The 72,089-nt window shown below is 32.4% G+C and overlaps 2 protein-coding genes and 3 long non-coding RNA genes across 7 annotated transcripts; 3 read left to right on the plus strand and 2 right to left on the minus strand.

The window, feature by feature from the left end:
- The first annotated feature begins 7,947 nt into the window (after positions 1-7,947).
- LOC107961506 (F-box protein At2g39490) lies at positions 7,948-10,278 on the plus strand. The gene is made up of 5 exons (XM_016897622.2): positions 7,948-8,143; positions 8,219-8,335; positions 8,451-9,426; positions 9,597-9,761; positions 9,946-10,278. The coding sequence occupies exons 1-5, from the start codon at positions 8,058-8,060 to the stop codon at positions 10,066-10,068; spliced, it is 1,467 nt and encodes a 488-aa protein (XP_016753111.2). The 5' UTR covers positions 7,948-8,057; the 3' UTR covers positions 10,069-10,278.
- Positions 10,279-34,940: 24,662 nt separating this feature from the next.
- Positions 34,941-35,887, minus strand: LOC107960085 (uncharacterized). The gene is made up of 2 exons (XR_001701091.2): positions 35,615-35,887; positions 34,941-35,317 (listed from the first exon to the last, which is right to left on the minus strand). It is a non-coding gene; the product is annotated as an uncharacterized lncRNA (long non-coding RNA).
- Positions 35,888-38,005: 2,118 nt separating this feature from the next.
- LOC121229119 (uncharacterized) lies at positions 38,006-38,660 on the minus strand. Its single transcript, XR_005926655.1, has 2 exons — positions 38,557-38,660; positions 38,006-38,235 (listed from the first exon to the last, which is right to left on the minus strand). It is a non-coding gene; the product is annotated as an uncharacterized lncRNA (long non-coding RNA).
- A 9,622-nt stretch (positions 38,661-48,282) lies between these two features.
- LOC107960313 (F-box protein At2g39490) lies at positions 48,283-50,715 on the plus strand. 3 transcript variants are annotated; one of them, XM_016896633.2, is made up of 5 exons: positions 48,283-48,463; positions 48,541-48,666; positions 48,785-49,769; positions 50,007-50,168; positions 50,360-50,684. In XM_016896633.2, exons 1-5 carry the CDS (start codon positions 48,369-48,371, stop codon positions 50,393-50,395), a joined length of 1,404 nt encoding a protein of 467 aa, XP_016752122.1. In that variant the 5' UTR covers positions 48,283-48,368; the 3' UTR covers positions 50,396-50,684. The 3 variants fall into 3 exon arrangements, with proteins under 3 accessions (XP_016752122.1, XP_016752121.1, XP_016752120.1); XM_016896631.2 differs by having other exon boundaries at positions 48,285-48,463; positions 50,331-50,715; XM_016896632.2 differs by lacking the exon at positions 48,541-48,666 and having other exon boundaries at positions 48,284-48,463; positions 50,331-50,715.
- Positions 50,716-60,914: 10,199 nt separating this feature from the next.
- LOC107960312 (uncharacterized) lies at positions 60,915-62,134 on the plus strand. Its single transcript, XR_001701120.2, has 2 exons — positions 60,915-61,170; positions 61,623-62,134. It is a non-coding gene; the product is annotated as an uncharacterized lncRNA (long non-coding RNA).
- The last annotated feature ends 9,955 nt before the right edge of the window (positions 62,135-72,089 follow it).

Raw genomic sequence — 72,089 nt, forward strand, 5'->3', positions numbered from 1 at the left:
ATAACTGGAGCTACGAAACTCCAAATCAAGTGCTGTTAATTTTCCTTGAAAATAGACTCATATATCTTCTATCCATAAAATTTTCAGAATTTTTGGTTTAGCCAATAAATACCAGATTTTTCTCAAAGTTTCCCATGTTTCACTGTTTGACTAATCTGACCACTCTTCATTACGAATCAAATTTCTCATTGTAAAGAATTCAAACTATATTCTCGTTTATTTCATTTGAAACTAGACTCACTGAGCTTTAATTACATAATTTATTCACCTTCTAACTCATCTCTCACAATTTATGGTGATTTTCTAAATTCACGTTACTGCTGCTGTCCCAAGCAGATTTATTACCAAATCACTCTTTCACACCTAACTTGCATGCATGTTATTTAAACATGTATATCACCAATCAATCATCACATATCTATGATTTTACTTAAGTATAATCTCCATTTCATCATTTTAAAGCACAACGTGTTAGCCGATTTTTCCCCTTAGCATCTAAGGCACATGCATGCTCATTTGTTTGGCTCAACTTCACCTATCTTCCATTTTTCATCAAAAGAACATGAAACAACAACCATTTCCTTCATTTTAATTCATGACTAAATGCTCACAACACAACTAAAAATCAAAATATACTTCAAGAGTTAAGGTAGAATCAAGAAGAACTCATGAACCTCAAAATAGAAGCAAGGTACCAAGAACTTACCTTCAATTTTCCTCCTCCTAATGACCGAATACTCAAGAGCTTTCTCCTCTCCTTTCTCTTCTCTAACTTTCAGCTATGATGAATAAAGATGGACAAAACTTTATTCTTTTCACCCCTTTTTCTTTTAATAAAACTTCATATTTCATCCATTTAATTCTTTAATACAAAAGACATGAAATTCTTATCATGAAACATTTACCTAACCTATTATCATGAAACATTTACCTAACCCATTATCATGGAACATTTACCTAACCTATTATCATGGAACATTTACCTAACCTATTATTAATTTGTATCAATTTGTACCATAAATTATGGATATCAAGTGTACATTTTGTCTACAACAACATGATGGCTAGCCACTTCATGTAAAATGGGAGGTTTTTCATGCAAATCCTCCTATTTTGCACTCCTATTTATTTGGCCACGTCAATTTAATCTATAACATTTTCAAACATTTTCACATAAGTCCTATTTCATAATTTCACCCCCTTTTTCTTATGGAACAAAAATTAACTAAAATTGTCGGGTTCTATCTTAAGTTTGGGCTTTCTAGAGGCCCACTAACATAATTAAACCTATGCCAACATTCATAGGATTCCCGAAAATTGGGGCGTTCAACTCTACCCTCCTTAAAGAAATTTCGTCCTCGAAATTTACCTAATCCAAACAGATGAGGGTATTGATGTTGCATCGTCTCTTCTGGCTCCCAAACTCAGAAGTTTCCCCTTCCTTAACTTGTTGAAAACGAGCGACCAAAGACTCATCATTCAACTGTTTTTCCTTAATTTGATCCACCCAGGTTGGCCTCACTTGCAACTCAGCCAACAGACTTCCATCATCATACAGACTCAGACGAGCAAACATTGCTCTCAGATCAGATACAGTTCTACGACTTAGAGCATCGGCTACCACATTAGCCTTGCCTAGGTGATACTCGATCGAACAGTCATAATCCTTAAGCAACTCAATCCATCTCCTTTGCCTAAGGTTCAGCTCCTTCTGAGTCAACAAATACTTAAGACTCTTATGGTCAGTGTATATAATACACCTTTCTCCGTACAAGTAATGTCTCCAAATCTTAAGTGCAAATATCACTGCTGCCAACTCTAAATCATGAGTCAAATAGTTTCCCTCATGAGGCTTAAGCTATCGTGATGCATATGCAACCACCTTACCCTCTTGCATTAACATGCAGCCCAAACCCACGTGTGATGCGTCACTGTACACAGTAAAATCATTCCCAGACTCCGGCTGAATTAACACAGGTGCTTCAGTCAGAACTTTCTTCAACTTCTCAAAAGCTTCTTGCTTCTTCTTAGTCCATACAAGGGTACTCCTTTCCTTATGAGTTTTGTCAGAGGTGCTGCCATCACAGAAAAACCTTCTACAAACCTTCTGTAGTATGCTGCCAGTCCTAGGAAACTCCGTATTTCCGACACTGACCTAGGCGGCTTCCATTCCAAAATCGCTTCAATTTTTCGAGGGCCCACTTTAATCCCCTCAGCAGAGACCACATGTCCTAAGAAAGTTACCTCCCTCAACTAAAATTCACACTTGCTGAACTTCACAAAGAGTTTCTTCTCCCTTAATACTTACAGCACTATACGGAGATGCTCATCATGTTTCATTTTAGTTTCAGAATATACCAGGATATCGTCAATAAAGACGACTACGAATTGATCTAAAAATGGTTGGAACACATGATTCATCAGATCCATAAACGTTGCAGGAGCGTTCGTTAGTCCAAATGGCATAACCAGAAACTCGTAATGACCATACCGAGTCCTGAATGTCGTCTTTTGGATATCTGCCTCCTTGACCCTTAACTGATGATATATAGATCGAAGGTCGATCTTGGAAAATACATAAGCTCCTCTAAGCTGGTCGAATAGATCGTCAATCCTTGGCAGTGGATACTTATTCTTAATCGTCAGTTTGTTCAACTGGCGATAATCAATGCACATCCGCATCGTACCATCCTTCTTTTTCACGAATAGCACTGGTGCTCCCCATGGAGACACGCTTGGCCTAATGAAGTCCCTGTCCAACAACTCTTGAATTTGAGCCTTTAACTCCACTAACTCCTTCGGTGCCATCCTATACGGTCGATGGACACAAGCGCCATTCCAGGCAACAAGTCTATTCCAAACTCAACTTCTCGATTCGGAGGCAATCCTGGAAGCTCCTACGGAAAAACATCTTGGAACTCCTTTACAGTTCTAACCTTATCCACTATCAGTCCCTCCTCTTCCGACTGACTTACAAATACCAATTAGGCCTCACAACCTTTCCGAATCCACTTTTCGGCTCTTAATGTCGACACCACATTGGACAAATAATCCCTTCTCTCACCTATCACCATAACCTCCTCATCCTTTGTAGTTCTTAACACCATTCGTTTAGAAGCACAATCCAGAGTCGCCTTATGCTTAACAAGCCAATCCATTCCCAAAATGAGGTCAAACTCTCCGAACGGTAACTCCATCAGATCTCCAGGAAAAACATTACCTTGAGTTTCTAAGGGTACATTCCTATACAGTTTGTCTGCCCTAACCGAGTGACTCAAGGGACTTAGTACAGATACCCCACTCACAATCTCCTCAGAGCAGTCCAAGTCGTCCATAATCCGTTCTGTGGCCTCCAACCAATATTCCGCCACATTCGAGGCTATACCAGACACGCCCTTAAAGATCTCTGCTCCGTTAGCCCAAAGTCTTCAGAAATAGATCCCCGAACTCCATTGCCCGTACTTGCCCTGGCAACCCTTTCCAGAACACGAAGCATTGTCTATGACAAGGAATCATCCTCGGCACCGCGGTCATAAGACTCTACCTCTATTGCCAGTGGTATCGGTGCATCCACCGCTGGCATATGTCTCGAGGACGAAGATCTCGCTCGAGCACTTCCTCAGCCCTGTCCAAGGCCTCTTGTACTCATATCGTATTATCTTGATTACGAATTTTTATGCATCAATTAATATTCTAGTGTTTATTACAGATGTTTTATGAATAAGACAGTAGTTCAGAGTTTATTTTCGCAGAATCGAAGTCTAGCTACAATTTCAATCTCTTATCAGATTTTCCTATGGTTTCAGTATCATCCTATTTAGAGTGTCCTAATAGGGTTTCAGTACAGACAGATAATTCAAGAAAATATTCAGAAAAATTCAGAATACTTACAGACTTGAGCCGGAGATTCGGAATGCCACCTTCTAAAGATCTAAATTTTGAAAATCAAGTTTTTCGCATTCTTTATAAAATTTTCGCTTTAAAAAATCTTTGTTTTTGTAAACCCATTCCACAGCCGAGTCGTTGTAACCTAGGCTCTGATACCACTAAATGTAGCACCCCAAACTTGGGCCAGAAGTTATGGCCGGATCCGGCATGCCACATCAAAAACGTAAAAAAAAATTTCCATTCTAAGTCTAGAAAATCGTACTTGATGTTCAAAAGATTAATTCATTAAAGGTTAAAGTGAATGGAAGCTGTGCATCAGGTAGGAAACCGGAAAAGAGGTGGTGAGTCCATCGGACTGCTTAAGTACCAAGCTCTCTTCGGATCCAATCCTAGACATGCATACCGCCATTGCCACACCTTAACGTCATGGATATTTCTAGGAAACCGATTTGATTAAGTCATTTTTAGGAAAAGTGATTAATTTTGGAAAATACTTTCATTGCGGAAGCTTTGCTTGTTGTCGTGTTATTTTGAAATCAATTGTTGTTTTTGAAAACGCGCCCTAAAGCTATCCACTTTCAACAGTTAAAATAAGTATTACCTATCTTAGTAATACATATTAAAACCATCAAAAATAATTAAGCGGCCTTATTACATTTAAAAGCCCAAAAACTTCAAACGTAAATAAAAGGATATCCAGTTCACCAGAAGAAAATCAAACTTTCAGAACGGGTGGCCACTCCGAATTCCCTCATAGCTCCAAGCCCACTATGGTTGGGGATTTCCTACGTGGATGAAAATAAAAGGGTGAGTTTGGGGAAACTCAGTGTGTAAGGAAAACCCATTCAAAGCCCAAGTCAACTCAAGCCCATTGGGCCTAAGCCCATTCAGGTAACAGTGACTCTGGGCCAGAGCCCTTTTCAGATTACAATAAACTGGGCCTTAGCCCCTTATTCAGATAACAGTATGGCCCATAGGCCCATTTCAAAATACATGCAACATCAGTAAACATATGCAAGCCCATTTGGGGAGACTACTCAACCCACCAACCACTACACTCCACCCGTACCAGCCATACACTCCATGTGGGGATAGCTCAACCCACCCAGCCCAACACTCCACAGTTGCAGCATTGCTGCTCAGTTAACAGTAAATTGAGGCAAAGCCTCCAGTACGTGGACAAGCCACTTTCAGTACTTCCTCCGTCAATATCCCAGTCCCATGCATCAGATAATAACAACATGGCATGCAGTAAATAACAACAGTCAAACATGCATTTAGGTCAATTTAACCCTATGGGTATTTCGGTAATTTATCTCCTAGGGGTAAAACTGTAAATTTTTCACTTTTAAAGGTATTTCAGTAATTTATCTATTTTAGGGTTTTTCATGCATATTCCTACCTTTCACGTACTAACAGAATCACGTACCGAGGGTTCTTACCGAATTGGGCCCGTTGGCCCATCATTCCAATTTTGGCCATTAAGCCCAAAAATATCGAGGGCACAGAAATCATGCACTTTGCAGTCCAAATTTTGCCGCTTACCAAAAACATTAATCGATTTACCTCACGAGCATTCGCACACTCCCAAATCTACAAAATACCGATTTTCAGCATTTTGGCTTTTCGACTTTTGCCGGTCCAGACTAAGAAAGAGGGTGTTAGTTACACACCTGTTTGCGACGATATGCTGACGAGATCCACACACGAACTGCCTACAATTGGATTACTAACACATTATTCTAACTATTCAAATACGAACTACGTATTAACCCCTTATAATATTCAACCAACCACACCTACAGATCATAGTAAGCTTATAAGAAAACAATAAGCAACTCATTAACAATTTTTTGTCAATGTTTACCACATAATCATAATTTCACTGCAAGCTGTCTTCCTGAGCAACAGTCACTAAATTATTTATAACTGGAGCTACGAAACTCCAAATCAAGTGCCGTTAATTTTCCTTGAAAATAGACTCATATATCTTCTATCCATAAAATTTTTAGAATTTTTGGTTTAGCCAATCAATACCAGATTTTTCTCAAAGTTTCCCATGTTTCACTGTTTGACTAATCTGACCACTCTTCATTACGAATCAAATTTCTCATTGTACAGAATTCAAAATATATTCTCGTTTATTTCATTTGAAACTATACTCATTGAGATTTAATTAAATAATTTATTCACCTTCTAACTCATCTCTCACAATTTATGGTGATTTTCCAAATTCACGTTACTGCTGCTGTCCCAAGCAGATTTATTACCAAATCACTCTTTTACACCTAACTTGCATGCTTGTTATTTAAACATGTATATCCCCAATCAATCATCACATATCTATGATTTTACTTAAGTATAATCTCCATTTCATCATTTTAAAGCACAACATGTTAGCCGATTTTTCCCCTTAGCATCTAAGGCACATGCATGCTCATTTGTTTGGCTAAACTTCACCTATCTTCCATTTTTCATCAAAAGAACATGAAACAACAACCATTTCCTTCATTTTAATTCATGACTAAATGCTCACAACACAACTAAAAATCAAAATATACTTCAAGAGTTAAGGTAGAATCAAGAAGAACTCATGAACCTCAAAATAGAAGCAAGGTACCAAGAACTTACCTTCAATTTTCCTCCTCCTAATGAACTAATACTCAAGAGCTTTCTCCTCTCCTTTCTCTTCTCTAACTTTCAGCTATGATGAACAAAGATGGACAAAATTTTGTTCTTTTCACCCTTTTTTCTTTTAATAAAACTTCATATTTCATCCATTTAATTCTTTAATACAAAAGACATGAAATTCTTATCATGAAATATTTACCTAACCCATTATCATGGAACATTTACCTAACCTATTATCATGGAACATTTACCTAACCTATTATTAATTTGTATCAATTTGTACCATAAATTATGGATATTAAGTGTACATTTTGTCTACAACAACATGATGGCTGGCCACTTCATGTAAAATGGGAGGTTTGTCATGCAAATCCTCCTATTTTGCACTCCTATTTATTTGGCCATTTCAATTTAATCTATAACATTTTCAAACATTTTCACATAGGTCCTATTTCATAATTTCACCCCCTTTTTCTTATGGAACAAAAATTAACTAAAATTGTCGGGTTCTATCTTAAGTTTGGGCTTTCTAGAGGCCCACTAACATAATTAAACCTATGCCAACATTCATAGGATTCCCGGAAATTGGGGTGTTACATTTTGGGCCTATTGGACATCCGGGTTTGGGCTTAAATTTGGTTTGGACCGTTTGTAGGTTAGGCCTGCTTGATTGTAATTGGGTAGTGTAGTGGATTTGGTGGAGTTTGGGCTTTTTGGGTTTCTGGTATTGTAAATGGATTTTAATAAATTTGGATTTTATTTTATATTTCTGTTTTTATCGGTTTGGGCTCCGGCCGGGTAAAATGGGCCAGTTACACCCATAAAAGACATCTTCTTGCTCCGGACATTGCTTTAGGGTTGTTTGGAAATTATGATTTAGTATTGATTTAAAAAATTAAATTATTTGTTTAAATAAACATAAAAGTTGGATTTCAATATCATAAGAGTTATATTATAAATTTTAAAATAGAATTAATTAAATAATTAATTTTAGTTATAATATTATATCATCAATAAAATCCAAATTTTTTAAAATTGTACGAATAAAGGAACGTCATGATTTTCAATTCCCAAAGATTTTTTCCAAGAAAATGCCATGATTTTCTGTTATAATTACTCTGGTTTATTATTGTTTCATGTTGGCTCATGTATTAATTAAATTTGATAACTGTTTGATGAATTTCTTGTGGTTTAGTGTTGGCTGAAGTATTCTGTTGGAATAATTTTTATTTTATTTTTACCGCATAATTTATCAGATTAAATGGCGAGTCTTATCATCTATATTATATAAAAGAAGGTACATGAGTGTATATATATAGGAATTTGAGTTGTAGATAATTTTTTAAATAAGTTGCTCAATCCTAAGATAAATATGTTTCAACTCAATCCACTCTTTTTCAAATTATTTACTTTCATAATCACACTTATCTATTTATCATCAACTTCCTTTCACTATAAAAATTAAAATTAAATGATTAGAAAAGGCTCCATTATAAAATTTAAACACATTTTTGGCCTCTTCCAAGCCTCCAAAGTTAATGGGAAAGAAGAGAAGAAACAAGAAAATTAACCAGAGGCATGATCCAGATGATAATAACAACCCAACAACCACTTCAATCTCCAGGTAACAACTCTTTATTATTTATCATTTTCTAGTAAATTTTCAGTATTTTAGTTTAACTTTGTTGTATTGGATCAGGTATTTGGATTTCAGTAGTCTAAATAATGATGTCCTTCATCATATTATTCCATCACTTATCCATATGTGGAAGTATGATGGAGAGAAATCGTATAATCATGTCAATATCCCAGAAAGGTCAGCTAAGTGTGAACTTGTTTATATATTTTTACTTTGGGTTTCTGTTTGTTTTATGATCAAACAAGTTCTAAGTTTTGATATGATCAATGTTGTTTTTTTCCCTTTGGAACAGTAATAAGATGGACCCTAATGATTACATCAGTCATTTGCCTGATAACATCCTTAACCACATCATTTCCTTCCTCCCTTTTGAATCCGGTGTCCGAACTTCTTTCCTTTCAACTCACTGGAAACACCTCTGGAAAGAGGCTTTGTTGGAACCTGTCCATGATGTAATAACAATGGAAGCTGCCACTAAAATCATACAAAGTTTTGTTGATGATTTCGATACACACTATAGGCCCAGAAATAAATGGGGGTTCAGATTTGAGTTTCCTCATGGAAGAGGCATCTTTGTTGCTAGCATTTCCAGCAAGGGTGCACTTCAACTTGATTTTTCAGCTGGTGAACAAGAATCACCAAGGCCATTTGATTTGTTTTTGAAGGTGAATCTTACATCGGCTAACCATTTATCACATCGATACATGTGGTTTGATTGGGGGCGGCTTGAGGAAAATCACTCACTGCAAACCCACCAACCATCTTCGAACACAATGAAAGTAAAATCGTTATATCTCATATCAGTAAGCCAACTGTCTAATATGGCAGTTTCTTCATTGGTGCCAAATTTGCCATTTCTGCAAAGCTTGACTATAGCCAAATGCAATGGATTACAATATTTACAGATAAAAGACGCCCAAGGGCTTCATAAATTAGTGGTCCTCGATTGCCCCCGTTTACAATCTCTCAGTTTTGAAGCTGTCTCTTTAAAATCTTTCAGATATAGAGGCAACTTAGTGTCCTTCAAAGGTGAGCCTAGTGGCAGGTGTGGCTGTGGGTTGTTCTTGGAAGATGTCATGGTTGATCTCAGACAAGGTCCTCTAACACAATGGACATGGGACTTTCAAACGTCTCCCCGTTGCCTTTATTATTATGATATCTATAAAAAAACCCTTTGTGGCTGCACCAACGGGAAAAGATGTTTCAAATCAATTTTGATAAGCATAAGGGGTGTTAAATCTCTAACAATATGCAGATGGTTTTTCGAGGTATGTTCAATAAAGAAATGTTCACTTTCATATTGATGTAGTACTAACCTATGTTATTCAAACTTGTGTATGGATGAGGATACATGTCTGACATGAATGTATGCTTTAAGAATGAAAATTCAACATAGTTACTAACCTTCATAATTTATTTCTTCTGAAATTTCTTTTAGACATCGATGTGCAAGCCGTTGTCCTTTTCAAGTAGAGACCCTCTACTTTGTATGAGCGACCTAAAAGAGCTTTGGTGGATTGATTGTTCAATGGAAAGAGAATCTATTAATGCTTTACTTTGCTTTTTGAAGCTTTGTCCTAACTTGGAAAGACTTTTTGTGACAGTAAGTCTTCTCATTTTTTTTTATGGACTTTGCATATTTAATGGTATAAGTAGCAATGTTATGCATACTCGAATACCTATACATGCCTGATACATATATATTTATGAAAACTTTCTTTATATATATTTAAAGAATTATGTCAATACCTATATCTTATTAAGTATAAGTGGATCAAAACTTGCAGATCGATCCAAAATGCTATAACATGCCCACACTTGCAGAGTCGCTCACACTAAAAGAGAACAATTGTACAGCTCACAACTTGCAAAATATGGATCAAATGCTGAGGTGGAACCCATTTGGATAGAGGAGTGCTTGATGTTCTTAGAAACCATCGTTACTTTTGAGTATTTTTGTTGATGATTTTAATTAAATCAGTTTTCATTTAAAAATATATTATTACTTTCATTAAAATCAAGGGTTTTGATTAGTGAGAATGACACAACAAGTCTTATTTAACTACAAAAGGGAAATGGCTGTTTAAACAAAATGGAATAGTTTAATGATTTTTTTTAAATGTATTTGCTTTTTTTAATCTCTTTTATGCTGAGTTTTATTTAATCAGATCTTTGATTTTAAAATAAAAATTTATAAATCATTTATCAATAACAGAAAAGGAGATAAATATAACAGTGATAATTTATTTGATATGGGTTCAAATTATATTATCTTTACTTTAGTATTGTATAAAAAAAAACCTAGATTTCCATTATATTGAAACTACTAGGTTAAATATTTAAAACTCATTATGTCATGAGTTCAAATCTTATCATGATTGAATTTCTATTGATTTTATAAAAATATATATAAAAAAACAAAAATATCCTCATAATATTGTAACTTACTTTATATATAAAAATGTATTTTAATAATTTTTAACTGAATTCGTGCCCTGTTGACTTGTAACATCAACTCAATTAAAGAATTAGATATATGTATAGATAAATTAGTAGAGATTTTCTCTATGGCTTTGGCGCACCTAAATGCAATATTTTTTAGATTTTTAATATTTGTGATTATTTATTTCATTATAGTTATCTTTCATTTATATTCTCTATTAGTAATATTTATAAAGGAGGAATCCATTTATATAATTTAAAATTTAAAATAATTTTACACACTCATTTAATATGGGTTTAAATTGTGCTATCCCCATCCCCTATTTCAATATTATATAAAAAACTTGATTTTTGTTATATTTAAATTGTAAAGTTAAATATTTAAAATTCATTGTCTCATGGGTTTAAATCTTATCATGCTTCAACGTTTATTGATTTTATTTTAAAATTTAAAAAGATAAAATTACCCTCAAAATAATATAGCTTACTTTGTATATAAAAAGAATATTTTAATAATTTTTTCAATTGAATTAGTATCTTGTTAACCCGTGACTTAGATATATGTATAGATGAATTGTTACTATGTATGTAATGTTTTTATGGTTGGGAGAAATCCATGAACTTACAAGTTGGATGGTGTTTTCATAGATTTTAGCAATGGTGTCATTTTTTCCCGTCTGTGTTGTCATTTTTCAGTAGAAAAAGACTGCATGGGGCTGAATTCTAATGATGCTTACCTTTCATGGCTGTAATGCAATAATAAAAGCAACATGGGAATCAATATCGGCTATGGCTTTCAAAATGGTTTCATATAATGGTTTTGCACAGTTTTTTGTGTTCTAGCATTTCTGTTTGTTTCTATTCACCAGTTGATTGTGGAAATTACCATTAGGATTGATAATCTTCTGCATTTTGATTATAACTTTGATGTCATCCAATGTGGATTTTGCAAAGGAAATGCATATATCTTATACAAAAAAGAAAAACATCGAACATCAGATCATGAGTTTCTACTAAGCAGGAACGAAGTCAGCAATTCATTGTTGGAGATATCAAAATAAAATTTTAGAAATTTGGGATCAAATTTTTAAAATTTATTAAAAAAAAAACTTAAATTGAATAGTTCATAACTAAGAAGCTTGAAGACCACTGTATGCCTCCACTACCTACCCCTACCACTAAGAACTTGAAATCGAAGACTGTTACATGTCTGACAAGGGCAATTTAAGTTTTCCCATTGAGTTGCGCAAGGAGATTTGGTTGATGTTGCATTGTTGTAGAAATAACTCTCATATATATCATATATGTATATGAGAGTTATTTTAGTTTAAATTTCCTAGCATTTTAGGGTTAAATTTTAATGTTTAGGTTAGTTTTTATTATATTTTATAATTTTATAGATTAATTTTGTTTATTTTCTATCATTTTTGAAATTAGATTGAGTTTGTTTGCTATTTCTCTTTTTCCATTGGAGGCTCAAAGTGAAAAATGGAAGAATTTTACCATAAAGTAAGAAATGGTGAAAAGAAGTCTTCTAGTAAGTAATTAGTTCACCGTAATTCTATCTTCAATAGAGGACCTCGATAAAACCCAAGAAAATAAGGGTTATGGGTTTTAAAAGCATTGAGGAGAAAGAAAATAAGAAGAAATCACTTGGAGGCAAAAGAAAAACTCTCATACAAAGGATAACTTCAAACTTACAAAGACAATAAGAAAAAGAGATATGAGGAGCACGATTCATATTTTTCATCAAATTTCTTTCTTTTATTTTTTATTGATAGTAAGTTTATTTCCAACTTTACATGTTCTATCAATTTAGTTGTAATTCTAAATAAATTAAAACAATTTAAAAAATTTATTTCAAAAATATTTTTATAAAAATATATAAATATTTCATAAAAATATATCAAATTTAAAAAGCAAAAAAATATATAAAAAGTTAAAAATTTGAAATTCACAGATACCCTTAAATATAATTAAAGAGAATGATAGGATTTATAATATATATATTTAAAAAGCAAAAATATATATAAAAAGTTAAAATTGTGAAATTCACGTATACCCTTAAATATAATTAAAGAGAATGATAGGATTTATAATATATATATATATATATCAACAAATCCTTAAGTAAAATATTAGTCGAGAAAGATGCATGGTATAACAAAGACTTTCATACAATAACAAGAGTCAAGTGTCACAAGTCATGGATTAAAGTCCATGATGAATGCATACAAAATAGCTCATGGAGGTCAATTGATTAAATGAAGCTCATTTAACCCACTTGAACTGACTCAATTCGTAGAACATATGAAAAGGCTTATCTACTTGAAGCATTAAAGTTCTAGTGAAACATTTCAATAAATTAAAATTACCAGGGTGAATATCTGTAATTCTAAGAGATAAGATTGTATGGTATTTAAATCTCTTAAGACTCTTATCTGATACATAGACATCAATCTTAGCCATCGGTGTAACTTAAACTGTACTGTTAGATATGATGGAGTCCAACTATAAATAAATGTTTTCTTTTCATTTGTAATCACTTCATTCAGTGTAATTGAATACTTTTGAGAGTATTTACTCGACATTTACTATTCGTTCATTGTTTCTTCACTTGAGAATTTGCTTCCACTAAGTTTCGGTGCCTTTGTAACACCCCAAACCTGGCCTAGATATTATGGCTAGACCTGGAGATGCTACGAAAAAGTGATTAGTTGCAGATCCAGTTCCCGACTATTTTGGAAAGTAACATAAACTTATGGTACTTAAAAACCCGTTTTATTTAGAAAACGTGTTTTTCATACTTATTTAATTTAAACAGTTGTTTGTTTACATTTTCTAAATAAATCGAATATTTTACAACAGAAAATTCTTAAAACATTATATTTTGGAAAACCGAGTTTTTCTTCTTGAAAATAGTTGATTGTAGAAAAATAGTCATTTTATAAAATGCCGTTTAATTGAGTGTCATGCCAAAAATCCAAAATAAAAGTCCAAATCTAAAGTAAACCCAATTGTTCAAAGAGTCCAAAATTTACAAAACTCTCAAACCAAAATTTTAAACAAGTCTAAATTAAAATAGATTAAGTTTACGAACATATGGACATAACTGAGCTCCCGTAGCACCAACCTGCTTAAGTCTGAGGGTTACCTGAAAGTGCCAAACAAACAGAGAGTGAGTTTTTATAACTCAATATGTAACTTAACAGAAAACAGAATTACAAATTTATTTCCAGATTTACTACATAGTAGAGAAGATACAAATGTATATCTCATACAAAATCATATGAAAATTACAATACTACCCCTATCTTTAACAGTCCGGTTTTGATCCTAGTCGAAACAGTGGTTTCGGGACCACAAATCCGAGCTAGAGAAATGTTTAAATATTATTTTATGTGTCTATGATGTGTGAATTAGCATGTGTGAAAGTCTCGTATGAAAATTTGAATGTTTGTGTGCCGATTTGATAAAAAAGACTTAATCGCGTAAAATGTAAAAGTTGCCTGCTGTTTGTTAAAGTGCTGAATTAACATGGCTTTTTAAGTATGAAGTCCTTATAATGCAATTAAACCATTGAATTAATGCATGGACATATTTAGTCATGAGTTAGTGGAATTCTAATGAAAATAAAAAGGTTAAAATTGTAAATGGCTAATTAATGTTTGTTTAATTAAAACAAAAGCATGAAAATGGCCATTATCATCTTGTTCATGCCGAAATTGAAGAAAAAAAAGCTAGATTTTATGTTTTAACATTCGTCCATTGAATAAATTGATTAAGGTATGAGTTTTACTCAGTTTTTGATGATTTCTACGTTTTTGTGATTGTTGTTAAGTGTTTTAGCTAGCCCATGCTTAAATTCATGAAATTGTTGATGATTTGATGAGATTCCATTGATGAATTTATGAGTTTTGTGATATTAAATGATGAATTATGAAAGCTTAGTGCTTGATATATATGTTTTGTAAAGTGATTTTGAGTAAAAATGTATAAAATGGGCTAAATTGTGAAATATATAAAATTGAGGGATTAAAATGTGAAATAAATGAAATGTATGGACTTGCATGAGAGCTACGAAAATTCGGCTAAGCTTGTGCACAAGCAAACTTTGTGTATTTTTTGATTTTGTGAATTAGGGACTAAAGTGTCAAAATGTGAATGTGAGGGCTAGTTTGCAATATGCCTTAATTGTGTGTATATGGATTAGTTTGAATGATTTAGTGAATAAAAGGGTTAATTTTGAATACATATAGATCAAGAAAAGAGAAATTCAGATTTAGACGAGGGAAGTCGAAGGTTATTGAGTAAACAATCCAAGTTGACAACTCTGAGTACGAGGTAAGTTCGTACGTGATAAATGATGTTACAAGTATATTTTTGATGCTTTAGCTATACATAAATTGTGTATATATTTGATTATGGATTGAATACTATGATAAATCAACTGCATTTGGCACTAAGTGTGCGATTCAAAATAGTTTCGACTATAAATAGCACTAAGTGTGCGAAATGGTATAGCTTTGGCTATATGAGGCACTATGTGTGCAATACTGAGATAGATTCGGTTGTTTGAGATGGAACTAAGTGTGCAGAATTTATTCTAGCTTCGGCTAAACCTTTAAGCACTAAGTGTACGGATGTTTAAAGCATGAATAATCTTCAGAAAGTTTTAAAATATCTGAACGAAAGATGAGAATGAAAATGAATAAATACAGGAAGGTTCAGGTATGTACGATACCTATATGGTAGATGATATTATGTATATGAAGTTCATGGATTGATATAAACATATGAATTATGTTGGCATAGAATTGATAGATGAATCGATAACTAATAAGTGTTTATATGTTTATGTTTTATATTTTATAAGTTGTTGATGATATTTAGTACGAGCTTACAAAGCTTTTGAAAGCTTACTTTGTGTGTGTTTGCATTGTTTTATAGATATCGAAGCTGCTGTGAGCTCGGGGATCGTCGAGGATTGTCACCACACTATTGAATCTCATTTCAGTACCTTTTGAAATTGTATGTAGTAAAGTATGGTATGTATAGGCTAGAAGTACTTTTGATAGGTTTTGTAATGTTTATATTTAGCCATGTGATATGGCTTGATATGGTTGTGTTTATGTTTTGATTTTGGTATATGAAATGTGATGCAAGATGATCTATTTGATGTATTCTTGAATGGCTAAGAGAAATGGTAAGTTTGGCAAGATTTGGTATGAGATTTGGTCATGAGTTTAGAGATTATGGAACCATATGTTTGATATGATTTTGTAACACCCCTAACCCTTTTCCGACATTGGAATTGGATTACGGAGTATTACCGATCACTACAGTTTATAACACGAATCAAATAAAATTAATAATTATAAATTTTAGTAAATTATCTTATTAACCTCTTTCAAGTACATTCTAGGCCAATAGAATATGTTAAGAACAAACCGGAACCCAATCAGAAGCTTATAAACTTTTTCATAAGATTTCCAATATTTCTTTTTAATGAACAGTACCACATGCCCGTGTGTCTCTATGACATGCCCGTGTTGTCACCCCGTGTGACTCACATGGCTAGGACACGCCCGTATTCACTACTCCTGTACTTCTCTGACTTGTTGCCCATGAACAAAACTAGTTTCACAAGGCCAAGTCACACGCCCATGTTCTTAGCCCGTGTGGAATACCTGGACATTTTGTTTTACGACACTTAAGGTGTAGGGAACACATGGCCAAAAAACATGCTCATATGCAAGTCGTGTGTCTCACGTGGCCTGGTCACACGCCCGTGTGTTAGGCCGTGTGGACTCAAAATAAGCCTTATACCTCAAGGTTACCAATCCTTTAATTTTAAACTACAAGCAACATAATTTCTAATCTTTTAGATTACTCAAATTACGATCTAACACATCTAGAGCATATTATTTTTGACCAAAATAAACATCCAACCAATATACCCCCATTGGTACCACAATTTAATCAACAAAACCCTATATTTCAGGCTAATTAAACTTATATTTTTTTATACCAAACTTAAATAAGTTACATACTCAACCATTATCATTTATAACAACATTTACAATAATTTCTAAATTGAACATTTTGACATCCTAGGTACATGCCATTACTAATAATTAACATAATTCTCCACTTACAGTTTGGGATTGACTTAGGATGTTGATTCAACGATTTGACTTTAACTTATCCTGCACACGGAAACAAACCGTACGCTGAGTATAAACTTAGTGGTATTTCTATAAACTGATACTTAAATCAATAATAAATCATATACCAATGAACTTTGAGATTTCAATCTAATAATCTTAATAGTTCAATTATTTGTTTTCATTTTATAATACTAAGGCCTTAACTTATTAATCAATTTCAATGAAATATATACAGTTTTAGTGTTTATTCAATATCAATCGATTTTTCATTATCACTCAACCAATATTTAGTATCATTTAGACATTTAGTAACTGTCCAATATTCAGTAACAATCAATTGATCTTTATTGTTTAGTAACAATCAGTCATCAGTAATAATCAGTTATTCAGTAACGGTCGTTTATTCAATATCAATCAATTATTCAGTAGTAGTCAGTTATTCAGTAACAGTTATTGATTTAGTAATAGTCGATTATTCAATAACGGTCAATTTTCAGTACCTTTATTTACCCCTATTAACATGACTCGGACCTGGACAGATACGCGGATCCAACACACACACCGGGATAGCACACAGTGTTCATCAACCGAAGCCAGAATACACTGCGTTAGTAATGGTAACAGTAACAGTAACAGTAGCAGTAGCAGTACGGTACACAGAGTACCTCATCAGAACGAATCCGAAACAGTAACAGTAACAATAAGGTATGGAGTACCTCTTCGAAACAAATCCGAAACAGTAACAGTAAGGCGACACTTATAGTGTCTCATCGACACAAAGTCGGAATATCCCTAAACACTTTCAATCCTATGGCATGCCAACTATATCCGACTTAGCCCAATACTGTTAATAGGGTATTTAACCAATTTTCGATTTTCAATCATTATGTATATATTTCAATTAATCACATAATTTAATAAATCAATACAATTCAATATAATTCAATTCACTTTTTATTAACATATAATCAAATTCCACAATAAACACTTATTCATAATTATTTCACCACATTTTTAAATAAATTCATTTCAATAATAAACACAATACCAATAATACACACTTTAATTATTTACCATAACATTCATTCAAAATATAACAATTAATAATAAAATTCACTCTTTAATTCCAATCAATATTTATTCCTATTCAAATATTTACCTTTAAATACTTACTATAATTATCAAGTAATAAATTCAACAATTAAGTATTAAGTTCGGATTATAGAAATACAAACCGTAATTTCTGAGCTATCCCTCGTCAGCTTTGTCTTTTTCTTGCCTAGTCGAGATTTTCCGGCACAACGCTAGCTATTAAAGTTTAAATCTTCAAAACCTTAATTTTCCCTTTTTCTCCATTTCTTTTCTTTCTTTCCCTCTTTCTCCCCTGTTCTTTTCTGTTTCGTTTCATTCTATTCTCTTTTTCTTTCTTTCTTTTTTTATTTCTTTTACTTTGTATATATATATAATATAATAACAATAATAATAACTATAATAAATATCTATTAAATAACAAGTATTTATTTTACACTTGTATCCATATATATTATTACATTTGTATATCATCATCACCATACATTTGTCTTTCTTTTATTTATATAATTATTTACTTTATTTAATTAATATAAAATAATAATATTTACTTAAATAATAAGTAAATACATACATGTATTACAAATGTATGTATAAAATTTATTACACATGTATTTTATTTTTACCACACATTTGACACTCATTCTGGCTTATCTACTTATTTAGTCCCTTCAATTTTCTTTATTCTATAATTAAACTTTCACACTTTATTCAATTTAATCTTTTATCTAATTACTCTTAATTTAAGCTAATTTATTTCATTAAACTTTAATTAACCATTCACTTAACTTCGTAAATATTTTTAATAAATATTTACGAAACCATTTTTCAGAAATAGAAACCCAAAAATACACTTTTCCAATAACTGTAAAATTTAGTTCATTACAGATTTGGTCTTACGTTTTGGCACATTTGAGTTGAGTTTATGAGAATGTAAATGGTTGATATTGTTGTGGCATGAATGATGTATGGTTTGGTATAGAAATTGGCTAAAGTTTTTGTGTATATATGCTTAGTTTGATGCTTGTAAGTTTGACCCAATTTGGGTGGCAAGTTGGCTATTCAAATGGCCTATTTTTGTCCACACAGCGTAGAGACACAGGAGTGTGTCTTAGCCGTGTGCGACACACGGCTATGTTGCATGGTCGTAAGTCCCCTAGGGTACCCTACAATTGTAAGTCAGGCTCGAGCACGGCTAAGGCATACGGGCGTGTGGCTAACCGTGTGGCCCAAGTCAGATTTGACCACGGCCAAAGCACAAGGATGTGTCTTGTGGTCGTGTGAACAAGTCAGTATGTATGCCCTGTTTTGACACGACCTAAACACACAGGTGTGTCTAATTCCGTGTAAGGCACACGGCCTGATTACACTGGCGTGTGACCTGTACTTGTTTGAAAAATGTTTAATTTTTGGGAAAATTTTGTATATCTTCGGTTTAGTCTTGACTCTATTCTCACGCGTGTTTTAGGTCTTGAAGACCTTTATAAGGGACTCTATATTGATATTGATCTCTAATGCTTTGATGTTTATGAAATAAAAGTTAAATATTCTGATTCGTCTGGTAATACCTTTAACCCTAGTCCAGCGACTGATTCGAGTTAAGGTTGTTTTATTGGTATCAGAGCTACGGTTTAGTCAGTTCTAGGACTAATGTAGCGTATCTGAGCCTAACTATACATGCCATATTTATGAACTGCGATAGTGTGATGAATCATGACATTGAAATGTGCTTTTATATAGTAAATGGATCCTGAACGAGCCGTAGCAGATGATGTCGAAAGCAATGCGCTTGCTCCCACTCAAAGGACAGCGCCATCCAATTCTAGACCGGCTACGAGTAGCCATGACGGTGAAGCTAGACAAGCCTTCTATCAGATGATGAATGATTAGTTTAGCCAATATATTAGAACCAATCCAGCTGTACAACAACCTCCACCCCTGGTTAATTCGTCACAAGCTCTTGTTATGCCACCAGTGAATCTGGTTCAGTTAAGTAGACCACCAGTCAATAAGATTAGAAAATATGGGGCTGAAGAGTTTTGAGCTACAACGAGTGATAATGCTAAAAAAACTGAGTTTGGCTAGAGAACACGATAAGAGTATTTGACAAATTATCATTAAATCCTGAAGAATGCATAAAATGTGATGCTTCCCTTCTGAGAGATACGGCGTACCATTGGTGGAAAACTTTAACATCCGTGGTTCCGAGTGAATGAGTCACTTGGGATTTCTTTCAAGCTGAATTTCGGTAGAAATATATTAGTCAGAGATTCATCGATCAGAAACGTAAAGAGTTTCTTAAGCTTAAATAAGGCCGTATGTCTATCACAGAATACGAAGGGAATTCGTAAGATTAAGTTAGTATGCTCGTGAATGTGTATCTTCCGAGGTAATAATGTGCAAAAGATTCGAGGATGGCTTAAACGAAGATATTCGTTTGCTAGTTGGGATTCTTAAGATTAAAAAATTTGTTGTACTTGTTGAACGAGCATGTAAAGATGAAGATCTTGGGAAAGAGAAAAGAAAAGCTGACTATGAATCTAGAGAAGTGCGAAAGAAATCATCAGGCAAGTCATTTCAACCTGCAACAAAGAAATTTTGAGATGATAATAGTCGTTCAAAGGCTAGTGTGGGACATTCAAACAGAGGTCGTGTTAGATAGCAATCAAGCTTTAAAGCTCCAGCTACATCTATTGCCAGTGTTGGTAATGAAAAGAATGAAAAACCTGAGTGTGATCAATGTGGAAGACGACATTTTAGAGAGTGCTGGGGAAAGAGTAATAATCGAACTTGTTACAGTTGTGGTTCATGAAATCATTTTATAAAAGATTGCCCAGATTTAGCTGAAAAAGATAATATCTAGAATCCGAGGCCGAGTGGCAACGCTTCTCGTGGTAGACCTCCTAGAAATACGGGAAATATAAGCAGTAGTAAAAAAGGAATAAAAGATACAGCTATTAGATCCAAGGCTCATGTACCTGCCAGAGCCTATGCTATTCGAGCTCGTGAGGAAGCTTCGTCACCAGATGTGATTATAGGTACATTTACTCTATATGATACTTCTGTGATTGCTTTGATAGATCCTAGATCAACACATTCGTATATATGCGTGAACTTAGTGAATAGTAAGACTTTTCCTATAGAGTCTACTGAATTTATAATTAGAGTTTCAAACCCCCTAGGCAGATATGTTTTAGTTGATAAAGTCTACAAGAATTATCCTTTAATGTTTCGAGACATTTGTTTTCCAGCTAATCTGATGTTGTTACCTTTTGATGAATTTAATATAATTCTGGGTATGGATTGGTGAACTTTGCATGATGCTGTTGTGAACAACAAATGAAAAACTACTAATTTGAGACGTAAAAATGATGAAAAAGTTAGAATTGAATCTAGTGATTTGAATGGATTGTCTGCTATGATATCTTCGATGAAAGCTTTGAGTATGGTGAGAACGGGTTGTGAAGCTTATTTTGCATATGTGATTGATTTGAGAATGTCAGAAAAGAAAGTTGAATCAGTGCCTATTGTATGTGAGTTTCCTGATGTGTTTCCTGAAGAACTTCTGGAATTACATCCGGTTAAAGAAGTAAAATTTGGCATTGAATTGGTACCTGGTACTACTCCGATTTCAATAGCTCTGTATAGAATGAATCTGACCAAACTAAAAGAATTAAAGTCTCAGTTGCAAGAATTCACCGATAGAGGATTTGCTAGACCGAGTTTCTCACATTGGGGTGCTCCGGTTCTATTCGTGAAAAGGAAAGACAGAACGATTAGAATGTATAGATTATCATTAGTTGAAGAAAGCGACTATCAAGAATAAGAATCCTCTGCCTCGAATTGATGATTTGTTTGATCAATTGAAAAAAGCTGCTATGTTTTCAAAAATAAATTTGAGATCAGGCTATTATCAGTTGCGAGTGAAAGACTCAGACATTCCAAAAACTACTTTCAGAACGAGGTACGGCCACTATGAATTTTTAGTTATGCCTTTCGGATTGACTAATGCACCTGCTATTTTTATGGATTTGATGAATAGAATTTTTAGACCGTATCTAGATCAATTTTTTGTTGTATTCATTGATGACATATTGATTTATTCATGTGATGAATCCGAACATGCTGAGCATTTAAGATTAGTGCTACAGATTCAACGAGATAAACAGTTGTATGCAAAGTTCAGTAAATGTGAATTCTGGTTGCGAGAAGTTGGTTTTCTGGGTCATATTGTATCAGCCTCTGGTATCCGAGTTGATCCGAGCAAAATTTCAGCTATTTTGGATTGGAAACCTCTGAGGAATGTCTTTGAAGTCTGTAGTTTTTTGGGACTTATTGGTTATTATAGAAGATTTGTAAAAGGTTTTTCGATTAGCATGACTCTGTTGACAAAACTGCTTCAGAAAGATGTAAAATTTGTATTGTCTGAAAAGTGTTAGAATAGTTTTGATCAATTGAAAACTTTGTTGACTGAAGCTCCGGTATTGGTACAACCCAAATCAGTTAAAGAATTTGTGATCTACAGTGATGCTTCGTTGATTGGATTGGGATGTGTTTTGATGCAAAAAGGCAAAGCCATTGCTTATGCTTTAAGATAGTTAAAGCCGCATGAAAAGAACTATCCGACACACGATCTTGAGTTAGCTACTATTGTGTTTGCTTTAAAGATTTGGCGTCATTACCTGTTTGGTGAGAGATGTCATGTATATTTTGATCATAAGAGTTTGAAATATCTGATGACTCAAAAAGATCTGAATCTGTGACAAAGAAGATAGTTAGAACTGCTAAAAAACTATGAACTTGTGATAAATTATCATCCGGGCAAGGCAAATGTTGTTGTTGATGCTTTGAGTCAAAAATCATTATTTGCTCTGCGTACGATGAATGCTTATTTGGTTCTGTCTGATGATGGTTCGTTTTAGCTAAATTGAAAGCAAGACTTCTGTTCTTACAATCGAAGCTCAGAAGATTGATAATGAGATTTTAGCTAAACGAGCTTATTGTGATTTAAAGTTTGATTCAGAATTTAGAGTTGATAAAGATGATTGTCTGAGATTCCGAGATAGAATTTGTGTCCCGCGAATCCAGAGTTAATTTAGATGACTTTTAGTGAAGCTCATAACAGTTGGTTATCTGTGCATCCGAAAAGTACAAAAATGTATAACGATCTGAAATAGCATTATTGGTGGTCTAGAATGAAAAGAGTTATCTCTAAATTTGTTTCGAAATGTTTGATCTGTCAGCAAGTTAAAGCTGAACATCAGGTTCCATCTGGTTTATTACAACTAATTATGGTTCCGGAGTGGAAATGGGATCAAGTAACAATAGACTTTGTTTCGGGTTTACACCTGTCTCCGAGAACGAAAGATGCAATCTGGGTTGTAGTTGATCAATTGACGAAACTAGCTCATTTTATTCTGGTGTGATCTGACTACCCACTTGATAAATTAGCTGAGTTATACATTTCTGATATCGTGAGATGGCATGGTGTGCCATTGTCTATAGTGTCAGACAGAGATCTAAGATTCACATCACGATTCTAGAAGAAATTGCAAGATGCTTTGGGTATTAAATTGTATTTTAATACTACTTTTCATCCGCAAACAAACGGTTAATCCGAGCGGATTATTCAGATACTCAAAAATATGTTGAGATGTTGTATTCTTGAGTTTGAAGGTACATGGGAACAATATCTACCTTTAATTGAATTCTCTTATAATAACAGTTTTCAGTCGAGTATTAAAATGGCACCATATGAGGATTTATATGGTCGCAAATGTCGTACACATTTATATTGGACTGAGCTCAATGAAAATAAGATTCACGGATTTGATTTGATAAAAGAAACTAAACAGAAAGTAAAAGTGATCCGAGATAGTTTGAAAGCAGCTTCTGATCGTTAGAAATCTTATACGGATTTGAAAAGAAAAGACATTGAGTTTGAGATCGGCAATAAAGTGTCTTTAAAGGCATCCCCGTGGAAAAAGTTACTCCAGTTCGGTAGAAAAGGCAAAGTCCGAGGTTCGTTGGACCGTATGAAATTATCAAGCGTATTGGGCCGGTAGCATATAGATTGTTGTTGCCACCAGAGTTAAAAATGATTCATAATGCGTTTCACGTATCGATGCTTAAACGATACAGATCCGATCCATTTAGTCTGATATGACTTACGAAGAAAAATCGATCTGTATATTAGCTCAAGAGGTTAAAGAACTGCGAAATAAGAAAATTATGTTAGTAAAAGTGATATGGCATCGACACGATATTGAAAAAGCCACGTGGGAGCTTGAAGATGCTATGAGATGACAAGATCTGAATCTATTTAACGGTAAGATTTTCGGGGACGAAAATCCCTAAGAGAGGAGAATTGTAACAGTCTGGTTTTGATCCTAGTCGGAACAGTGTTTGGGACCACAAATCTGAGTCAGAGAAATGTTTAAATATTTTTTTATGTGTCTATGATGTGTGAATTAGCATGTTTGAAAGTCTCGTATGAAAATTTGAATGTTTGTGTGCCGATTTGATAGAGAAGACTTAATCACATAAAATGTAAAAGTTGCCTGCAATTTGTTAAAGTGCTGAATTGACATGGCTTTTTAAGTATGAAGTCCTTATGATGCAATTAAACCGTTGAATTAATGCATGGACATATTTAGTCATGAGTTAGTCGAATTCTAATGAAAATAAAAAGGTTAAAATTGTAAATGGCTAATTAATGTTAGTTTAATTAAAACAAAAGTATCAAAATGGCCATTATCATCTTCTTCATGCTGAAATTGAAGAAAGAAAAGCTAGGTTTTTTGTTTTAACATTCATCCATTGAAAAACTTAATTAAGGTATGAGTCTTACTCAGTTTTTGATGATTTCTACGTTTTTGGGAACATCGTTAAGTGTTCTAGCTAGCCCATGCTTAAATTCATGAAATTTTTGATGATTTGATAAGATGCCATTGATGAATTTATGAGTTTTGTGATATTAAATGATGAATTTTGAAAGCTTTGTGCTTGATATACATGTTTTGGAAAGTGATTTTGAGTAAAAATGTATAAAATGGGCTAAATTGTGAAATCTATAAAATTGAAGGATTAAAATATGAAATAAATGAAATGTGTGGACTTGCATAAGAGCTTTGAAAATTCAGCTAAGCTTGTGTACAAGCAAACTTTGTGTATTTTTTGATTTTGTGAATTAGGGACTAAAGTTTCAAAATGTGAAAATGTAAGGGCTAGTTTGCAATATGCCTTAATTGTGTGTATATGGATTAGTTTGAATGATTTAGTGAGTAAAAGGGTTAATTTTAATACATATAGATCAAGAAAAGAGGAATTTCGATTTAGACCGAGGGAACTCAAACGTTATTGAGTAAACAATCCGAGTCGTCAACTCCGAGTACGAGATAAGTTCGTACGTGATAAATGATGTTACAAGTATATTTTTGATGCTTTAATTATATATAAATCGTGTATATATTTGATTATGAATTGAATACTATGATAAATCAACTGCATTTGGCACTAAGTGTGCTATTCAAAATAGCTTCAGCTATAAATAGCACTAAGTGTGCGAAATGGTATAGCTTCGGCTATATGAGGCACTATGTGTGTGATATAAGTGTGCGGATGCTTAAAGCATGAATAATCTTCAGAAAGTTTTAAAATATCTGAACGAGAGATGAGAATAAAAATGAATAAATATAGGAAGGTTCAGGTATGTACAATACCTATGTGGTAGATGATATTATGTATATGAAGTTCATGGATTGATATAAACATATGAATTATGTTGGCATAGAATTGATAGATGAATCGAGAACTAATAAGTGTTTATGTGTAGATGTTTTATATTTTATAACTTGTTGATGATATTTAATACGAGCTTACAAAGCTTTTGAAAGCTTACTTTGTGTGTGTTTGCATTGTTTTATAGATATCAAAGCTGCTGTGAGCTCAGGGATCGTCACCACACTATCGAATCTCATTTTAGTACCTTTTGAAATTGTATATAGTAAAGTATGGCATGTATAGGCTAGAAGTTCTTTGGATAGGTTTTGTAATGTTTATATTTAGCCATGTGATATGGCTTGATATGGTTGTTTTTATGTTTTGATTTTGGTATATGAAATGTGATGCAAGATGATCTATTTGATGTATTCTTGAATGACTAAGAGAAATGGTAATTTTGGCAAGATTTGGTATGAGATTTGGTCATGAGTTTAGAGATTATGAAACCATATGTTTGATATGATTTAGTCTTATGTTTTGGCATATTTGAGTTGAGTTTATGAGAATGTAAATGGTTCATATTGTTGTGGCGTGAATGATGTATGGTTTGGTATAGAAATTGGCTGAAGTTGTTGTGTATATATGCTTAATTTGGTACTTGTAGGTTTAACCCAATTGGGATGGCAAGTTAGAGACACGGGCGTGTGTCTCAGCCGTGTCTGACACATGGCTATGTTGCACGGTCGTGTGTCCCCTCGGGTGCCCTACAATTGTAAGTCAGGCTCAAGCACGGCAAAGGCATACGAGCGTGTGGATAGTCGTGTGGCCCAAGTCAAATTCGACCACGTCCAAAGCACACGGCTGTGTCTTGTGGCCGTGTGAACAAGTTAGTATGTATGCCCTATTTTGACACGGCCTAGACACACGGGCGTGTCTAATGTCGTGTAAGGCACACGGCCTGATTACAAGGGCGTGTGACCTGTACTTGTTTGAAAAATGTTTACGTTTTGGGAAAATTTTGTATGTCTTTGGTTTAGTCCCGACTCTTTTCTGACGCATGTTTTAGGTCTTGAAGGCCTTTATAAAGGACTCTATATTGATATTGATCTCTGATGCTTTGATGTTTATGAAATGAAAGTTAAATGTTTCGATTCGTCTGGTAATGCCTTTAACCCTAGTCCGGCGATGGATACGGGTTACGGGTGCTACGCCATTCGTTACACACCATTTCCGACCATCCCTACACACTATGTAGGGTCTTAAAGACCTATCCAGCCCTACACACCACTTAGTGTCGGTATGACACTTTTCAGAATATTCGCAATAGTGCTGCCTGTATAACTGGTGAGATATCGCCTCTCACAGAACCCTTCTTCCACATAATACATGTCCCACCCCATAATCAGATATAAACGGAAATAACAGATGTAGAACATGCTTTATACATAACAGATCATACATATTGCATCACAATACATGAACCTTATGCATATTATACACATATTCACGTCAAGTTTCATAGTAACAAATTAATAGAATTCATGTTTTATAGCTTATATAATCACATACTGACCCTACAGAAGGCCTACAATCAATCAGGACAACATGTACGGCCCTAGAGAAATATTCTAAATTTTGGGCCCATACACGCCCGTGTGGTCCATAGGGCCCAAAATGGCCTAGGCCGTGTGTCACACACGGCCCAACACACGGCCTGTCACATAGCCATGTGTTGCACACGGCCTACCACACACGGCCGTGTGGCATCGACAGTGCCCAACTTCAGCTTTCACCGTTCACTATTTTCTGGGTTTCTCGTTACACACTTGGTTGGATTTTAATGCCGAAACACACACGAGTAAACCACCTACCTAAATTGACAGAAACAATCAATTAACACCTTCCTTCAGCGAATCTAAAAAAAATGACAATATCATGGCCGAATTATGCCAATCGAAATTCCCAATTCCACATTAATCGACTTACCTAGAACACAACAGCCGAACACCACAGAACTAAATTGTTGGAGGATCATTGTCTCGTAACCGTCACCTAGAAAATCTCAAACGATTAATATGAAATAACTCACTACACACACCTTGTGACACCCCTAACCCGTATCTGTCGCCAGAATAAGGTTACAGAGCATTACCGTAAAATCGTAACTTAAAACATTCATTTCCAAACATTAGATAAACCATAGCATAATTCATTTAAACACATTCATATCGTCCCTTATTTGAATCCTCAAGGCCTTAAAAACACTTTAAAAATGATTCGGAATTAAATCGGGAACATATGAAACGTTAAGGAAAAAGTTGGAAAAATTCACATTGTAAGAGGGGTCACACGGCAGTGTGGCTTCATGTGGGCATACGAAATAGGGACACATGGTTGTGTCCTAGCCCGTGTCTGTGTAACTCACTGACTTGGGTTACATGACCAAGCCACACGCTCATGTGCCAAGCTATGTACCCTTTGAAATAACCCCACACGCCTGTGTGCCAAACCGTGTCCTAGGCCGTCTAACAACCTGACTTACAACCTTCTAAAAGCTACAAGGGACATACGGCCATGTCACCTGGCCGTGTGTCACATACGGATGAGACATACGCCCGTGTCTCTACCCATGTGGACGAAAATTGGTCATTTTTCAGGTTATTTTTCTCACCCAACTTAGCATGTACCTACAACCAAAATTTCACATATTTTCAGGCCATATCAAGGCACCAAAGTCATGTTTACTCTAGTTATTCAAACATGGTATAAGAACATACAACCATTATGCCCTTAGGCACCTCAAATGACAATATGTAACATGTATAATCATGTACTCAATTTGGCCAAAATATTCAACTAAGTTCTAAGCATATTTGCATTAATACATTCATTGAATTTACTTATCAAAGCATACCATAGGGTGCAAAACATGCCATTCAACTACTAGCATTAACAATCATATATGTCATTCACAACAAAGTACCAATTCACCATATTTCCAAACATGTCAAACACTTATCAAGAATTAAGTATCATAACTACTTAAAACCAAGATAATTCACACAGCAAACTTAAAGTATTCAATCATCACCACTTAACACGAAAATATTTATGCAACTTCTTCATATATATATTTCAAAACTTTTACCTAATTAAACACACAAGTTTAACTATCTTAACTAGAAACAAGCATAACAAGTTACTTCCAATATTTACATCCATACAAAATATTCAAGTACTATAGAACATTTCTTAATACATGCAATTTAAACCAACTAGTAAGAACCAAAATGACTACCGAGATGTTGGTGATAGTGTGCGAGCTTCCGAGTCAATCCAATCAAAGCAACGATTCTAAAGGTACTACAAGAATAAATCAAACTAATAAGCATCAACAAGCTTAGTAAGTTCGATATAAGTTTCCTTTAATAATTAACAGAATACTATCCAATTAATGCAACTTTTAATACACTGGCACACAGCCTACTAGGCACATAGCCCGAATAATCACCGGCACACAACTTGCCAGACACATAGCTCGAAAGATCACCGGATTTCTATTACGATAAACATAACTCAATAAAATCCATAATTCAACCAATAATGAAATAGTATGGAATATTCAATAAGAATAATAGTAACCATATAACGAACTTACCTGGACTGAATCGTAAAAATTGTAGAACTTTAGGGACTATTTTGCTAATTTGCCTTTTCCTCTAATATCTACGAATTCTTGATCTATAATGTAAAATTCTTCAATTATTAGCATATATTTCATTTCAAATCCATTTTACAATTAATACCTTTTTTTAATTTACACAATTACCCTAAACTTTTACAATTTTTGCAATTTAGTCCCTTAACTCAAAATTCATCAAATTAACTAATTTTCTCAAATAAAAAATTTATCTAAATATTTTAATCCCTCAAAAAGCCCCTAATAAACCTCAAATTCATTAACCAACCCTAATATTTTTTTTACATTTTCATAATTTAATCCTAAAATCAAGATTTAACAAAAAATCTCTTTATAAATTCATAAATTAGAGATAATTAAGGCTCCAAATACATAGTATTCATCAAAAACAATCAATATTAATCAATGGCAACTTTCACAATTTTTAACAAAATCAAAAACGAAGGTATGGACTACCGGACCTAGTTGCAACGATCTCAAAAACATAAAAATTACAGGAAATAACATTAAAAATCACTTACATGCATTGAAAATAAAAAACCAAAGCTCCTTCGCCCTAGCTATGGCTATTCGGCATGAGCTTGAAGAAAATGAAATTCATTTTGCTTTTTCTTTCATTAATTTTGTTTAATTTTAGTTAAACTTTCCTAAATTTACAATTTTGCCATCCATTTTATGTTATTTTATTATTTCCTATTAACATGCCGTCCAACACTAATCAATAGGGACTAATTATTATATTGGTCCCTTCTCATGTAATTAATAAGCTATTTAGTCATTATTAAACTAGTTAATAACCTTTGTACCTTTTTCAGTTTAGTCATTTTTTTCCTAAATTAACTATCTAAACGTTAAATTTTTCACACCAAATTTTAATACGGCTTTAGTGGCTCTATAAATATTTTAAAAATAATATTTATGAGTCAACGCGACAGAAATTTTTGTTTCGAAACCATTGTTCCATCACCGCTGAAAATCAAGCTGTTACATACTCCATCTAAAACCAAAATAAAGAAATACTAAACAATACTAGATCATGTTACTTACACGAGACGGAGTAGTAAACCAATTTATCAGTTCAGAACTTTGGAGTGGAAAACAAAAGAAAGAAAGTGACAGATTTGCAAATACTCTTCAAGAACAGATGTGAAGCAAAAAAAAACATAAAAGTGGGTAAAACCAATTTGGAACATGAGTAAATGGGAAGGAAAATTGAAGATATTCTTTTGTGATTATTTTAAATATAAAACAAAATAAAATCCCACAAAAATCCCCAATTAATCTCAACTAACCACCTAATAACTACTTACTTTCTAAGGGTTTAAAACCCACACCAACTCCACCAACTTAATAGTTGACTTGAAACAAACAAAATAAAATCACCCCACACACCTACTATGATTCAAACCAAAGATCTCCACTCACACTAACACTCAATCACTATAACAAGTGCTCATTTATGACATAATTCATAAAAACAAAATTTTAATAAGTCAAAGCGTTACGGCCATAGAGAATTTCTTTAAGAATTCTTGCCTTTTTTAGAGTTAGACTGGTTTAACTTTTAATCAGTTTGCTAATTTCCAATTAGACTAATGTCACGTCTAGGCTTGTCTACTAATATAAGCTATCTTTCGGTATTACAATTTGACTACATAATACCGCTTAGTATTAGTCAAACATTAGAAAACCAGTGAGCTAATATTTGCTTATATTTTTCTTTACATGAAAAAGCCACATGATGGCAATATAAATAGAGTATTAATATAATTAATCAATAATTTTATTAAACCAATCTATTCGGAAAAAATACAAATGTACATAGACGAAAATACTATACTTAGGGCACTAGGTCCAACTGGGACTCCATCATGTCAAAATTGATCTCCTCAAGGGAGTCCTCGATATCTTCCACCTTCATAAGGACGTCACTCATAGTGAACTCGACCTTGTCCATTTGATTCTCAATGATCTTCACAGAGTCCTTCGAGCTTCTTTTCTTGCCCTTTGCAACACATCGGTTCTTGGCACCTCAAGACATACTAATGTCCAGAGTGTGAATATTACTACAAAGTATATGGAATTGAGGCCGTGTCCGCAAGTATACAAGTTAGATTATAATATAGTTACAACGAAATAGGTAAGTACTCCGAGGATCGTACCCAAGGGATTACAATTTATGGAAAATTTCTATCAAACCAATCACTAGAAATAATTACTAATCTACTTGAATCAAAAATTAGTACTGTTAATATGGAAGGAAGATTATAATAATATTAATAAACTAAATAAATTGAAATATATTAATAAACTAAATAAATTGAAATAAACTTAAATCTACTCCTAAGTTCATATATCGGCTTCTCCTATCCCTTGTTTAGACTACGCGAGTTTCTTTAGCCTAGATCCAATTATTTCCTAATTAATTATTAATGTAGGGCTTTATTCAACTAGCTAGTCATCAACCTAGTTATGCCTCTTGTCGTTCAACTAACCTAATGAGTCAGCAAGAACTACTTATCTCTCGACCTTACAGGTCAGACTGGATTGGGGTAAGGTTTTCACAAATAGGCAATATCGATTTTGAGTTCATTCCCACCTATATGACTTCTTTGGGTCGTCAAGCCTAGAGTTTTATGTTTCTTCTTTCCTAACCAACTAATCCGCTACAAAACTCTATTTTTCAATCAATTAATTAGGTTAAAACAGTTGAAACATGCGAAATATGTATAACGCATAAATTGATTCTAATCTTTACACAAGCATTCAACTAACAATGTTAAAGAAAGAGATATAAAGAATAGAATAAGGAAAAGAGATGCTCATGGATTTATCAATGAAAGCGTGGCTCCGGAGCACTCTCCACTCACAAAAGTCTTATTTCAGAATAGGATCTTTCGATTACAAGAACATAACTAACCTATGAAAACTAAGAATGAAAGAAAAACCTAAGAATAATTTTTGTCTCCTTAAAATAATGTGTTTAAACTGATTACCATGGCCTTTATATAGGCTAAACTCGGAATATTCAAGTGTCTAAATTATCCTTGAAGTCCTTAGAGTTCAACTAGGACAAATACACCTAATTTCCCTTCAAAACATAATTATCATATGTAGGACTTTTTGGCTGCGCAGGGGCAGTGTTGTAACACAAGGGGTGTGTTGCGACACAACAGGGAGCGTGTCGCGACATCAAAGGCAATTTCACTTCAGTACTTGTTTTTTGCTTCTGTCTTTAATGTTGAGACAAGTGTCTTGGTGCCGTGACATAGGCATCAGTTTCAGACTGAATATGTATCTTTGGCTCCCGATTTGTCCTAGAAGACTATGTAACCTTATTTAGATATATAGAATGTAATAAAAACTACTAAAAAGTATAAATTACTACTTTTAGTATGAAAACCTAAATATATACTAAGATGCTTTGATTTAATTATTAAACAAGCTAAAGTTATGTGTAAAAAAGGATGTAAATAATAGTGTAATTCATGGTAGATCACTTCTCAACCATGCCATCCTCTTGCTTGCTCACCTTCTCAATCTCAGTTTCCATCGTTCACCGCCACAGGGGTTAATAAGAAGTTCTAACATCTCTTGTCATAGGCTGAGACTTTAGCTCCGGATGTGGTACTTGAGTCTTAATGTGACGATTAATGAATGGGTTTGTTTGTCAAATAAGTGTCAAGGCAAAGAGTTCTTATAAGAAGCTCCTTGGAAGGTGTCTGCACGTATGAAACTAACAAGTGTAACACACATGAAACTAACAAATGGAAGAAAAAATTCAAATTTCAATGCAAAATCTCAAAACATAAATTGATGTATTTCAAAATCTCAAAATCTTTTGGTTTTGGTCTTGTTTGACTTCAAAATCTTAAAACAAATTGAAATTTTATTTTTATTTTATTTTATTTTTCATTTATTTGAAAATCCTAAAAAGATTTTTACTACTTTTCCTTTTAATTTTTACATGTGTTTTAAATCCTAAAAATTTAATTGATTTTTACTTATTCCATAATTTTTAAATTAGATAATGTTATTAGCAATGAAAATATCACAATTTTACTTTAAATGAATATTATTAACAATAAAAAATATCAAATTTTTAGAATTAAAATATTATTAACAATAAAATATTTATAACCACAATTTTAGAAAAAGAAATTAAACAACAAAAGTTATTTTTGTCAATTTAAATAGGGTTTACTTTGTTATGATTATATATATTATAAGTTAATTAATTTAAATTTAGAATAATTTATTATATTTATTTCAAAATTTATCTTTGATAACTATTAATTATATAATAGATTTAAATCAATTAAATAACTTGTTTAATTTTGTTTTCATTTTATTTTAATATTAAATTAAACTCAAATGACTAAATATGAAATTACTCAATCAAAAATATCCAAACTCAAAATATTTCAAATTTAAAATAACTCAATAAAATTTAAATCACAAATATTTCCATCTACATTGACCCAACCTAAAGCCAACCAAACAGCCCAACTCACATGTATACCTCATCAAGGTTTTCATATATATATTTGATTCCTAATTTGTATTTTTGGACCCTCAAAAGAAATTATTTTTTAATTCTTTCTTATATCGATTAAATTAACTCATATCATCTTATTTGTACATTTCTTATATAAAGAGTCGACTTTTTCTACCATATCATCTTCTTATTTTGGATGAGTTTGAGTTACTTCTCCTATACAAATTTCTACCAATTCTTAACCCATCAATCAATTGGGATATATTTTGGATGAATTTAAGTAATTCATATAATAGTGATAAATAAAATTATGACAATTTTCAATATTTTAAGCACTCTAATGTGGTAAAATATCACCCAACCAAAGAAAAATATATGGTAAATGGTACAGATACTCTACAACTTGAGAAAAATGATCTCTTCAATGGAAGGGACTTTGCTATAGTAAAAATCAAACTCTATAAACTCTATTTTCTTAAAGTAAATTTAAGAGTAAAATGTATTTATATTTTATTATTTCTACTATTTTTTATTTAGGGGTATTTAAGATAAATAATGAAATGAAAATAAATAAGTTTAATTTTTAATTAAAAATACATCAAACAAAATAAATATTTATTTTTATTAGTTAAAAATTAAATTAATGAAAATACGATTTTTTTTAAATATTATAAATCTTTTAGTAAAAATTAAATTTATACCTTGAAGCCCAAAATTTATTTATTAATGTTTCTAGTTCCTTAATTTCCTCCAAGCCAATATTGAAGTAAGCAAATTTCGTATGTAAATTTAAAATTAATCAACTAATTAAATTAATTGGACACCATATTTTTTTAAATTATCATATTTTAATTATTTCCAAAATTTTAACACGTATAAATATGAAGAATTAGTATAATCAGATTTAATAATTTATTTTATATCAATAATTTAAGGAGTTTAACAAATTTTGTAAAAGGGGAAAAAGATAAAAAAATGAATAGTTATAACATATAAATATCATAGATTAAATGTATTTACCGCAAAACAAAATAATTTTTTTCTTATGGAATAAATGATAAATTAACTCTCTTTTTTCCAAAAAATTTGGTAACCTAAATTAATGCACCTGCATATATATATATATATATATATATTGTAGTAGCTCAAATTTGACCGGGCTGAAAATAAAATAAACCCATTACAGTCCAGTTTACAAAAGCCCAAATTAATTGACCCATTTAACCTAGACCTAGCAGACCGGTTATAACCTGTAACCCAGTAGCCCAAATACCAATAACCCAGTAAACCCAACCACCCAGCAGACCCATTTACACCCTCAACCCAAAGTACACAGAGCCCAAACGGCCCAAGATATTAGCAGAATAAAGAGAAGCCTAGGGTTTCAGAAACCCTAGGCGCCGCAATCATCCCGAAAGACGCGCCTTTTCGAATCACGCCGTTCTAGTAGCCACCATCAGCGCTGTGGTTCCAGTTCCCATGCCACGCCGCAATCGGCGCATGGATCATGACCCACCGCCGAAGATTGCGCCATTAACCTGCAAGAAAAGGAAAGAAGCAAGCAAATCAAGAATCAGAATAGGGTTTTTTTTTTAGATTTATTTGTAAACAGTATAAGTGGATGTAAAATACGATGTAAAAAGGGGACCGCCTTTTTCTTACAAAAAGAAAAATAAAAAGATATACAAAGACATAAAAGAAAAGTTCAAGCATTTTCTTAAAAAAGGTGATTAAAGTTTTATATTCTGTTATTTATTTGTTTTTTTTTCTTCTCAACAGGCATACAAATCGTTTTTAAAAAAAAAACTGATAATATTAAAAGAGAAGAAGATTACCTGTGTTTTACCCAGAATAACGAAGGTTTTTAGCCTTCTGAGCCACCGTATTTGGCGGCGCGTGGGCGCGTGAAAGGTCGGAGACGGAAGCTCAACGGAGCGCTGAAAGCCCCTTCCCCATTCCTCTTTCAGAGGATTTTCTTTTTTTTTTAAAAAAAACCAGGTTAAAAGTGATTTTTTAAGCTAAAAATTGGCTTATATAGCCTTATTAAAACAATGTCGTTTAGCTTAAAACAATAAGCTTTAAAACGGCGTCGTTCCAAGGAGGATCCGTGCGTTGACCCGAAGACCCGGGGAGGATCCGCATTTTTTTTAATAAATGGGAAAATTTCCCAATCGGCCCTTCCGTGTTTTCAAATTTTAAAATTTCAATTTAGTTTTTATTTTAATTTAGCCCCAATATTTTATATCGATTCCAATTTAATCCTAGCGCCCTTTTTTAAATCCATTCCAAAGAAACGGCATCGTTTTCGGGGATTAGGGCTAATTTCCCAATGAGTCCCTTGGTTTTAATTCGTTTTCCAAATAAGCTTAAATTTTTTTTTAAATTTAGCCTAGAATTTTCAATTACTTTTAATTTTAGTTCCCTTTTACTTATAAATTTATTTATTTAAAATTTTATTATTTATTTAATATATATTATTATTTTATATTAAAATTGTATGTTATATTATTATCAAATAGGGAAAATACATTTATTTTATTATATCATATATTATTATATTATTTTATATGGCATATATATTATTTACATTGTATTAATATTTTTAAAAAAGAATATATGTATTCTTTTTCCATATGTTAATTATGTATAAAAATATTTTTTATTTATGTATATTATATTATTATATGTTTTTTTTCTATATACATTTTATATATTTCACTATATTTATATATATTATATTATATTATTATTTGTTTTCATATTTTATTACATATTATACTTTACTCCTTATGATATTTTTATATATTATATTACATACATTTTATCATTTTTTTTACATTATCTTTGTTTTATTATAAAATATATACTATTTTATTATTTATTAAGTATGTACATTCTTAAATTTTTTAAAGTGTAATACCAATATTTAGTATATTATAAGTTATTATACCCCATGGTATAGTCCATATATATGTATCTTTTTTTTAAAAAAAGGGGGGTTTTCTTTTATCATTTTCATGTTTTTTAATGATATGTTTCTAAATAGCTTGTTTTTATTTTATACATTTAATTTGCTTATTTATTTTTAGTTTCTTTCTTTATTTTGATATTGTCTAATAGGTTAAATTTACATCTTATTTTATTCTTGCTCTTATATATTCACATAAATTTAGTTATTTATGATAAATTGATATATACATTGACATAAAATGTTGTTATGTATGTGTTATACAATTTATACTATTGAATTCACTATATTCCATGTTATACTTTGTACGTAATAATGCTATTTATGATCATGCATAAAATAATAGCATATTAGATAATTTAGATCATTGTTCGTCACCTTTACTATATTTGCATGAAATGATAAAACATATATATATTGAAATTAGGATATTTTAATTTCTTATAATATGTAAAACATATCATTTTTAAACCAAAAGTCATATCTTATTTAATTAAAAAGGAACTTTTAAAAAAGAGCAAGGTAATGTTTTGAATACTTAGAAATTCGAGAAATAGCGCCCTAACATGCTGGGTTGCAATTTCTCGTTTGTCTAAATATTTAAAATATCCTTTTAAACAAGTTTTATAAATCACGAGATGATTTTAGTTACGAAAGATTAAAGATATCGTATCTAATCATGCTGGATGTGATGTTTGTACTCTTTTAAAACGAATGAATTTTGATTCTTCTCTCAAAACATCACGGTTTAAAGGAAATATCATTTTTTTTTAAATTCTTTCAAATTTCTGACACTAAGACAAGAATTACTCAATTTGGTACCAATTATGGGTGTTACGAGGGTGCTAATCCTTCCTCGTACGTAATCGACTCCCAAACCTATTTTCTCATAATTTCTTAGGCCAAAACGTTTTATATAGTGATCCAATCGCACTTTAAAAGATTGGTGGCGACTCCCATTTTCATTTTCAAAAAGTCGAACCCCGTTTTTCAAACCCTTTAAATAATGGTTTCGACATATATATATATAATTTATTCAAAATTAATTAAATTTCATTTATTTAATTTTTTTATTTTATATTTGAGGACCTTTGTCAATGTGTTAATAGCTTGAAGCTACATCAAATTGAGCTAGTAAGCTTAGTTGTTTTACTCGTAGAAAAATAATATATGAACCTTTTCTTCGTTGGTTGGATGATAATATTTTAACTTTTGGATTTAAAAGGAAAACGATAATATTTTAATTTTAGCTCCTATAAAATATTAATGTTTTAAATTTAAATTTGATTAAAAAAATGGACATCCCTAGTGTACAAGCCCAATTTGCGGGCCCAAATTAATACCCAACTAAATGCCCCAAGCCCAAAAGAACCCTAGCCCAATACATTAAAGAAAAAAAAAGGAAACCTAAAAACCCTAGCCGTTCAGCCACCTGCTGTCTGTCCCATCACCACTTGCCCCACCGCCACTGTGCCACCGCCCATTTTCCTGCAAAATTAAGTAAAGAAAAGACAGTGTAAAATAAAAAAAAAGGATTTGTAAATGGCTATAAAAGCCAAACGAATTGTAAGGATGAGATTCGACATTTGTGAAATAAAAACAACATTAGATTTTAAACATACGAGCAAGAATATAGACCCTAGCAACATCAAAAGCAGGAAGATAGCTCAATATCAGAGATCGGAGAACCGAAAGTAGCAAATCTAAGGTGATTTAACTTTATTTTTATTTTGTTTTTGGATCCATTTCCTCATTTATACATATAAATTAAAAACATAAAAAAATATAAAAAAGGGAAGAAAAATATACGGTGGCCGGCGACGGTGGCCGGTGGCGAACTACGGCAGTGATCGGCCGGATATCTCGCCGGATTCTGGGCAAATACAGAGGAAACAGAGGAAATGAAACTTCTTTTTTTTAAAACACAAATGGGAAATGAATTTTTAAAAAAAACTGATTTAAATAGGGCTCGCGAACGACGCCGTTTCATTAGGCCCCCTAAACGCCCAAAACGGCGTCGTTTTGGGGGGGTGACCCGCAACCCGACCCGTCAGCCTCAGAAATCCGCGTGTTTTTTTTTAGCGGAAGGGCTATTTGCGCATTTAGCCCTTCCTCTTTTTCATGTATCTACAATCAAGTTTTTTTACTTTAAATTTGGCCCTGGAATTTCTCTCGTTTTTCAATTTGGTCCTCGACCACGTGCTGCATTTTAGGGAGGGGGAATATTGCATTTTCAGCCCTTCTAGGTTGCGCACATGTTGCAATTTGGTCGTTTTATTTTTATTTCTTTTGAAATTCGCCCCAAAATTCATTTTTATTTCGATTTTCGTCCCTCTTTTTACCTTTTCTCATTATTTTATTTTAATTTTAAATATTATTTATACTATTATATTTTATTACTGTTATTATTTTTATTTTTTTATTTATTAGCATTTCATTATTATTTTTTTACTTAATCCTTATATATATATATTAGATAGTATTAATAGTTTTTTAATTATTGTTTTGGTTAATGTTTTGTATGTCACATATGTATTCTTTTAATATATACATACATATTATACTCCATATTACGTATCTATATATTAACATTATATTATGTATATTTTTTAAATATTATGTATGTATTTTTTTATTATGTATATATATTATGTACATACTTTTAATATTATCATGTATTCATATATACGTATATATCTATATAATATTATTAATAGTTGTTTTTCTAACATTATTATTATTTCTAACATGTACATACTATGTAAATATTTTAATATTATATTATTTACACATTTTTATATATTACATATATATATCTATTAATATTATATTTTCATTATTATGTATATACTCTTTATGTAACACCCCGAACTCATGGCCGTTACCGGAAATCGAACACGAGGTGTTACCGGCTTACTTCATTTATTTCCCCCTATATATATATATATTTTTTTTGTTCCAGGCAAGCCGGCTACTGTATCGTGGTTTCTTTAAAAATCATATTTTGAGTTCTGAAACTCGAAATCCAATTCTGTAAATTTTCCCCGAAACTACACTCATATATCTATATGGTGGAATTTTTGTAAAATTTTTGGTTGGGCCAATTAGTACAGTTTATTTGTTAAAGTTTCCCCTGTTTCAAGGTTCGACTACACTGACCTCTGTACCTTACGCTTTAAATATCTCCCTGTAAAGGGCTTCAATGCCTATGCCGTTTGTCTCTAACGAAACTAGGCTCGATAAAGAATCTGTACATATAAGGCACGACCTCTAATTATCAATATAAAATTTACGGTGAATTTTCTAAGTCATAACAGGGGATCCAGAAATCGCTCTGGCACTGTTTCACAAGAATTTAATTATCTCCTAACATAAAGTTCATATGGTCGTTTCGTTTCTTCCATACGAAAATAGACTCATCAAGCTTCGATTACCTAATTTATTCATTATTTAATTCCATTTCTAATATTTTTAGTGATTTTTCAATCTCACAACACTGCTGCTGTCAGCATCTGTTACTAAAGCAGACTATGCCTATTTCGTGATTTTTCCTTGATCTAACTAATAATTCATCATACATGTCACAATTTATGACCATGACTAGCCATGCCAAAGAATAATCATCACCGAGCATCTCCCCACTACACTATTACCAAATCATGAATTTAACACCGAAAATAAATTAGCCATGACATATGGCGTAATAATCGAGTAGACCTCAACCAATACTCAACCACAACCGAATTACCAAGACTTGTGACCAAGCATCATAGAACCAAATCCAAACGAACATTCATGCCATTTTCGCATGGCTAAAAGTTTACATACCAAATTTCAAACAAAACATAATAGCCTATACATGCCGAAATGTTCTCCTAGGCCAACTAAGAAGAAGATACCCCAAAAAGTTGCAATCCGGTGTGATGACTTGTGACGACGGTCACGAGCACACAAAATGGATCAAGAACCTAAATAAGCAACAAATAAGCACACCAAATGAGTACATAACTCAGTAAGTCATAAGCGTCACATAATCATCCATTAATAAATTATCACATGAGAAAACAAAGGAAAAGGAGTTAAATCTCTCCACCCATACCGAACTATACTATAGTTCCTTAGACCTTTCGGTTCAATATCATACCAAGTACTACATCAACATTTCATATGCTACTCAACATGATATTTGAGGCATTTTCCATGGATGATTTCATTCTCGTTACATTCATGCAACTAAATGACATTCCCTCTATTCCACGATGAATCTTATGTATGTGACTTCAAGTATAATTATCACATAGGTTCAAGACTTACCAAGCAAAATTCCAAATATAAACATAACGTCTATTAGCCACAAACTCAAGACACTTACTCGTTCCGCTGTCCGTGATCAACTCAATAAGGTCGCACCCTTAGTGTCAATAGTGATTCAAAAACATATAGTAAGTCCGCACACTTAGTGTTATACAATCGAACTCGCACACTTAGTGCTATACAACTTGAACCCGCACACTTAGTGCTATACAATTTGAACCCGCACACTTAGTGCCAATTTCATGATCATAAATGTTTACACCCACACACTTAGTGCCGAAATCAACAACTCAATAAATCTCACCTCCTTTCTTTTTCATTCAATACTTTCATCACCCCATGCATACATGTATATATATATTTATCATTCCATTCAGCATAATTACATAGACGTTATGACCATTTAAATCAATACAAAATATATGCTTAATGACTTACTTGTGTTGGGTAAGACGGTTCCAACTCGGCTACTCGATGATCTTTTCTTTGCCTTTGCTCGATTCTCCTCCTTTAACTCCTTGAGCTTAATCAATAAATCAACTAGTTTAACCGCCTTGCTAAATATTTACAATCCAATTACACATGCATATGTATGTTAGTATATTCGGCAATCACCCTTACTAATCACCCATTTAGTCGATTGTAGGGAATTAAATATAATATCTCTAGGATGTACTCTACATGGCCGAATATACCATGTTAGTTTTTTAACATTTCCTATGTAATTACATATAGGTTTTTACACCTTAAGTTTCACACATTTCACCTTTTAATGCCTATTGCTCATCCCTTTGATCTTAACCTAAATGACAACTCCCTCTCCCCATATCTCAACCGAATTATCCATAACATCAAGACTAAAATTTTGCACCTTGAACTTCATACATTTATAAAAACTTCCATAACTCATTCGGCCCTATCAAGAACCATTTAACATGCTAGGAAAATAATCATAGAGGAAGAAATTAACATTGTCAATAAACTCACCTTTTGACCGAATGTACAAGGAGCCTCTAAACTACTCATCCAAAATCTCTACCCTATTCTAAGACTTAGTCATTCGGCATATAGCCCAAATCACCATGAAAAATCTCAACTTTCTTGACATTACCAAGAGTGCATCCACAATTTAGCTTAGCATATTATAAATCCAAATCAACAAATTCAAAGCTTACCTCCTATCGCTAAAGATGAATGCCGACTTGCTCTAGGTAAGTTCCCCTTATTTTCTTCCTTGTTTCGGCCTTGGCAAGATGGAGAAGAAGATGAACACTCCTCTTCCCTTTTTCTCTTTTATTCAATTTTATTATAATTATTTTAAGCCATTTGTTAACTAAACAAAACATATTAAATTAGAATAAGTGGAGCACCATCACCCCTTGGCCGGCCACTCTTCATCTTTTGGGTAAATTGACATGCAAAACCACCCTTTTTGGTACATGCACTAATAGACCATTTTAAATTAGCCTATCATATTTCACCATGTCTCATATCGATCCCTATTTAATAATTTCTCATGCAATTGGCAAAATTAGAGAATGAAACTTCCACATACTCATGTACACACATAATAAGCATAGAATATAGCAATTAATTATTTTTATGACTCGGTTTTGTGGTCCCGAAACCACTTTCCGACTAGGGTCACACTAGGGCTGTCACACTTTAATACTAGTATACATTTTTATTTCTATTATTACGTATATGTTTTAATACATATATGTATATATTTATATATCGTTATTATTAGTTATCTTTTTTTAAAAATAATAAATATTGTATATATATTTTTAATCTAGTGTTATTTGTTTTACATATATACGTTCCCTACTATTTCATATCTACGTTATTACTATCATGTTTAATACCATATGTTATTATCGTTTTATACTATTGTTACTTATATTATTATTATTATTATTATTATCATTTTCGTTATTATTGCCATTTCTGTTGTTCCATGTTTTATTCATTTTTATTTATTCGTTAATTTACTTATGTATTCGATCATTTCATTTTCCTCATGCATTTGTTTATATTTACATGTTACTAGCCTTGCTATTATTTCACCTTTTATAATCGCTCATACTATTATTTTTGACACTGTCGCACCTATTGTTATGTTATTATTCATATTAATATTATAATTTGCTTTTACGTTTTACTATAAATCACGTTATTTTTTTACTCAATATATTAATACAATTCTTCCATAAAAGTAATATGCTGTATTAGGTAATTCGAGACAATCGTGCCCTAACTTACTGGGTTTCGATTTTTCTCATTTAACCTAAATAACAGAATATTCTTTTTAATCACAATGTAAGTTTTAAAAAAATGCTTATTTTCGGAGATACGAGGTGTGGTGCCCTAACTTACCGGGTATGACATTTTGTTATCTCGAAATAAGATTTTTCACAAATAAAGGCAATATTCGGTGTTCAAAAATCAAGGAAACGTACCCTAACTTACTGGATTTCGATTTTCCTCGTTCACTCTAACTAACCGAATACCCTTTTAAAAGAAGTTAAAATACGTTAATTTTAAATAAAAGGCAAGCTCAGTCTCAAAGTTCGAGATGTCGTGTCCTAACTTACTAGGCATGATATTTTATTAGTTCGAGATGAGAGAGTCCTTAACATCCGTTTAATTTATGCAGTCATTTTTAAATTAGCATTAATACAAAGAGGGATCGTATTTTAAATTCTTTCAAGTTTTCAAATTTTCGACACTAAGACACTAATTAATCAACTAGGTACCAATTTTGGGCGTATCGAGGGTGCTAATCCTTCCTCGTGCGCAACCGACTCCCGAACTCATTTTTTGATTTTCGTAGACCAAAAATTATCATTTTAGTAAATCTTAAATTTTATTAAAATGATTAATTTAAGGTGATCCGATCACACCTCATCAAAAAAAGATTGGTGGCGACTCCAGTTCTTTCATTTTCCAAAACTTAAGTCGATTTTCGTTTTTCAAAAAAATGGTTACGACACCTAGTGGTGAGCCGAGAAACTAAGCCGCTAACACGTCTTGCATTGCTGCTTCTGTTTTGTTTTGTTTAGCTACTTATTGCGTTTAAAGGATGTTGCCAAGGATTAAAAGAAAGTTGAAACACAACATTCATTTGAGCTTGTCAAATTTTCTGATTCAGAAATGTTTATATTTTTCTCATCCACATTCTACAAACATCAAAATGCCCTTCTAACTTTGGTATTCTGTGATGTAATTGGAAAAAGAATGTAACGCCCCAAAATTCTTATGTTTGTTTCTGTAAAATTTTAATATAAATATTTATCTGCTTTAGTGATTATGTGTTCTAGGTGTGTGTGAGGGGTTCCAAGTTCAAGCTTTACTTTTAGCAATTTTTGTTATTTTTTGAATTAGCCCTATCTTTGTTCAGTGGACTTATATTTAATTGCCTGTAATTTTATATCAAAATGAGCTTGTTGGTTCAAATGACAAAGGAGTAAGTGTGTTGGAGGTTTTATGTTTGAATCCTTGCGTGAGTGTATGGATATTTATTTTTACTCAGTTGACTGAGAAAGTTTCAATTCAACTTAAATGCTGAAGTGGTTGAGATTGTGTAGTTAGTAGGAGTTGGGGTTTATCAAATTAATTTTTATTTTATTTTTTTCTTTTTGCCGAAAATCCCTTCAGTTCTCACATTTCATTCTTGTCCTTCCTCTGTTTTTCTCTTTTCCTTCTCTTTTGTTATTTTCCTTTGCTTTCGGTGTCATCTTTTTATTTTTCGAATTATGGTACCTCTGTTCACGAAATTCGTACGCATTGGTAAGTGGTGATGGTTTTTCTGTTCGAATAGGGAGTTTTCTTTTAGAATCGTTAGAACGGTTTCTCTTTTCTGATTGGTAGTAATTATGTTTGGCTGTAACGAATCGAGAAGATCATGACTCTTCTCTTGTAGATTTGTAGTTAATCATTCGGGGTGTTGGACTAAGTCGTAAGTGCTCGTTTTAAGTTATGGTTGATTTCAGGTTTTCAGTTTAATTGAATGTAAGGACAGAAATTGAGCGTTGTTTTGTCAGTTTTTAGGTTCTAGAAAGCTCGAGATAGTTTTCGCATAGTTTTCGCATCAAATCGATATCAAGTGTATGCCCAAAACACAGAAACGAGGTTTTGACAAAAGCCAAAAAAGGCCACTGTCGACGCCACGCGGGCGTGTGGTCACTCGTGTGGTAGGCCATGTGTAAGTACATAGCCATGTGATCAACGAAGACATGGCCGCGTGCAGCAGACGGTAGTGTGGTGGCTCGAATGTAGCCGTGTGGGCCATACGGGCTAGGCCAAATTGGGCATTTGGGCCAACACTGACATGACACATAGGCGTGTCATTTATTGGGCTAGGCCGTGTGGGCCACACAGGCCAGGCCAATCTGGGCGTGTGGGCCACACAGTCATGGCACACGGGCATGTGGGGCCATTATACTGAAATTTCCCGTAAGGTCGCACAAGTCGTCCTAATCGATTGTGGACCTACCGTAGGGTCAGTAAAGGCTTACTAAACCCTATAACTATGTGATTTATTAGACTGTAGTACTGTTTTGAGGATGTCTATGCATGTACATCTGCTATCTATTTATATAAGCATGTTAAACATGATCTATCTGTTAATTCTGTATATATGTACTGTTACTGTTATTGGGGTGGGATGATTATATTGGAGGAAGTGTCTGAAAGACAGTTTTGCCTATTATCTAGCAACTTGGCTGCGTTATATCTGTTATGTGCCGCATCAGTACTACATGGTGTGTACAGCTGGATATGTGTTTTAAACCCCACATGGTGTGTAGAGATGGTCGGAGATGGTGTGTAGAGGTTGGGGGTAGGATATCTGATTTCTGATTCTGAATTGCATATCTGCATCTGTATCTGAGATGGGCTTGGGCCTGCATATGCATCTGTGACTGTAATGGGCTTAGGCCGAATCTGTATCTGACTGATTTTGATTTTCTAGTTGTCTACATGCTTAATTCTTTGGGGTTACACACTGAGTTTATGTAAACTCACCCTTTTTCTATTTATATTGTACAGGTAATCCACAAAGTTAGGCAGATCGGTGTAGCGGAGGACTCGACGGTGACCACTTGTTATTACTGTCTTATATGTTTTATGGTTTTAATTAAGTTTTGGCATTGAGATTTGAGAGGTTGTATTTGTTGGGACTCTCTAGACTCTTTAAAATGTTTGGCTTTAGTTTTGGGCTTTTGGATTTAACCTGCTTATTACGATGATGGTTATACTTAAAACATGATTTTCTAAAAATGTGAACTGTTTTCCTTAAACATGACGATTTTCCTAAACTTCCGCTAAAATGATACGTTTTAAGGCAAGTCGACTAATTGAACATATGTTTTGAAATAAATGAAAGAAATTAAAAGTTTAGATGCTTAAGGTTTTTATCGAGTTAGCTCCGTTTTTAAAATCCCTTCTATTTGACATCACCAGATTCGGCCATAACGTCTATGTCGAGTTTGGGGTGTTAAAGAAATTGATAAAACTTCGATTCTGCAAAACTGAAACTACTGGTGCAGCCTTGGCACTCTCTCAAGTTTTGATATGTCGGAGACTTGAGTTTTTAAGTGGTAAGTAGTTGCTTCTGCAAGAAAGCAATTCCCTTATCAATGCTGGCCTTTAATTCTGGCTTAAGAGCTTCCAAATCCTTCTCTTTGTACTTGGATAAGCGTACGAGGTCAGATGGAATCAAAGCTTCAAAGCAGAATGGAAGATCAGTCTGATCGGACTGCACGAAAGAGCACTCCTAGATGTCCCCGTCTCCATCCAAAGCGTGAAGGGATTATCCAACAAAACTTGGGGCTGCATGGGTGATAGAAGCAAAGGTAACTTAGGAGACTGTGAACTCTAATAGAAAAGACAAATCTTTATTGAATAACTTCTCTCTAACAGAGGTAGTCCACATGGAGAGGACCAATCTCCCGATACAAGCTGGAAAAACCTAGCGATAGAATATAAGTATCCTTAAATTCCAAATGCATTCACAATATAAAATATTGATATGTGGCATGAAAATAAATAAAGAATTTATGTTAGGAAAATTACGACATAAACCCCTTCTATTTTTTTATATAATTTTTAATGGTGCTCTACAAATTATATTTTACAATAAATTCTTCCATTTTGCTTATATTCAATAATATAACGTACAATTTTTATTATTTTTAAATTTTATTTTATAATAAGTCCTATAACATATTTTTTATATTTATTTTTTTGTTCCAGCTATGAAAATTCTTTACAGACATTTAGGTAAAATATACAATTTTGACAAAAAAAAAACTGTAGTTTTTAAAATGTTAATAACAATTAATTTTAATGTTGAATTAAATTCCTTTATAGTCACAAAAAGTGAAATCTTATTATTGTTCTGGTAGAATATACCTTTTTTTTATTAATTTTGAAGCTAAATTAATACAATCAGTTGATGAATTATTTGATCTTGATTTTCAAAAAGTATACCTTACTTTTAACCAATATTATAAATTATGCACATATCATCATATCATATATAAGTTTTTTAAATAAATATGTTTTAAAATTTGAAGATAAACTTAAAAAATTAAAAATATTTGTTAAAATTTTTAAAGCAGTTTAAAATTAAATATTTTTAAACAACTTTAGCTTTTTTTTTTTCCAAATTTTATAAAAGTTTACATAAATATTTTAAAAAATGTATAAAATATGTTAAAAACACTTAATTAAACATGTATTCAAATAAAATATATTTTCTATTGTACTTTATTTAAATAAAAGTTCCATTTAAAACTTCATTAAAGTAAAATATTGAATTTTTTTAATAATTTTCAAAACTTCATTTAAAAAATTTAAAATTATTAAATATATTTTAATTTATACACACCAAATCAACTTGGGATTAAAAAAACTAATTTATTAATAAAAGAGAGTGGTTACAAAACACAATCAACCCCAAAACCAAAAACAACACACACTAGAAGCAAAACAAGATCAAATCTCAACCCTTGGACTAAAAGGAAAGAGTTGATTGGATTGAGTGACCCAGGAACAAAATGGTCATCACCAGCCTTGGACTCTTGAAGGTTAGTAGAGCCCAATGTTTTATAATCCAATTCCACTAACGACACCACAATAGCAGTTGTTTTACTTATCTAATTAACATAAACTTTGACTATTCAATTTAAAAGAATCTCCATTATAAAATTTAAAAACACTTTTCCAAGGCCCCTTTGGCAAGAAAGTTCAAAGTTAGTTTGCTTATATGTTTAGAATACTCAACAATGCCCTGATGAAAAATGGAGAAGAAAGTCGGGAGAAAGAAAATTAAGCAAGAGAAACAGAGGCATGATCCAGATGATGATAATAACCCAAGGAACACTTCAAGTTCCAGGTAACACCTCTTAGTTTATCGCTATATTTTCTTCTAAACTTTCAGTATTTTAGTTCAGTCTGGTTGTATTTGATCAGGTATTCGGATACCAGTGGTTTAAAGGATTACGTTTTTCACCAAATTATTCCATCATTTATGTATATATGGAAGCATGATCAAGAGAAATCGTACAAACATGTCGATGTCCCAAAAAGCTCGGCTAAGTGAGAACTTTTATATGTACTTTTTTTTTGGGGGGGGGGGATTTTGTTATTTGTTATGATCAAACAACTTTTGGGTTTTGATATGATGAATATTGTTGTTTTTTTTCTCTTGGAACAGAAATAATATGGACCCAAATGATTTCATCAGTCATTTGCCTGATGACATCCTTCACCACATCATTTCGCTTCTCCCTTTTAAATCCGCTGTCCGAACCTCTTTCCTTTCAACTCACTGGAAACACCACTGGAAAGAGGCTTTGTTGGACTCAGTCCATGATGTAATAACAATAGAAGCTGCCATTACAGCGATAACAAGCTTTGTTGATGATTTTGACACACGCCATAGGCCTAGAAATAAGTGGGGTCTCATATTTGAGCTGGGTCATGGAAGAGGCAGCTTAGTTGCTAGCATTTCCAGCAATAGTTCACTTAAACTTGATTTCTCAGCTGGTAAACAAGAATTCCCGATGCCATTTGATTTGTTTTTGAAGATGAATATTGCACCGCCTAACCGATTGTCACGTCGGTACATGTTTGATTGGTTGCTTGAGGAAAATCACCCATCGCAAAGCGAACAGCCACCTTCAAACACAATGAGGGTAAAATCTTTGCATCTCATATCAGTAAGCCACCTTTCTAATATGGCAGTTTCTTCTTTGGTGCCAAAGTTGCCATTTCTTCGAAGCTTGACTATCGCCAAATGCAATGGATTACAATCTTTACAGATAAAAGAGGCCAAAGGGCTTCGTAAGTTAGTAGTCCTCGATTGTCCCCATTTACAATCTCTCAGTTTTGAAGGCTCGTCTTTAAAATCTTTCAGATATAGAGGCAACTTAGTATCCTTTTGGTTTAGAGGGAAATGTAATTGTTTTCCCCTAATTCGTTTTTGTGAGTGTGGGTTACTCTTGGATGACGCTATGATTGATATCAGACAAGGTGCTCTAACACAGTGGACATGGGACTTTGAGATTGAGACTCCCTTTTCTCGTGGTCTCCGTAAAGGAAATCATTGTGACTGCGCCAACAAGTATAAATGCTTCAACTCGATTTTGAGAAGCATTAAGGATGTTCAATCTCTAACAATGTGCAGATGGTTTTACGAGGTATGTTCATTCGTTCATCTATGACTCTCAGTAATTTTGGAATTTGTGTATTCGTATAGGATATGGGTATGTGTTTTAGATGGATATTCACTCTTTTGGGTGTTTTTCTTTTTCATGTCTTTGAAGGATCGTGTATACTCAGACACAGATCCTTTAAGCAAATTGAAAAGTCGAACCAAAATCTTTGCTAACCTTTCATAACTCAATCTTTGATCGGTGTTATTGTGATTTGTTTAGACAACGATGTGCAAAAAGTTACCCTTTTCGAGTAGATGCCCCGAATATTATTTGAGCGTACTAGAGCTTTGGTGGATTGATTGTTCAATGGAAAGAGAATCTATCAATGCCTTACTTTGCTTTCTGAAGCTTTGTCCTAACCTGAAAAGGCTTAATATCACTGTAAGTCCCCCATTTCTTTGACGTACTCTGCATATTTTATGGTATAAGCAGTGTTACTTGGATAAATGTCACATACTTGTATATTTTATATGTATATATTAATTTTCTTTAAAAAAATTAATGCACAAATATACACTTGAAATATCTTACCAAAACTTGCAGCTTGATCCAAAATGCTATAACTTACCCAGCACTGGAAAATTCTCAACTTCAGTCATTGTTCCTGATAAGCTCGATGATCTCAAAGTTGTGAAAATAGAAGGATTTGCAAATGAAGAAAAGGAGAATTTCATGGCAAGGCGACTCATACCTTTATTTGGAGAAAATAATCCAGTCATTATATCAAAACCAAACGGAAAATGTTTGAAACATTTGGTAAAAATGGCAAAGCTGGAGAAGAAAGGGAAGTATCCTTACAAGTTCGAAATGGTTGAAAATGTTGATGAAAATTTTCCAGATCATGTTCATATTAATATCTAATTTCCAGTCAAGAATAGCAAATTTAAGTTCTGCAAATAGTGATCATAAGATTGGTTTTTGTTGGAAATTAAGTTTCTTTTGATTTACTGTTAGAAATTAAGTTATTTTTTCAGAAAAATTATTCACTCAATTTTTGATAAATTTCTTTTTTATCACCGAACTAAGAAAAATTATAAAATATTCCCTCATCCTGTTTATCCATTTTTATTACCTAGTCATAGATTAATTTGAACAATAATAAATTTAACCCTCAATATTTATAATAATTTTTTTTATCATAATCTTGTCAATTCTAACTCAAATTCAAGTTTAATTTTATTTGATTTGATTATAAAAAGTTAACAATTTAAATTTGTCCAATCTAAACCTAAATGGACTCAAACCCAAAATTGGTCTAACTTAAATTTGACACTAACCTAAAATAACCAAAACTTGAAAAGACCTAAGTAAATAACCTAAAGTACTCCAAATTTAAATTAAGTATATATATTTAGAAAAATTATAATCTAAAATATTAATTAGTTTTAATTTATAACTTTTAAATTGTAATTACCATTATTTATTGTTATTAAATATGCGATTTTAGCTTTTATCATATGATCTTGATAGTGAATAGAAAATACTATAAATATTGAATAAAAATCTATATTATTAAAATTAATAGATAAAGAAAAAGTATCAAAATACAATGCAAAATCTCAAAATAATGATATATTTCAAAACCTCAAAAATATATTTTATTTTGATTTTGTTTGACTTCAAAACCTATTTTAAAAAAAAGTAAATTTTTATTTTTATTTTCATTTGTTTTTAATTTATTTGAAAATCCTAACTTTTTTTTACTAATTTTCCTTTTAACTTTTATATGTTTTTTAAATCCTAAAAAATCGAATCCATTTCTATTTATCATGTAATTCTTAAATTAGATAATAATATTAACAATAAAAATATTAAATGTTATATTACAATAAAATATTTGTAATTGTTATGAATATCTTATTAAATAGATGTCCATCAAGATCAAGATAAAGGTTTGATGTACTTTAAATTCTAACAACTATCAGAATTAGATGTCTATTTTTTTTATACTTATTATACCTATAAATAGAAACTCTAATGAAGCATTTTAATTATCCCATTGATCAATAAAATATATTCTTTATTGCTTCCCATATTTTTTTTATTCTTTACTCTCTCTATCTCTCTTTATTTTATAACAGCAATGAATTAAGGTTATATTATATTAATATTTATTTTATTTTATTTCAAAAAATATTTCTGATAATTATTAATTTTATATTAAATTTAAATAAATTTACTTAATTTTATTTAGCAATTAAGAAACTTTAATAGTAAAATTAGTATAACTACAAATGATGTAAACCATAAATGGTCCCAACCCAAAATTTATATAAACCTAAAATACTTTAAATTAGAAATTATCACAATTTAAAATAATTTGAAAATTTCCAAATTTAATCAAGTGTCTACATATGATTCCTAATTTGTATCTTTCAGCCCAAAAAATACAAGCTTCTTTTGGATGTTGTTTTAAGTGTTTTTCCAGGAAACTTGTTTTGGCTGATATGCCTTTAAGAATATTTTTGTTTATATCCCAAACTTGTCAACATTATCTTTTTTTAAGTTAATCAATTATGAATGATTTCTTTTTCCACATTGTTTATTTAACTTTTTGGATGACAAGTTATCTTTTTATGTTTCCTCAAAATTATTTTTTTTATAATTTGTGGTTGTTTTTTTTAAGAGTTAAATTTAAATATTCTTTTTAAGAGTGTAATATGTCTTACTATTACATTCAATGTTTATTAATTGTCATTTAATATACTAGATTTGATTAAAAATATAATATTAAAATTATATTTATAAAAAAAATCAATAATTAGATTATAGGTTAAAGAGCAAAGTGTTTTTGACTATATATTCTTTTGAAAGATAATAAATTATATTAAGAGTACAGGAAAATAAATCCAAGTATAGGAGGACAAATTAAAACCCAAAGCTAATAAGTTTTTCCCCATACACTCATTCCTATCATCTATCTTTTCCCCAGTAAAATGAGATGCATATAATAAAGGTGCTTGAGACAATGCGTGAGCGATTCCCAGTAAAATGAGATGCATATAACAAAGCTGTTTGAGACAATGTTTGAGTGATCTTATTGACAATTAGTCGAGCCCATTGAAAGAACACATGATGAAGTTGATTTTTCAAAGCATTATAATCATTAATAATCGTACCAAATTCGGAAAGATAAACCGAGGGGTTGTTCAACACTAAACATCACCGCGCGATCCAGTTTGAAAATAGCCATGCTTAGCTGCAAAGTTTTTACCCATGACAAAGCCTTGTGAATCGAAACAGCCTCGGCTATATGAACATCAAAGGCACCTATCTTATGACACGAGAGAATTGAAATGAACCGAATAGCATCATCTTGTATCATTGTTAGAAGTGAGCAAAACTCGATTCTACTCGAAAAAATAAAAAAAAATTCAAATTTTGATTTGAACAAATTGAGTTATTCAAGTTAACACGAATTTTTTTCTCATTTCGAGTTCGAATCGAATTGAATTTTTGAGTTTAAATAATACGAATAATCCGAATACAAATTATAATATTTTATATTTTTACACCAAACCCAAAACCTATTTACTTACCTCCCAAAACTTTTACTCCCCTCCCATCCCACCCCTATCTACCCCAAACCCATTTCCCCCCCTAAATTTTATTTTGAATATATTCTCCTCCCCCAAAATTTTATTTCCCCATTTACTTTTCTCTCAAAATTTTACTTCCCCTAAACCTTCAAAATTTTTTATTTTTCTCCTAAACTTTTACTTTCACCATTTACCCTAAATCAAAAATCAAAACCATCTCAAAAAATTATTAAATCTAAAGAGTAAAAATTTTATTTATATCTAATATTTATATTATTAAATTAAATTTCACATTTTTTAATATTTATATTATTGAATTGTTTAATCATATTGAATCTTTATAAATTTCTGTTAAAATTGAATTATTGATGATGTCATAAAATATTCGTGTTAAAATTTTATGTTGGTATCAATTTACACTTTATTTTTAAGATAATTTGTATTAAAAAATCACATTTTTTACATTTAATATATTTTTTAATTTCAAAATACATAGTGACAAGAATCAAAAGATAATTGAAGTAACTAAACAAGCAAAGAAGCTAACCCGTATATAAAGTATTAATAAATAAATTATGAGGGGATGAAAGTTAATAACAAATTTGATTATGGTAGGCAAAATTGATTACGATAGGTGATAGTGATTACACGGACCAAAATAACTTTTTTTTAATTTAACATAAACAAATATATTCGATTCGATTCGATTTGAATCCTCTCACTCGACTCGATTCAAGAAAATTTTAAATTGAGTTAGGATGGTAAAATAGGATTCATCAACTCAAAATTTTTTCATTTGATTCGATTCAATCGAACGTTCACCCCTAATCACAGCAAAAAACTAGAAGTCCCTTCTACCTAGAGAATCATTGCATCCGTATTACATTTACACCAACCACATTCTGGAGTTGTCCAAGTGGTCGTAGCAGCTAGAGCCTGAGAAGCTCGATGAGGAAACTACTGAAGCACAACTTTTGAATCAACCCAGTTTTGCATGGAAGTATCAACGATAGCAAGAAGTTGATTGCATGAAAAACCCCACTATTGCCAAATAGATAAGTTACACCAGAACCATAAACCCCATAAACATGCAAGCAAACATGAGATATTAGTTCCATATTTTCCATCTAGGCAATCTTCAACAAATCTCAAAACACTAGCAGAACATGTTAGAAAGAGGTGGAAAAGGAATAATTATCTTGTAGAGGAAGAAACAATCCTTGGGAAGGAATCTAAAGATGAACTCACTTATATTATACTTTGGTGTGTTTCGCTCTCTCTTACTATGCTTCATCATATAAAAATTTGTATATAGAAGTTGTAAGTGACTATTGCTTTCAATACATCATGTATCTAGTTAAGTACATTCATGCATGACCACTAGATTCATCCACTCTAGGTTCATTCATTAAATACAAATACATGAGCAAATATATTTTGGAATATTCAAATTATAATATCTAATAGAATCGACCGTAACGCCCAAGGATGCCTATACCTCCAAAGCCTTAAAACAATGAAGCAGAACATGATTAAGAATTCCAGGCTCACCACATCAGTAGCAGTTGGTGTGTGAATAAGGTAAAAGAGAGTAAATTGGAGGGCTCACAAATGATCCTGCTTAAAAATCAAACTCTTAGACATTTCCTTAAAATGTAATTTAATAGCAAAATATATTACTAAAATTGTACCTTCCAAAATATTAAAAGATAAATAAAAACAATAAAGAACACCAAAAATTTAAAAAGATTCAACAAATTACGTCTACGTTCCTCGGGTACTACCAAATATATTTCATTGCAAAAGATACAAGTGGAAAATTACAAATAGAAAGAAAGAAAATTTACCTTATGAAAAAAATGACTAATGTTGAGATGATTCAAAGGTGGGGAAATAATCCCTATTTATAGTAGTACAAACACTTCACAGCTTTGTATTTTTTAAATGTGGGATTGTGCTACTTTAACAAATCTCCACCTTAGCAAATTTTCACATCTTGAATCTCCTTGCAAAACAACATTTGATAGTGTCTTCAAATTTCAACCTTCAAGTTTTAACATTAATCAAGTCCAAACATAGTTGGAACTTGACTATAGTCACAACCTTATTCATCATATCGGTAGGATTCTTAGTGGTTGAAATTTTATGGATCTTTACTCCACTTTCTTCTAGAATCTCTCATGCAAAATGATATCGGGCATCAATGTGCTTCATCCTTGCATGATAAACTTGATTCTTTGCTAACTGAATATCAATATGACTTTTGTAATGCACTTTTACATAATTTTGCTTACTTTTTAGTTCACTATGCAACCCTTAAAGCCAAATTGCCTCATTTACAGCCTCTATGATTTCCAAATACTCTGCTTCTATAAAAGATAAAACAACTATTGATTGTAAAGTAGACTTCCTACTAACTATTACCTTTGTGATGGTAAACATATAACTAATAGTTGGTCGTCGTTTGTCCAGATCACTAACATAGTCTAAAGCACAATATCGAACCACACCGTGATTATCTTCTAAAAAAATAATTCAATATCCATTGTATTTTGGATATATCGCAAAATTCATTTCACAGCTTACCAATGCTCATTTCTTGGATCATGCATATGTTTGAAAAACTCGATTTAAAATTGGTTTTTTGTTAGAGCAGAAAATAAAAAATTTGAAAACTAAACTAGTTTGAGATATTTATAGCAATAAACCTTTCCTGAAAAGTCAAGATCATACCAAAGCTTAACACAAACATACCATTTTCTAGCCAACTCTCATGGCTTAACATATATACAATTCAAAACTTAATACATGGATATTCTAGCTTATACATGCCATACTTAAAAGTATTTACACTTTCAAAAGTACCAAAAATGAGATAGATAGTGTGGTGACGATCCTCGACTATCCCCGAGCCTTCATTAGCTACGATAACTGTAAAACAGTCAATAATCACACAGAGTAAGCTACAAAGAGCTTAGTAAGCCAAATACAATTATTCTAACTATTAAAGCATATAAATGGAAGTTAATAGCAAGAATTCATAGTCAATTCACAGCAACAGAGTCTTCCGTATTCAGAAATTTAGTACGATACAAACGTACCTGTAAAGATTATACATTTCATATATATAAATTCTCATATCCTGTACTCTACCATCAGACGGTTCAGAAGTGATACAAATACATCATAATGGAGTACAATGCCTACGTCTCAGATGTGGTCTTACATGTAATTCAGTGTCGATGCCTCTGTCCTCGACAGGGTCTTACACGAAATCAAATATGATGCCAATGTCCCAGACATGGTTTTACACATAAATCTCAAATCGAGGCCTGTGTCCCAGACACGGTCTTACACGATATCTCTGATCAATGTCAACGTTTCTTTAAAAACATACAGAGTTTTTCAAATACTAGCACATTATCAGAATTTATTCGAGATTAATTCATCAGGCTCTCACGGCCGTCCAATACAGAATATAACTAGTATATGCAACATTCACTCAATTTAACACATAATCGTATTTTGACTTACCTCGTACGAATTTCAGACAAACACGAGTTAACTATTCAACTACTTTGGACTTCCCTCGATCTAAGTCCGATTTTCTTTGTTCTTGATCTAATACAATTCAAATTCAACCATTCAATCATTCATTTCATTCAAAATAATCCATGAACACATATTTAGGGCACTTTGCATTTTAGCCATTATATTTTCACACTTTGACAATTTAGTCCATTTTTCACAAAATCACAAATATGCATAATTCATCAATACTATAGCTTGGCCAAATATACATGGCTTCCATACAAGGCCAAATAACACATTTAATTTACAATTTAGTCCTTCAAAACCTTATTTTCACAAATTAGCCCAAATAGCTCTATTTCATCAAAATTCAAGGACAAAGCTTATAAATCATCTACTAAACCTTCATAATTCATCTAAGAACATTACAAAACTCATGATATCAACAATGGAATTTCATGAAATCTTTAACAGAAACAGAAATTCAGACATGGGTTTTGAAGAACACGAAGCAACAATCACAGAAACGTAGAAATTATCAAAAACAGACGAAAATTCATACTTTAATCAAGATGAACAAGAGCCGAACCCTAGGAAGCCCTTTTTCTTTCTTTTTCCTTTGATTTTTGGTAAAAACAATGTGTTTATGGCCACTTTCATGTTTTGTTTTATGTATATTAACTTAATATACCTTTTTACTATTTTACCCTTGTCTTTAAACATTAATAAACTATTTACTAATGTCTAACAAGGTCATTTAATGCATTATGGTCAAATAACTACATAAGGACTTATTAGTCCAAAGCCATTTCAAAAACATACATTAAACATGTAGCATGCTAATTTCACCTTTTATGCGATTAAATCTTTTTTTTTCATAATTAAGCACAGAAACAGACAAATTAAATCACAAAAATTTCACAGATACAAATTCATATATTACAGATACAGAAAATAACATTAAAATTGTTGAAACTATTTTTTAAAAAATGAGGATCGACTTTATATTTTGAAAAGAAAACGAAAATTGGGAGTCGCCACCAATCTTTTTTGTTTAGGTGTGATCGGATCACCAAGAAGTTTGGTCATTTTAATAAAATATTTTAGTTTACTAAAACAACGATTTTGATCTACGAAATTTGAGAAAATGGGTTCGGGAGTCGGTTAGGATTAGCACCATCGTAACGCCCAAAATTGATACCTAATTGATTAATTAATGTCTTAATGTTGAAAATTGAAAAGATTTAAAATAAATTTTGAAATACGGTCCCTTTTTATGAATGTTTGGATAACTTGAAGTGAATATTAAGATTATCTTGTTTCGAAGAAATAAAATATCACATCCAACACGTAGAACACAACATTTCAAACCTTCGATACCAAAATCATCTCATGATTTCTAAAACTCATACATTGAAATTTTAAAAAGGATATTCGGTTGTTTGATCAAACGGAAAATCGAAACCCAACACGTAGGGCACGTTTTCTCGAAATTTCCAAACACAAAATATTGACTTATTTTTTGAAGAAAAATATGGATGGAAATTTAAAGGAATGTTTGATTATTTGGATAAACAAAAAATCGAAACCCAGCACATTAGGGCACGATTTCCCGAATTCCCAAACATCAATCATTGCTTTTGTTTTAGAGTTTTGAAAACGCAGGCGGGATTTTAAACGGAAATTTGAGTATTTAAATAAACAAAAGATCGAAACCCAACACGTTAGGGTACGATCCCTCAAATTTCTAAACATCAAACATCGCCTTTGTTTTATTTAAAATTATTTTTTTGTGTGAATTTAGATAAAATTAATGAAACATTTAAAAGTGATATACGTTTTAATTGATTATGTTTTAGAGAAAAATCATTTGAAACATGAATGGGGTTATACTTAACGGATAATGGTAATGTGACAAATTTGACATGATAATAACGTAACATACAAAATACAACATAATATATAACATTGATATCAATAAACTAACATATTAATATGCATGGATAATAACAAATATAATAATGGAAACAATAACGATAATCATCAACGAACAACAACAACAATAATAATAATAATGATGTAAAGATCGAGAAAAATAATAATAAAATAATAAAATCTAAAGTTTTAAAATTATAAAAAGGATATAAATAAATAAATGGTAAAATAAAGTAAAATAAATGTATGTAAAGAAAAAAGAATAGATAAATAAATATAAAAGAAATATAATAGTAATAGTAATAATAACGCAAAGCTAATTGATTTAATAATATGATAATAATAAATAAGTAAAATAAAAAGGAAAATAATAAAAGGGAAATCTGGGAAAATATATAAAAAGAAACAAATAATAAATGGATAGACAAATAAATAAATACTAGTAGCGAGAGAATAATAAAAAATAACAAATATTTAAATAAAGATAATAATAACAATAAATATTTAGAGAGTAAGCATTAAAATCTTTAATATATGTATGAGGGATATATAATATAGATGAATAGATAATACGATAATAATAGCAATAATAATGGAAGGAAGAAAAAAAAAACACATATAACGTACATCATTTAAATATCAACATAAATAATCAAAGACCAATGAATTAAAATAATATAAAAATAAGTAATATAATAAGGTTTAAAATAAATGATAAATGAAACCAATTAAAGTATAAAATAAAAATTTTAACATAAATAATATATAAAAGGTTTAAAATAATAATATATGAAACGGTTCAGAATAAACAATATATAAATTTTTAAATAAAGTATAAATCAATTTGAAATAAATAGTTTATAAAGCAATTTAAAGTAAACAATTAGAGGTGTGCATGGGCCGGGTCGGGGGCCCGCCTAAAATGTGAGAGGGTTTAGGCAAAAATATAGGCCCGAAAAATGGGCTTGGATAAAAAATAAGGCCGGTTTAAAAAATGGGCCGGGCCTCGAGTAAGATATTTTTAGCCCGGGCCCGGCCTGGCCCTGCCCGAATTCACTAAAGGACAAAAAAAATCTACATTTTTTTTTATTTTGAATGTTATTTTCTTGTTGTTTTCTCCATATTTTGCTACCATTTTACTATTATTTTACTATTATTTTGTTGTTATTGTTTGGATATTGTTTAAAATTTATTTTATTGTTAATTTTCTTATTATTTTAAAGGAATTTGTTAATTTTTTTATTATTTTAGAAGCAATTGCTTGTTAAGTTGTATTTATCTTAGTGTTAGTTAAGTCTACATATTTTTCAAAATTTATTTTCAATTTGTTGGGAAATATTTATTTTGATATTTTTAGTATTTTTAATGTATTATATATATTTAAAAATAATAATAAAATAATATAAAAAATTAATATGGGCTGGTCGGGCCAAGCCCGAGTTTTAGTATTTTTATTCTGGTCGGGCTTGGGCAAAATTTTAGGCCCTTTTTTTGGGCCCGACCCAAACCCGGCCCGGCCCGGCCCATGAACACCTCTATAAACAATATATAAAATAATTTAAAATAATAATACAAAACAAATTAAAATAAATAATATGATATAACAATTTAAAACAAATACTATATGGAAAAAGACTTAAAATAAATAATAATAAAACTGTTCAAAATAAATACTATGAAAGATTTATAATAAATAAAATAAAAAAAGGAAAACAAAAAAAGAATACAACATAATGAAAATAAGATAACAATATAATTATGTATGTTTATACGATATATATTTAAAAAAGGGTGAAAGCCAGTAATAATAGATAAATAAATAATATTAAAATAAAATGAATTCATAAAAAGGGTCAAAATTAGGCAAAGGATTAAATCGGGATTAAGACGAAATTTTGGGTCTAAATCATAATAAATCGATAAATAGGTTGGGTCTAAAGTGGAATGCACGTAAAGCAAAGAGGATTAAGAAACGAAGTGTTTAAATGTAGACTAAAATGAAATTGGCATAAAATTCACAGGCCAAATTTAAAAAAAATAAAAAAAGAACAGGGGCCTAATCGAACAGCGGCGCAGAAGGGGAGGACTGGCTATGAAAATCACCCATTTTATGAGGGAATGCGCAGACCCTTACCCTTTACCCAAACGGCGCCGTTTCCTTTATCTAAAAAACCAATTAATTTTGTTTGCCAAAACCATTTGCACCCAATCTGACGAAATCTAGAAGAGGTTTTCAATATTTCCTCTGTTAGGGCTTCCTTCTAATCCCCTTTCGCCGATTGGTCTTTCCCTCTACTGCAATACCAAAACACAATACACTCGGTGGCCAACAACGCTTGAAAATGGGTATTTCAACCCTGTTTCAAAGCCGTGTTCGGGTAAGCTTTCTCTCCTCCTCTTTTTTTTTTTCTCTTTTAAAGTAGATTTAAACTATATATATATATATTTAGGAAGAAAACACAACACAAAAAATGAAATAATGGTTGAATCGTAAGGGGAGAAAACTCCCGACCCTCGTCGGAACTCGAGTGGGTTTTGTGACGTCTGGGTCACCGGAGATTCACAATCGCGACGGAGAGCAAACCACGTTGAGATTTTATTATTATTTATGCTTTATTTCAAACAAAAATGAAGAAAAATAAAATAAAAAAGGCACCTTTGAGATATTAGTTTCTGATTTTTTATTTTTTATTCAAGAGTCTAAGTCCATTACATTGTGAATTCGAGGCTTTCTTGTATTCGAATACAAAAGGTTTGCTACCATTTTCAACTATTATTTGCTGTTTCTTTTTTACTTTATGTGTCTCTCTGCTCTGTTTCTTGTTTGCAGGCGTTGACGGATGGGAGCTTTGAGCGACGAGCGCGCTGCCCAGCAGGGGTACGGTGCACATGGGGGAAGCGGCGCCGGAGGCTAGGTAGAAACCCTAGGGTTTTTATTTCTGGTTTAGTTTTTGGGCTGGGGTTTTGGTTTGGGCCAGGATAGGTTGGGCTTAGTTGGTTTAATTGGGATTGGGTTTAGTTTGGTTTAATTGGGTTTTGTATCTTGGCCTGGACAGTTCAATTTTAGTTTGTATTTATTTTGTTTTTGTCTGATTTGGGTTAGTTGGGTCCGGGCCGGGCAAATTTGGGCCTGTACAAAAATATTTTTCGGACTCGAATTTGTGGTCTCGAAACCACTATTCCGACTAGGGACTAAATCAGACTGTTACAATTCTCCCCCTTAGGGATTTTTGTCCCCGAAAATCTTACCGTAAAACAGATTCGGATATTGTTGTTTCATTGCATCTTCAGGCTCCCATGTAGCCTCTTCTACTCGTGTCTATGCCACAGCACTTTGACTAACGGAATTTTCTTGTTACTTAATTCTTAGATCTCATGAGACAAAATACAAATCGGCTTTTCTTCATAAGTCATATCAGTATGGATTTCAATATCAGACAGAGAAATTACATGCGAAGGATCAGATCGGTATTGTCAAAGCATCGATATGTGAAACACATTATGTATCTTTTCTAACTCAGATGGTAATTTCAATCTGTAAGCAACCAGCTCAACTCGCTCGATGATTTCATACGGTCCGATAAACCTCAGACTCAACTTACCCTTTTTACCAAATCGAAACAATTTCTTCCACAAAAATACTTTCACGATCTCCAATTCAATATCTTTTCTTTTCAAATCTGCATATGATTTCTGACGATCAGAAGCAGCTTTCAAACTATCTCGGATTACTTTCACTTTTTGTTATGTTTCGTTTATCAGATCAATACCGTAAATTTTATTCTCACTGAGCTCAGACCAGTATAACGGAGTTCTACACTTTCTATCATATAAGGCTTCGTACGGTGTCATTTTAATGCTCGATTGAAAACTATTATTATAAGCGAATTCAATTAAAGGTAAGTATTGTTCCCACTTACCTTTAAACTCGAGAATGCAACATCTCAACATATCCTCAAGTGTCTGAATAATCCGTTTAGATTGACCATCCGTTTGTGGATGAAAAGAAGTGCTAAAATGCAATTTAGTTCCCAGAGCATCTTGCAATTTCTTCCAGAATCGAGATGTAAATCTCGGGTCTCTATCAGACACTATTGATAGTGGCACACCATGCAATCTCACAATATCATAAATATACAACTCAGCTAGCTTATCAAGCGAATAATCAAATCGAATCGGAATAAAATGAGCTAATTTTGTCACACGATCAACTACAACCCAAATTGTGTCTTTCTTTTTCGGTGACAGAGGCAAACCCAAAACAAAATCCATGGTTACTGGATCCCATTTTCACTCCGGAATCATAACCGGTTGTAATAACCCAGATGACACTTGATGCTTAACTTTAACTTGCTGACGGATTAAACATCTCGAAACAAAGTCAGAAATATCTCTTTTCATTCTCGGCCACCAATATAGTCGTTTCAAATCGTTATACATTTTCGTACTTCCCGGATGTACAGAAAATCTACTACCATGAGCTTTAGTCAAAATCGTTTGAATCAAATCTGGATTTCTTAGAACACAAAGTCTATTTCTGAACCTCAGACAATCATCATCATCTATTCGAAATTTAGAATCAGAATCAGAATTACACTGAGTTTGTTTAGCCATAATCTCATTATCAACCTTCTGAGCTTTAATAATCTGTTGTAAAAATAAAGGTCTCGCTTTTAATTCAGCTAAAACTTTTCTGACATTGCTCAGACCATTCAAATTTCACATCTTTTTGAAGCAATTTTGTCAACGGAGTTGTTATCGCAGAGAAATCTTCTACAAATCGTCTGTAGTAACCGGCAAGTCCTAGAAAACTGCAGACTTCATATACATTCCTTGGAGGCTTCCAGTCTAGGAATAGCTGAAATCTTGCTCGGATCAACTCGGATACCGGAAGCTAATACAATATGGCCCAGAAAGTCAACTACTCGCAACCAGAATTCACATTTACTGAATTTCGCATACAACTGTTTATTTCGCAGAGTTTGTAGCACTATTCTCAAATGCTTGGCATGTTCAGATTCATCACGTGAATAAATCAATATGTCATCAATGAATACTAAAACAAATTGATCTAAATACAGTCTGAATATTCTATTCATCAAATCCATAAAGATAGCAGGTGTATTAGTCAATCTGAAAGGCATAACTAAAAAATCATAATGGTCGTACCTCATTCTGAAAGTAGTTTTCGGAATGTCAGAGTCCTTTACCGGCAACTGATAGTAACCCGATCTCAGATCTATCTTTGAAAATATAGTAGCACCTTTCAACTGATTGAATAAGTCATCAATTCGAGGCAGAGGATATTTGTTCTTTATAGTCACTTTATTCAACTGACGATAATCTATACACATTCTCATCATACTGTCTTTCTTTTTCACAAACAGAACAGGAGCACCCAATGGTGAAAAACTCGGTTTAGCAAACCCTCGATCAGTCAATTCTTGCAACTAAGATTTTAATTCCTTTAACTCTATTAGAGCCATTCTATACAGAGCTATTGCAATTGGAGTAGTACCAGGTACTAATTCAATGCCAAACTCGACTTCTCGAATCGGAGGCAAACTAGGTAGTTCTTCAAGAAACACATCAGAGACGTCATAGACAACAGGCATTGATTCAACTTTCTTATCATTCACTTTTAAATTTAACACATAAGCTAAGTAGGATTCACAACCTTTCTTTACATATTTCTGTGCTTGCATTGCAGATATCATAGCTGGCAGTCCATTCAGATCACTAGACTCAATTCGAATTATCTCATCATTCTCACACCTTAAATCAATAACTTTTCATTTGCAATTCACAATAGCATCATGCAAGGTTAACCAGTCCATTCCCAGAATTATATCGAATTCGTCGAAAGGCAAAAGCATCAGATCAGCAGGAAAACAGATATCTCGTATCATTAACGGGCAATTCTTGCAGACTTTATCAACCAAGACACTTTTGCCTAAGGGGTTCGATACTCTAATTACGAATTCAGTAGACTCTACAGGCAAAGTCTTACCTTGTACTAAATTCATACAGATATAAGAATACGTTGATCCTGGGTCTATCAATGCAATCACAGAAGTATCATAAAGAGTTAAAGTACCAATAATCACGTATGGTGATGAAGCTTCCTAACGAGCTCGGATAGTATAGGCTCTAGCAGGTGCTTTGGCCTCAGATCTAACAGTAGTATCCCCAATAGCTCTTTGACCACCACTTGCATTTCTCGAATTTCTGGAAGGTCTACCTCTAGCTGAGGTGTTGCTCGATCTCGGATTCTGTACATTCTCTTGCTCAGCAGGTTTAAAACAATCTCTTACAAAATGGTCTAGAGATCTACATCGGCAATAGGCTTGATCATTCAATCTACAATTTCCTGGATGTCTTTTACCACAGTGTTTACATTTAGGTTTCTCAAATCAAACATTCCCGACATTTGCAATAGAAGTTGTAGGAGTTTTGAAGTTCGAATGCGATCTAGCTCGACCTCGGTTCAAATGTCCCACATTATCATTTGAACGACTTTGATCATCTCGGAATTTTTTTGACACTACTGATATGGTTTACCCGAAGATCTCTTTCTAGCATATCAAGCTTCAGTATCAGCTTTTCTTTTCTCCTTACTTAATTTTTTAGCTTTACAAGCTCGCTCAACGAGTACTACCATTTCTTTAATATCTAAAATCCCGACTAACAGACGGATATCTTCATTTATTCCATCTTTAAACCTTTTGCACACTATTGCTTCATTTGATACACATTCTTGAGCATACTGACTCAATCTCACAAATTCATGTTCGTATTCAGTAACAGACATACGACCCTGTTTAAGCTCGAGAAACTCTTTACGTTTCTGATCAATGAATCTCTGACTGATATATTTCTTCTGAAATTCAGATTGAAAGAAATCTCAAGCAACTCGTTCACTCGAAACCACAAATATTAAAGTTTTCCACCAATGATACGCCGTATCTCTCAAAAGTGAAACAGCGCATTTAACACATTCCTCAGGACTCAAAGACATCTCATCAAACACTCTTATTGTATTTTCCAACCAGAATTCGGCTCTATCAGCATCATCATTTGTTGTAGCTCGAAACTCTTTAGCCCCATACTTTCTAATCTTATCAACTGGTGGTCTACTCAACTGCACCAGATTCACTCGTGGCATATCAGGAGTTTGAGAAGGATTAACTGAGAGTGGAGGTTGTTGTACAGTCGGCTTGGTTCTAGTGTTTTGGGTGAACCATTCATTCATCATCTGATAGAAGGCTTGCTTAGCCTCAAAATCACGACTACTCGTAGCCGGTCTAGAATTAGCTTGCACCATCCATTGCACGGAAGCAGGCGCATTGCTTTCAACATCGTTAGCTGCAGCTCTATCGGGATCCATTTTCTATATAAAAGCACATTTCAATGTCAAGAGTCATCACACTATCATAGATTCAGATATATGACATGTATAGCTAGACTCACATACGCTATGGCAGTCCTAGAACCAATTAAACCATAGCTTTGATACCAATAAAATGTAACACCCCTATCCCGTAACTGTCACCGGAATAGGTAAGGGGCGTCACCGGACAGACAAAACATTTCGGACCAATTCAGAATCACAGATATTATTTAACATCATTACATAAGCAATCATCTCCAAATATAGTCTACGAGACCTAAAACATACATTTAAGGAAAGGTTGGAACTAAATCGAACCTATTTAGAATTTTTACAACTTAACCAACTTTTTTTTCAAACTGTTAAAGTCACATGCCCGTGCGACTAGGCAGTGTGTCACACACGGGCACTAAACACGCCCATGTGAACCAGTCGTGTCAAAAATAGGTCCTATACTGACTTTTTCACACGGCCAACAAGCACGACCGTGTGCCATGACCGTGTGATACATAGCTAGCTACTGACTTAAGCCCACGGCCATAAGGCACACCCAAATTCCCTAACCTTGCAAATTTTAAGAGGTTATTGCCAAACTAACACGGCCACCAGGTACGCCCGTGTCCTCTGACCGTGTGGCATAATGCAGGCTTGGTTTAAGCCAATTTGCCACCCTTTTTTGGGTCATTCCTACTAGCAATGCTAAGCAACATTCATACAACAAATTTTCAGCCAATTTCATGCTCAAAACATGCTTCATTACAACTATATCATCATCATTCAACAACCCATTCAAGACCATACCAAAGCTTAACACAAACATACCATTTTCTAGCCAACTCTCATGGCTTAACATATATACAATTCAAAACTTAATACATGAATATTCTAGCCTATACATGCCATACTTAAAAGTATTTACACTTTCAAAAGTACCAAAAATGAGATCGATAGTGTGGTGATGATCCTCAATTATCCTCAAGCCTTTATTAGCTCCGATAACTATAAAACAAACAGTAATCACACAGAGTAAGCTACAATGAGCTTAGTAAGCCAAATAAAATTATTCTAACTATTAAAGCATATAAATAGAAGTCAATAGCAAGAATTCATAGTTAATTCACAGCAACAGAGTCTTCCGTATTTAGAAAATCAGTACGATACAAACGTACTTGTAAAGATTATACATTTCATATATATAAATTCTCATATCCTGTACTCTACCATCAGACGGTTCAAAAGTGATACAAATACATCATAATGGAGTACAATGCCTACGTCTCAGACGTGGTCTTACATGTAATTCAGTGTCAATGCATCTGTCCCCGACAGGGTCTTATACGAAATCAAATACGATGCCAATGTCTTAGACATGGTCTTACACGTAAATCTCAAATTGAGGCCTGTGTCCCAGACACGGTCTTACACGATATCTCTGATCAATGTCAACGTTTCTTTAGAAACATACAAAGTTTTTCAAATACTAGCATATTATCAGAATTTATTGGAGATTCATTCATTAGGCTCTCACGACCGTCCAATACAGAATATAACTAGTATATGCAACATTCACTCAATTTAACACGTAATCATATTTTGACTTACCTTGTACGGATTTCAGACGGACACGAGTCGACTATTCAACTACTTTGGACTTCCTTCGATCTAAGTCCGGTTTTCTTTGTTCTTGATCTAATACAATTCAAATTCAACCATACAATCATTCATTTCATTCAAAATAATCCATGAACACATATTTAGGGCACTTTGCATTTTAGCCCTTATATTTTCAAACTTTGACAATTTAGTTCATTTTTCACAAAATCACAAATATGCATAATTCATCAATATTATAGCTTGGCCAAATATACATGGCTTCCATACAAGTCCAAATAACACATTTAAATGACAATTTAGTCCTTCAAAACCTTATTTTGAAAAATTAGCCTAAATAGCTCTATTTCATCAAAATTCAAGGACAAAGCTTATAAATCTTCTACTAAACCTTCATAATTCATCCAAGAACATTACAAAACTCATGATATCAACAATGGCATATTTCATGAAATCTTTAACAGAAACAGAAATTCAGACATGGGCTTTGAAGAACACAAAGCAACGATCACAGGAACGTAGAAATTATCAAAAACAGACGAAAATTCATACCTTAATCAAGATGAACAAGAGCCGAACCCTAGGAAGCCCTTTTTCTTTCTTTTTCCTTTGATTTTCGGTAAAAACAATATGTTTATGGCCATTTTCATGTTTTGTTTTATGTATATTAACTTAATATACCTTTTTACTATTTTACCCTTGTCTTTAAACATTAATAAACTATTTACTAATGTCTAACAAGGTCATTTAATACATTACTTGGTCAAATAACTACATAAGGACTTATTAGTCCAAAGCCATTTCAAAAACATACATTAAACATGTAGCATGCTAATTTCACCTTTTATGCGATTAAATCCTTTTTTTTTCATAATTAGGCACAAAAATAGACAAAGTAAATCACAGAAATTTCACAGATACAAATTCATATATTACAGACACAGAAAATAATATTAAAATATTTTTTAGACTCGGATCTATGGTCCCAAAACCACTATTCCGACTAGGGTCTAAATCGGACTGTTACAAAAAATATGTCATTGATATTTTAGAAAAGGCTGGGATGAGTGGTTACCACCCAGCTGACACACCAATTGATCTAAATATAAAATTCAAAAATAAAGAATATCAATTAGTTAATAAAAGGCAGTACCAAAGATTAGTTGGTAAGTTAATTTACTTATCACATACAAGGCCAGACATAGCTTTTACAGTAAGCTTAGTGAGTCAATTTATGTACTCCCCAATGGAGGAACATGAAGAAGCAGTGTTTCGAATTCTAAGATACTTGAAGAGTTCACCTGGAAAGGGCTTATTCTTCAAGAAATCTGAACAAAGAGGAATTGAAGCTTATACAGATGCAAATTGGGCAGGCTCAATAACAGATAGAAGATCTACATATGGATACTGTACATTTGTTTGGGGAAACCTTGTGACTTGGCGAAGCAAAAAATAAAGTGTTGTAGCAAGAAGTAGTACATAGGCTGAGTTTAGATCAATGGCTCAAGGAATTTGTGAAATGATGTGGTTAAAAAGAATTATGGAAGAGCTGAGGAAACCAATAACTTCACCAATAAAGTTGTACTATGATAGCAAAGCTGGTATTAGTATTGCTCAAAACCCAGTCTAACATGACAGAACTAAACATGTTGAGATTGATAAACACTTTATCAAGGAGAAGATTGAAGAAGGCCAAGTGTGTATGTTGTTTGTTCCTTCAAAACAACAGATTGCTGACATACTCACCAAAGGACTCTCTAAGACAAGCTTTGATTTTCTTATAAGCAAGTTAGGCATGATTGATATATATGCACCAACTTGAGGGAGAGTATTGAAATATGTATATATTTTAAATTTATTTAGGTAGATAAATCTTATTTAGGTAGATAAGTTTTATTCATATTCTAGGAATATTTTTATTTTATCTTTTTGTAGTTTATTAGAATAAGGGAACTATTTTCTTTTATGTTTTAGTAGTTTATTAGAATAAGGGAACTATTTTCCCAATTAGGATTAGGACTCCTTTCTCTATTTAAGTTCAGTTCTTTAGTTAATAATAATAGAACAGTTTTATTAAAAGCTCTCTTGAAAACTTTCAATGTCATCAACTAAAACTATGAATGCATAAGCCACCATATCAACAAAGCGACCAGGCTTTCTAATCATTCTTCTTGGCTTACTAGTTGCAACTGATTCAAGTTTCTAAAGAATTTCTTGGGTTTAAACCTCCCATTCACTAAAGTCTCCTTATTCTATTAGGTCTTCCTTATTAGAGTTTCCTTTTACCATAGAAGAATCATTAACTTCTTCATTTGTTAGAATCACCACTCTTTCAAATTCCACCTACTTATGAATATCATTTGGTTGTGCCTTTTGCACATTTGAAAACATGGTAGATTCATTAAAGGTGACATATCTGCTGAAATGATTTTCTTTGTTTCTGGACGTCATGGGCAAAAACCTTTTATGCTAGAAGTGATCCTTAAGAACAATACTTTCTTTGCTCTTCGATCCAACTTTGATTCCTTTACATGGTAGTATGCAATAAAACAAACACATGTAAGGAACCATAATTTGTAGTAGGCTTCCCACTCCATTTCTCTAATAGCATTTTGCAGTAGATGACAGGCAATTAATGAGATGGCATGCATCAAACTTTCTCCATCAACCTTCGATTTATGGGTTCTACCACCCTATTCTGTTGTGGTTAAACCTAATCATAGGTTGGGTTAGGCCAAGCTAATGCAAAATTTTAGGTCTGCTTTTTAGGCTTGGGCCTTACCCAACCTAAAAATTGGGCTTAAAATTTTGCCCAAGCCCAACCCAGATGAAAAAAATTCTAAACCTGAACCCAGCTCGCCCATATTAAATTTATTATTATTTTTTATATAAAAACTAATTTAAAAAATATAATACATTAACTACACTAAAAATATTAAAATAAATGTTCCCTTGGAAATTGAAAATGCATTTAAAAAAGTCTTTTATACTTAAATGACACTAAGATAGTTGCAACTTAGCAAGTAAATGCCTTTGAAATAGTAGCAAAATTAACAATAAAACGAGATTCATACAATATCCAAACAATGACAACAAAATAGTAGCAATATAATAGAAAAATGATAGAAAAATAATAGCAAAACAATAACAAATGGCAACAGGGAAAAAATTAGGCAGATTTAGGTTGAGCCTAAGCTAAAAAACTCTTAGCCAAGGCTTCGACCTTTTAGAAAACGAGCCTTATTTTTTGTCCAAGCTCATCTTTTGGGCTTATATTTGTGCCCAAATTGTCCCACTTTTTGGGCAGGCTTTTGGGTATGAGTGGGTGGCCCGACCCATGATTAGGTCTAATTGTGGTATAGATTTGATAGCGAAGTTGTAACATCCTGATTTTGGGCTTAGTCAGAACAGTGATTTCGGGACCACAAATCCGATGAGGAAAATTTCATTTTTATTATATTTTTATGATCTACGATTTCACAGAATGATTTTGTGAAAATTTCGTTTGAAAATTTCGACGTTTGGGCACTCAATTTAGTAAAAAGGACTAAATTGTAAAAAGTGTAAAAGTTGAGTTTTATATGTTAGAGGTGTATAATTGTCATGAAATTGTAAATGAGAGGTCCTTAAATGATAATTAAACCATTTTATAACTTTTTGGACAAAAATGGCCTTGGTTGGGTAAAATTTGAAAGAATAGTAAAAAGGGTATTTTGGTCATTTAGGGGTAAAATGAATTAAAAAACAAATTTTAAACCCCAAATGTGTCCCTTTCTTCTTACTATAGTAGAATGTACCAAGAGCAGCCATGGTTAGGGTTTGGCCAAGCTTCCAAGTAAGTGATTCCAAGCTTCGTTTTTAATGTTCTATGTATTTTTGAAATCTTGGTAACATGATCTGCTCATTTCTACCATTATTTTGAGCTAGGATTTATGTTTAAAAATTTACGCATAAATTATATGCATGTATTTTGATGTTTAATGGTAGAATATGAAGCTTGAAATTGTTTTAAACAACTTTTGCTAAGCAATTTTACGTGAAAACGAGTAAAACGGTATAATCGATAAAAATACCTAATGTTCATAAGTACATGTTAGAGTGAGAATTTGATGTTGCCATAGAAGGGAAAATGATCAGCATGTCATAAAACATAAGAAAATAGGAAGAAGTTTAATTTCCGAACCTTGGGGTAAAAGTGCAAATATGTAAAAGTTTAGGGTTCAAAATGAAAATTTGTAAAAAATATGATTTTTAGACCCATATGAATAGTGTGACTAATTAGTAGGCTAAATGTGA

Source organism: Gossypium hirsutum, chromosome A05 (assembly GCF_007990345.1).
Source record: "Gossypium hirsutum isolate 1008001.06 chromosome A05, Gossypium_hirsutum_v2.1, whole genome shotgun sequence".
Lineage (NCBI taxonomy): Eukaryota > Viridiplantae > Streptophyta > Magnoliopsida > Malvales > Malvaceae > Gossypium > Gossypium hirsutum.

Excerpts from the sequence above, each read along its gene's own strand:
- LOC107961506 (XM_016897622.2), top strand. The coding sequence starts at position 8,058 with ATGGGAAAGAAGAGAAGAAACAAGAAAATTAACCAGAGGCATGATCCA. Across the intron at positions 8,144-8,218 it reads ACAACCACTTCAATCTCCAG|GTATTTGGATTTCAGTAGTC; the intron begins GTAACAACTCTT and ends GTATTGGATCAG. Across the intron at positions 8,336-8,450 it reads CATGTCAATATCCCAGAAAG|TAATAAGATGGACCCTAATG; the intron begins GTCAGCTAAGTG and ends CCTTTGGAACAG.
- LOC107960313 (XM_016896631.2), top strand. The coding sequence starts at position 48,369 with ATGGAGAAGAAAGTCGGGAGAAAGAAAATTAAGCAAGAGAAACAGAGG. Across the intron at positions 48,464-48,540 it reads AGGAACACTTCAAGTTCCAG|GTATTCGGATACCAGTGGTT; the intron begins GTAACACCTCTT and ends GTATTTGATCAG. Across the intron at positions 50,169-50,330 it reads TGAAAAGGCTTAATATCACT|CTTGATCCAAAATGCTATAA; the intron begins GTAAGTCCCCCA and ends CAAAACTTGCAG.